Source organism: Triticum urartu, chromosome 5, assembly GCF_003073215.2.
Source record: "Triticum urartu cultivar G1812 chromosome 5, Tu2.1, whole genome shotgun sequence".
NCBI lineage: Eukaryota > Viridiplantae > Streptophyta > Magnoliopsida > Poales > Poaceae > Triticum > Triticum urartu.
The window spans coordinates 249607088-249679176 of NC_053026.1; the positions used below are offsets into that span (position 1 = coordinate 249607088).

Consider the following 72089-nt stretch of genomic DNA (forward strand, 5'->3'; position numbering starts at 1 on the left):
TTTCTCAGTCGCGAAACAAGATTCATAGCAGATCCATTGCTGCAGACACAGTCCAGTCGGCTCATAGCCCAAGATCGCCCCGAGGCATGAGGGACGTGGGGACCGGCGTGATCAGTATGGGAACCGTGAGCAGTTTGATCACCGATTCGATCGTGATGATCGACGTCGAGTGCCCACCCCTCCCCCGAGGAGTGGATCGTATGTGCCTCGACAGCAGGATGGCAGGCGCCCTCATAGTGTTGCACGAAGGATTCCAGTCGACCCCAGGGAACCAGGCTTTGATGCGAGATCCATTCTCGTTCAAGGTTTGGTCGACAGGAACAGAGCTCACCGAGAAGGTCATGACAGAGATGCACCTACCAGTAGCAGAGTACATGTTTCGGGGCCAGAGTGCTTTAGTAGAGCCATCAGGTCCGTTGTGATTCCTCCCAACTTCAGGTTGGCGACTGGAGTCAGTAAGTTCACTGGTGAGTCCAAGCCCGATACTTGGCTTGAAGACTACCGAGTGGCTGTCCAGATTGGCGGTGGCAATGATGAAGTGGCCATGTAGCACCTGCCTCTCATGTTGGAGGGCTCGGCCAGAGCGTGGCTGAATCAGTTAGCACCCAGCAGCATTTACACTTGGGAAGATCTCGCCCGAGTGTTTGTCACCACATTTGAAGGAACATGCAAGCGACCGGCAGGGCTGATGGAACTGCGGTCTTGCGTGCAGAAGCCGAATGAAACTTTGAGGGATTACATCCAGAGATGGATCACGTTACATCACACGGTAGAGAATGTGCCTGATCACCAAGCAGTTTGTGCCTTCAAAGAAGGCGTCTAGTACAGAGAACTGAATCTGAAATTCGATCGAACCGGAGACATGTCTCTGAATCGGATGATGGAGATTGCCACCAAGTACGCTAATGGTGAAGATGAGGATCGACTCCGGAGTGGCAAGCACAAGTCAGTCGCCCAAGAAACCGGAGGAGGAAATTCCAATCGGAAACAGAAGCAGAAAGCCGAGCCAGCTGCTCCTGGGGAAGCCTTGGCTGTAACTCAAGGAAAGTTTAAGGGGAAACCCAAAGGGCCTTGGAACCCCAAGAAAGTTAAAGACCAGGATGGAAATGATGTGTTGGATTTGCCATGTCACATCCACACCAAGAAAGATGAAGAGGGTAAGCTCATTTACCCGAAACATACCACTTGACAGTGTCGGCTCTTGATCCAGCAGTTCCAGGGCAAACAACCCAAAGATAAGGAAAAGGAGTCGGACAAGGTTGAGGACAAGGAAGACAGTGATGATGGATACGCCCAGGTCAATTCCACCTTGATGATTTTTGCTGATGTTGAAAGCAAAAGTCGACTGAAAGTTATCAACCGTGAGGTGAATATGGTTGCTCCGGCGACACCCAGTTATCTGAAGTGGTCTCAGACTGCCATCACATTCGACCAGTCCGATCACCCAACGCACATTGCCACCCCTGGGAGGCAAGCTTTGGTGGTCGACCCAGTTGTTGAAGGCACTCGACTGACCAAAGTCTTGATGGATGGTGGCAGTGGTTTGAACATACTGTATGCTGAGACGTTGAAAGGGATGGGCATTCCGATGTCCAGACTCAGTACCACCAACATGAGTTTCCATGGAGTCATTCCTGGGAAGAAGGCTAAGTCACTCGGCCAAATTGCTCTTGATGTGGTTTTTGGTGATTCCAAGAATTACCGCAAAGAAAAGTTGACGATCGAAGTTGTGGATTTCCAGAGTGCTTACCACGCTATTTTGGGCAGGCCAGCTTATGCACGCTTCATGGCTCGACCACGTTATGTGTATATCAAATTGAAGATGCCTGGTCCCAAAGGTGTGATCACTGTTACGGGCAATTGGAAGAAAGAAGAAGAGTGTTTTCAGAAAGGCTCAAAGATCGTTGATGCTCAGATGGCAGTGGTGGAGCTGCAGGAGTACCAGAAGACTGCAGACCCGAGTGATTTGTTGCGAGCCAAGAAGCCCGCTACAGAATCAGCTTTTCAGTCGTCTGGTGAAACGAAGCCGGTTCACATTCACTCGACCGATCCCAGTGCTGCTCCGACTCATATCTCAACAACACTCGACTCCAAATAGGAAGAAGCGCTCATCCAGTTCCTCCGTGAGAACTGGGACATCTTCGCATGGAAGCCTTCTGACATGCCGGGTGTTCCCAGGGGGCTGGCTGAGCACCGCCTATGAGTCGACTCAAAAGTGAAACCTGTCAAAGAACATCTCCGATGGTCCGCCGTCCAGAAGAGAAAGGCTATTGGTGAGGAGGAGGCTCGGCTCTTAGCAGCGGAGTTCATCCGAGAGATTTACCACTCCGAGTGGCTCGCCAACGTTGTCATGGTCCCCAAGAAGGACAAGTCACTTCGCATGTGCATTGACTTTAAACATATCAATTGGGCCTGCCCGAAAGATCATTTTCCTCTCCCCCGCATCGACCAGATAGTCGACTCGACTGCGGGATGTGAGCGACTATCTTTTTTAGACGCCTATTCCGGGTACCATCAGATCCGTCTGTATGGACCTGAGGAGATCAAAACAGCTTTCATCACTCCATTCGGGTGCTTATGTTATGTTACCATGCCATTCGGCCTCAAGAATGCCGGAGCCACATTCATGAGGATGATTCAGAAGTGTTTGCTCACTCAAATCAGTCGGAATGTGGAAGCATACATGGATGATATTGTGGTCAATTCACGGAAGGGTTCCGACCTGCTGACTGACCTTGCTGAAACATTTGCCAACCTCGGGAGGTATGATATCAAGCTTAATCCATCAAAGTGCACATTCGGAGTTCCTGGCGGGAAGTTACTCGGTTTTCTCGTTTCTGAACGGGGAATCGATGCCAATCCAGAAAAAGTCGGTACTATACTCTGGATGAAACGTCCTGTGCAAGTGCACGACGTCCAGAAGCTTACTGGTTGCTTGGCCGCTTTAAGTCGATTCATCTCTCGTTTCAGTGAAAAGGCATTGCCTCTTTACCGATTGATGAAGAAGTCAGACAAGTTCGAGTGGACTCCTGAAGCTGATGCAGCATTTGCAGAGCTCAAAGCTCTGCTCTCCACCCAGCCGGTGCTTGCTGCCCCTATCAGCAAAGAGCCTTTGCTGCTTTACATTGCAGCCACGGGACAAGTCGTCAATACGGTACTTACGGTCGAGCAGGAAGAAGAAGGAAAAGCCTTCAAAGTTCAGCGCCCAGTATATTATATTTCTGAAGTTTTGACCCCGTCAAAGCAAAGATATCCTCATTATCAGAAGCTTGTATATGGGATTTATATGACCACAAAGAAGGTTGCTCACTACTTCTCTGATCATTCCATTACAATCGTTAGTGGCGCTCCATTGTTAGAGATCCTGCACAACAGAGATGCAACCGGTCGAGTGGCAAAATGGGCGATTGAACTCCCTCCTCTAGAGATCAAGTTTGAGGCAAAGAAAGCTATCAACTCCCAAGCAATAGCAGATTTCGTCGCCGAGTGGATTGAACAACAACTGCCGACTCAGGTTCACTCGTAGCATTGGACCATGTTCTTCGACGGTTCCAAAATGCTGAATGGTTTCGGTGCCGAGGTAGTATTGGTCTCCCCCCGAGGAGATAAGCTCAGATATGTTCTTCAAATCCACTTTGATTCCTCCAATAACGAAGCAGAATATGAAGCACTTTTATATGGGTTGCGCATGGCCATTTCACTCGGCGTCCGTCGCCTCATGGTCTATGGCGACTCAGATTTGGTGGTTAATCAAGTGATGAAGGAGTGGGACGTCAGAAGTCCAGCCATGACTGGTTATTGCAATGCAGTGAGAAAGCTGGAGAAAAATTCGAGGGGTTAGAACTTCATCACATACCCCGACTGAAAAATCAAGTAGCTGATGATTTGATGAAAATAGGTTTCAAAAGAGAAGCCATTCCCAGCAATGTGTTTTTGGAACACATCCACACACCATCAGTTCAGGAGGATCCCTTCACTAAAGAAGCCCCGCAGCCAAAAAGTGCCACAGATCCGATTGAAGTTGAAGTTCCAGCTGTGGTCGACCTGATCATGGAAGTTTTGGTCATCACTCCCGACTGGACGGTACCGTACATCGCGTACATCCTAAGGAAAGAACTCCCAGAGGACGAAGAAGAGGCTCGACAGATCGTCCGTCGATCGAAGGCCTTTACAGTCATAAAGGGACAGTTGTATAGAGAAAGTGCGATTGGAGTCAGTCAGAAGTGTATAACACCAGAAGAAGGTCAGATAATCCTTGATGATATCCACTCGGGGACCTATGGTCATCATGCTTCCTCTCGGACCATTGTGGCTAAAGCATACCGAGGGGGATTCTACTGGCCAAGGGCGAATGAAATGGCGAAAGAGATAGTCGACAAATGTGAAGGATGTCAGTTTTACTCCAATATGTCGCACAGACCCGCGTCAGCCCTGAAAACCATTCCACTCGTCTGGCCCTTCGCTGTTTGGGGACTGGACATGGTTGGACCACTGAGAACGGGCAGGAGCGGCTTCACTCATGTGCTAGTAGCAGTTGACAAGTTCACCAAATGGATTGAAGCTAAGCCTATCAAGAATCTTGATGCTTGCACTGCTATCAGTTTCATCAGAGAGTCGATATTCAGATATGGAGTTCTGCACAGCATCATCACTGACAATGGGTCAAACTTCAATTCTCACAAATTCAGAGCCTTTTGCGCCTCTCAAAGCACACGAGTCGACTACGCTTCAGTCGCTCACCCCCAGTCGAATGGACAAGCGGAAAGAGCAAACGGCTTAATTCTCAAAGGATTGAAACCCCGACTAATGCGCGATCTCAAGCACGCAGCAGGTGCATGGGTCGACGAGCTTCCATTAGTTCTTTGGGGATTGAGGACAACCCCGAACCGATCGACTGGAAGAACCCCATTCTTTCTGGTCTACAGAGCCGAAGCAGTTTTGCCGAGTGACCTGCTTCACAACGCACACCGAGTCAAGCTCTACTCTGAAGATGAAGCAGAACAAGCCCGGCAGGACGCAGTCGACCTCCTGGAAGAGGAAAGACAAATGGCCATGATCCGATCGACCATCTATCAGTAAGACATGCGTCGATTCCATGCCAGAAATGTGAAGAGTTGAGCCTTCCAAGAAGGAGACTTGGTCCTCCGAGTGGATCAACAGAAACCACACAAACTCGCTCCTACTTGGGAAGGTCCCTTCATAGTCACCAGAGTCCTCCACAATGGAGCGTACCACCTTTATAATGTCGATCGCCAGATTGATGAGCCACGAGCCTGGAATGCGGAACTGCTTCGCCCCTTTTATACTTGAATTCTCACTCGGATGAGATGTAATAAGAAAAACTTCTGAAGTTTATTTATCAAAGACAAGAGCGTTATAATTTTCCCAGTGATTGTTATTGTTTTTGTTTGCGTGAGAAATCCCCCAGTGGGTGGCTTAGCTGCAAATCCGTTTCGCCTAAGTTTGTAAAATCCTACCGAGTGGTGAGCCAGCCTCTCACTCGGAGGATTAGCTGCAAACCCATTTCGCCTAAGTATTTTAAAATCCTACTGAGTGGTGAGCCAGCCTCCCACTCGGGGGCTTAGCTGCAGTCCAGTACTCGCCTAAGTATTTGAAAATCCTACCGAGTGGTGAGACAGCCTCCCACTCGGGGGCTTAGCTGCAGTCCAGTACTCGCCTAAGTATTTGAAAATCCTACCGAGTGGTGAGCCAGCCTCCCACTCTGGGGCTTAGCTGCAGTCCATTACTCGCCTAAGTATTTGAAAATCCTACCGAGTGGTGAGCCAGCCTCCCACTCGGGGGCTTAGCTGCAGTCCGGTACTCGCCTAAGTATTTGAAAATCCTACTGAGTGGTGAGCCAGCCTCCCACTCGGGGGCTTAGCTGCAGTCCTATACTCGCCTAGGTATTTGAAAATCCTACCGAGTGGTGAGCCAGCCTCCCACTCGGGGGCTTAGCTGCAGTCCAGTACTCGCCTAAGTATTTGAAAATCCTACCGAGTGGTGAGCCAGCCTCCCACTCGGGGGCTTAGCTGCAGTCCAGTACTCGCCTAAGTATTTGAAAATCCTACCGAATGGTGAGCCAGCCTCCCACTCGGGGGCTTAGCTGCAGTCCAGTACTCACCTAAGTATTTGAAAATCCTACCGAGTGGTGAGCCAGCCTCCCACTCGGGGGCTTAGCTACAGTCCAGTACTCGCCTAAGTATTTGAAAATCCTACCGAGTGGTGAGCCAGCCTCCTACTCGGGGGCTTAGCTGCAGTCTAGTACTCGCTTAAGTATTTGAAAATCCTACCGAGTGGTGTAGCCTCCCACTCGGGGGCTTAGCTGCAGTCCAGTACTTGCCTAAGTATTTGAAAACCCTACTGAGTGGTGAGCCAGCCTCCCACTCGGGGGCTTAGCTGCAGTCCGGTACTCGCCTAAGTATTTGAAAATCCTACTGAGTGGTGAGCCAGCCTCCCACTCGAGGGCTTAGCTGCAGTCCAGTACTCGCCTAAGTATTTGAAAATCCTATCGAGTGGTGAGCCAGCCTCCCACTCGGGGGCATAGCTATAGTCCAGTACTCGCCTAAGTATTTGAAAATCCTACCGAGTGGAGAGCGACCCTCCAACTCAGGGGCTTAGCTGCAGTCCAGTACTCACCTAAGTATTTGAAAATCCTATCGAGTGGTGAGCGACCCTCCCACTCGGGGGCTTAGCTGCAGTCCAGTACTCGCCTAAGTTTGAAAATCCTACCGAGTGGTGAGTGACCCTCCCACTCAGGGGCTTAGCTGCAGTCCAGTACTTGCCTAAGTTTGAAAAATCCTACCGAGTGGAGAGCGACCCTCCCACTCGGGGGCTTAGCTGCAGTCCAGTACTCGCCTAAGTATTTGAAAATCCTACCGAGTGGTGAGCGACCCTCCCACTCGGGGGCTTAGCTGCAGTCCAGTACTCGCCTAAATTTGAAAAATCCTACCGAGTGGAGAGCGACCCTCCCACTCGGAGGCGTAGCTGCAGTCCAGTACTCGCCTAAGTACGAAACGCATCCCAATCTGCAAGGACGACGAGGTGCAGGTCGACTGCCACCTTCTCCTTTGGAGCTTCGCCACAAATACAACGTGCGCTCCATCCCAATCCGCAAGGACGACGAAGTGCAGGTCGACTGCCACCTTCTCCTTCGGAGCTTCGCCACAAATACAACATGCGCTCCATCCGGACCCACAAGGATGACGAGGTGCAGGTCGACTGCTACCATCTCCTTCGGAGCTGCGCCACAAATACAAAAGTTGTCTCGAGTGAAGAACGAGTTCCACTCGACGGAGAATTCATGAAGATATTCAATGATAAACCAAGTTCAGATAAATAATAAAAGGTTCCAAGCAGCGAATCAAAAGTACTCGGGCACCATGCCAGAAGGAGTTTAACGGTTACAGAAACCACTCGACATTCCGAGGAAAATTTAAAGCGTATCCAAGTTTCATAAGATTGTTCACTCGGCCGGAGGAGGGCTGGCAGGCTCCACGAACGAGTCCAGATCGATCCCATCAGTGATCCGAGTAGCGGCAGCGATGAAAGTCTCCATGAAGGACTGGAAGTCGTGCTTTTTGGTGTTAGCGACTTTGATCGCAGCCAGCTTGTCTTCATGAGCCTCCTTGCAATGGACTCGCACCAGGGACAGCGCCACATCAGCACCACACCGGGAGCTGGCGTCATAGGCGGCCTGACTGGTGTCCCGCACCGCCTTCATCTTCTCCATCATAATGCCCGCCTGGCGTATGGCTTCCTTGGCAGCATTCACTTCGTCCTCTAAGACGTGATGGATCGCAAAAATTGAAGGTGGGTCGGCAGGAGCTTGAGCAGTGGATGAAGAAGGTAGGGCACTCGACAATGGTACGGCGAAGGTAACAGAACCTCGATTGGCATCACCAGCGTCCTGAACGACTGGTTCCGCCATCGGCGTCGACTGTGGCACCTTGCTTGTAGGAGCTTTCCTATTTTTCCTCGTCAAAGGCCTCTCAGGCTCTTCATCATCATCATCAGGGAGGTCAATAATGTTAGGAGCTGTTCAAAGATCAATCGCCAAAATCACATCACCCAATGGTACACATTACAGTTGAGTCGACCAAATAAAGACAGAATGACAGAAATCATACCCAGATTGGAAGTGACTGCATCCTCCATTACCTCATCCTCATCCCTGTAAGCTGAGGTCCCGGAAGTAGCAGCGCTGCTAGTTCCAAAGTTTGTCTGGTTAAATCAAGAAAAAAATAAACAGCACGGAGCGTCGAGTGAATACAAAGGGAGACACTCACGCAGAAGCGACGGGGATGTCAATCTTAATCTTCAGCAACGCCTTCTGAGACTTCTACTCTGCAACTTTGGGATGCTTTGACGCTTTTTCAGTTGGGGTTGGTGAAGATGTCTGAGGACGCTTTGAAGACTGACCAGTCTGAGCAATCGCCTTTTCACGGGCGCTCGGTCGTTCTTGGTCAAGCTTGGACCGCCTCTCCCTGCGAGGAGGCGACTCGACTTCTTCTTCGTCACTTGAGTCGTCACTTTCTTCGTCCCCTTCTCCGTCAGAATGCCATTCGCCACTGTCGCCGCCGCTCGCCTCTCCTTCCGGGTCTTGCTCTTGCTCTCCGTTGGGCACTGAGTACATTTTGATAAGGGCCTGAAAGAAAGTAGGAAGAATAAAGTCAGTCGACACAGTATAGACAGCTGCGCGAGTGAATTCAGATTATAATCAAAAGCTCAGAATCGGACATTTTCTGGTTCATGGGACTAGTCGAATGAAGGAACTCTCCTGGCTCCCCTGGGGTTGTCCTTGTTTCCGGTGATGCCCGACAGCCACCCCTCCAGTGTGTCGTCATCGACCTCCTCCGGGTGAATCCGAGTGGTGTAGTCAAGACCCGAATACATCCACATCGGATGGTCTCGAGCTTGAAGAGGCTGGATGCGCCGCCGAAGGAAAACCTCCAAGAGATACATACCAGTGACCTCGTCACGGATAAGCTGGACCACTCGTTCGACCAGCACCCTAACTTGTGCCTTCTCCTCCGGGATCACCTTCAAAGAGGAGGGTTTCCTCACTCGGTCCATGGTAAAAGGAGGGAGGCCAGTCGACTGCCCTGGCGTCGGCTGGTCTTTGCAGTAAAACCAGGTCGACTGCCATCCGCAGACCGAGTCGGGAAGAATCATGGCCGGGAAGGAACTTTTCCCTCTCATCTGAACACCAAGACCCCCACACATCTGAATCACTTGTGTTCTCTCATCACTCGGATTGGCCTTTTTCACCGTCTGAGAACGATAGGTGAAAATGTGCTTGAAAAGACCCCAGTGAGGCCGGCAACCCAAGAAATTCTCGCACAAAGACACGAAAGCAGCGAGATACACGATTGTGTTGGGAGTGAAGTGGTGGAGTTGTGCCCCAAAGAAATTCAGAAATCCCCGAAAGAAAGGGTGAGGAGGCAAGGAAAACCCACGGTCGACGTGAGTGGCAAGGAGAACGCGCTCACCCTCCCGAGGTTGCGGCTCGGATTCCTTCCCTGGAAGCCGCGCCGATCCATGGGGGATCAGTCCTCCGTCGGCTAGGTCGTCGAGGTCTTCTTGGCGGATCGTCGAGCGGATCTAGTCGCCCTAGATCCAGCCCTTCGGCAGGCCGGCTCGTGAGGAAGATCCACCCCGACTGGTCGACTTCCCCTTTGCCTTTGTCGTCGCCTTCTTCGCCCGCTCCAGAGCCAGCGTCTTCTCCTTCCCCATCGTCACCGGCGAGACACGTTCGGAGCGGTGGCGCTGGGGCGAGAGCGAGCGTGACGAAGAAGCCTGAAGAGGAGGAGAGGAAATGAGAACGCACTGTTCAAGAAACCCTGGTCCGACGCCTTATATGAGGTTACTTCCGAGTGGCTGACTGGTAGGCCCGGACGATCCTGTCAAATCCCACAACAGTCGCGCGCGCGATACGTGGCGAAAAAGGTGGCGTAGAGATCGAGGCGGCTCCGCCCTATCCCATCCGATTACTGCGGCCTCCCCCGTCCCGCGCGCTTCCCAAAATTCGAATCCCACGAAATCCACGGGCAGCAGAACAACTTGTCAGACGGAAGATCTCCTCCACACCGTCACTCGGAGCTTTTCAAGTAAAGAAACTAACTCGACAAAAAAACTAAGAATGGATCAAGGCGACTGAAAAGGAAGTTGTTGTCGTCACTCAGGTTCATTGATCCGAAACAAGATATGCTCATGGCATGAAAAATGAGTCGGAGAAGTTCTCAACTCCTTCCCCACTCAAACCTCGATCCATTCGGGGGCTAATGATGAAGCTATGTACCTAGGGTAGGGTCACGGACCTGTCCTAACTGCCCTACCCAAGGACATCTCTAGAAGGAATCACCTTTCAATCGACTTGGAGGTGTTCCACTCGACAGACTCGAAGACACTCGACCAAGAAGCAATCACTCGACCAAGATCCAACCACTCGACGGCCAGGAGACCTGAAGTCACTCCGCATGCTAACGGTCAGTCATTAAGTAGCTTTTATGGTCACCATAGCACTTTATTAGAGGCGTTACAAGTAACGCCCGACCTTAATGTACTTAAAACCCTGCATAACTGAGGGCCGGAGGGGTCGGGCGAACTCTATATAAGCCACCCCCCTCCTCAGTGTAAAGGGTTCGCACCCCTGTGATTCATACACACATAATCCAGTCGACCGCCTCCGGGCTCCGAGACGTAGGGCTATTACTTCCTCCGAGAAGGGCCCGAACTCGTAAACCTCGTGTGCTTACAACTACTCCATAGCTAAGATCTCGCCTCCCCATACCTACCCCCCTACATTACTGTCAGACTTAGAACCACGACAGAGTCCGCTTCTGAGGAGGCGGAGGTGGAGTCTGAGGAGGAGTCCGATTCTGGCGTTGCGAGTCTGGCTACAACATACGTTGCCAAGTCCATCTTCAACACTGAAGACAATGACTCCGTCACTGACACCGATGCAAATGACAAGGACTACTCCGCTCCTACCTACTGCTTCATGGCACGCGGTGCCAAGGTAAACACACGCACTACTCACTATCAAACTTCCAGTGAAGATGACTCTGATTGTGGTTCCAAACCCAGCTACAAAACACTTGCTAAAATTGCAACTGAACAACAGAAAGTTATGGAACATATTCAAAAACTGTTAGACAAAAGCGATGACCTGTTAGACACTGAAATGACTCGATCTCAGTCCTTAATTGAAGACATAAAAAATCTTCACGTTAAGTATGAGGAACTTGAAAGTCGTCATGAAACACTCTCAACAACTCATGAAAAGCTTTCCTATGATTATCTTCAAAGGAAGCAAGATCTTGAGAAATTGAGAGCGGCTCATGAAGATCTTCAAAAGGAAAACGAGTCACTTCGCGCCAAACAGATCAGTTCAGCTCAGGAAGGATTTGAACCACCATGTATTAAATGTATTGAGCATGACAACGCTACTTCTGTTGCTGGTTGTTCTACTGCTGCTACTATTGCAATATCTTCAACTGCTAATGTGCCAACTAACCCCTCTGCTGAGGATGCCACTACTATTGCTGATGAGAATGCTAGGTTGAAGACATTTCTTGAAATAGGGATGTTCAAAAGCCTCAAAGGGCATCAGACACTATGTGATGTCCTCAAAAGGCAGATCCTGAACTGAAACCCTAGGAAAGAGGGTGTTGGGTTCGAAAGGAAAATGAATGCTGATGGATCTTACTGGAAACCTGAGCAGTACCCCAAAACCACATGGGTTGCTGCAAAGGGACCTTCAGTGGATCCATCCACCCTATCTGGCTTCACTTGTGCTAATCCCATTGTAATTGATGAATCATTTGATGCAAACTATAAACTATTTAAGAATGAGAAGGGTGAAGTGTTTGCCAGGTATATTGGTACTAACTGCAGGAATGGACCGCCTATGAAGAAGGTCTGGGTGCCGAAAAGATGTTTGGAGAATCTTCCTGTGAATGTCATCATGACACCATAGGTGAAGAAGACAAACCCCAGACCACAGGCTTCATACGGTCCAAAGGCTTCATATATACAGAGGACTCACCTGAGTCGCACTAACGCAAATGTTTTGTAGGGAAGCCATACTCAGGCCTGTGAATATGAGCGCGTTTCATCAAACCGCCATGTTCATAAGACCAAGAACTATTCTGCTTATTCTTATGAGTACTATTGTCCACCTGCAAGACTTTTTGCTAGGGATCCAAAGCCAAAGTTCTCAGATGCTGCACTTAGACTCATTGCTTCGAAGCCACCCTTGAAGATGTGGGTGGCTAAGAAAGCTTAACTCTCTTTTGCAGGGAAAGGTCTCCAGCCGAAAACCAAAATTGTCTGAAGCTATTGCTGGGGACCTTAAACATCTTGTAGGGCGCAAGATCAAATGCCCAAATGGTCTTATTATGTACTTTGTTCCTGAGTCGCCTGCTACTTGCCCTATCAGTCCTAATCTCGATCTAAGCTTTCATAATCCACTGGCTCGTCAAATGTTTTTACTTCACAATTCTCTTCGTGAAGCCTATGTTGGGGAACGTAGCAGAAATTCAAAATTTTCCTACGTGTCACCAAGATCTATCTATGGAGAAACCAGCAACGAGGGGAAGGAGAGTGCATCTACATACCCTTGTAGATCGCTAAGCGGAAGCGTTCAAGAGAACGGGGTTGAAGGAGTCGTACTCGTCGTGATCCAAATCACCGATGATCCTAGTGCCGAACGGACGGCACCTCCGTGTTCAACACACATACAGCCCGGTGATGTATCCTATGCCTTGATCCAGCAAGGGGAGAAGGAGTGGTTGGGAAGACTCCATCCAGCAGCAGCACGACGGTGTGGTGGTGGTGGAGGAGCGTGGTACTCCAACAGGGCTTCGCCAAGCACCGCAAGAGACGAGGAAGGAGAGGGGTAGGCTGCGCCAAGAAGGAGAGGAACTCATATGTTGGCAGCCCCAAGTCCTCAAGTATATATAGGGGAGAGGGAGGGGTGCGCCCCACCTAGGGTTCCACCCTAGTGGCGGTGGCCAGCCCCAATCCCATCTAGGGTGGCGGCCAAGTGGAGGGGGAGAGGGAGGCGCACCAGGCATGGGCCTTAAGGCCCATCTGCCCTTAGGGTTTGCCCCCTCTTCCCCTTCGGCCCATGGGCCTTGGTGGGGAGGCGCCCCAGCCCACTTAGGGGCTGGTCCCTTCCCACACTTGGCCCATGCAGCCTCCGGGGCTTGTGGCCCCACTTGGTGGACCCCCGGGACCCTCCGGTGGTCCCGGTACACTACCGGTGATGCTCGGAACACTTCCGGTGGCCAAAACCATACTTCCTATATATTAATCTTTACCTCCGGACCATTCTAGAACTCCTCGTGACGTCCGGGATCTCATCCGGGACTCCGAACAACATTCAGTAACCATGTATATCTATTCCCTATAACCCTAGCGTCATCAAACCTTAAGTGTGTAGACCCTACGGGTTCGGGAGTCATGCAGACATGGCCGAGATAACTCTCCGGCCAATAACCAACAGCGGGATCTGGATACCCATGTTGGCTCCCACATGTTCCATGATGATCTCATCGGATGAACCATGATGTAGAGGATTCAATCAATCCCGTATACAATTCCCTTTGTCTAGTGGTACGATACTTGCCCGAGATTCGATCGTCGGTATCCCGATACCTTGTTCAATCTCGTTACCGGCAAGTCTCTTTACTCGTTCCGTAACACATCATCCCGTGATCAACTCCTTGGTCACATTGTGCACATTATGATGATGTCCTACCGAGTGGGCCCAGAGATACCTCTCCGTTTACACGGAGTGACAAATCCCAGTCTCGATTCGTGCCAACCCAACAGACACTTTTGGAGATACTGTAGTGTACCTTTATAGCCACCCAGTTACGTTGTGACGTTTGGCACACCCAAAGTATTCCTACGGTATCCGGGAGTTGCACAATCTCATGGTCTAAGGAAATGATACTTGATCTTTGTGCTACGAACTACACGATCTTTGTGCTAGGCTTAGGATTGGGTCTTGTCCATCACATCATTCTCCTAATGATGTGATCCCGTTATCAACGACATCCAATGTCCATGGTCAGGAAACCGTAACCATCTATTGATCAACGAGCCAGTCAACTAGAGGCTTACTAGGGACATGGTGTTGTCTATGTATCCACACATGTATCTGAGTTTCCTATCAATACAATTCTAGCATGGATAATAAACGATTATCATGAACAAGGAAATATAATAATAACCAATTTATTATTGCCTCTAGGGCATATTTCCAACAGTCTCCCACTTGCACTAGAGTCAATAATCTAGTTCACATCGATATGTGATTAACACTCAAGGTCACATACCCATGTGACTAACACCCAAAGAGTTCTGGGTTTGATCATGTTATGCTTGTGAGAGAGGTTTCAGTCAACGGATCTGCAACATTCAGATCCGTATGTACTTCGCAAATTTCTATGTCATCTTGTAGATGCAACTACTACGCTACATTTGGAGCCATTTCAAATAACTGTTCTACTTGGAGCTATTCTAAATTGTTGCTCCATTATACGTATCCGGTATCTCTACTCAGAGCTATCCAGATAGGTGTTAAGCTTGCATCGACGTAACTCTTTACGTCGGACTATTTATCACCTCCATAACCGAGAAACATATCCTTATTCCTCTAAGGATAATTTAGACCGCTATCTGGTGATCTACTCCTAGATTACCTTTGTACCCTCTTGCCAGATATGTGGCAAGGCACACATCAGGTGCGGTACTCAGCATGGCATACCGTATAGAGCCTATGACAAAAGCATAGGGGACGACCTTCGTCCTTCCTCTTTCTTCTGCCGTGGTCGAGCTTTAAGTCTTAACTTCATACCTTACAACTCAGGCAAGAACTCCTTCTTTGACTGATCCATCTTGAACACCTTCAAGATCATGTCAAGGTCTGTGCTCATTTGAAAGTACCATTAAGCGTTTTGATCTATCCTTATAGATCTTGATGCTCAATGTTCAAGTAGCTTAATCCAGGCTTTCCATTGAAAAACACTTTCCAAATAACCCTATATGCTTTCCAGAAATTCTACGTCATTTCTGATCAACAATATGTCAACAACATATATTCATCAGAAATTCTATAGTGCTCCCACTCACTTCTTTGGAAATACAAGTTTCTCATAAACTTTGTATACACCCAAAATCTTTGATCATCTCATCAAAGCATACATTCCAACTCCGAGATGCTCACTCCAGTCCTTAGAAGGATTGCTGGAGCTTTGCATACTTATTAGCATCTTTCAGGATTGACAAAACCTTCTGGTTGTATCACATACAACCTTTCCTCAAGAAAATCGTCGAGGAAACAATGTTTTGACATCCTATCTGCAAGATTTCATAAATAATGCAGTAATCGCTAATATAATTCCAACAGACTCTTAGCATCACTACGAGTGAGAAAGTCTCATCGTAGTCAACTCCTTGAACTTGTTGGAAAACATCTTAACGACAAGTCGAGCTTTCTTAATGGTGATACTTACCATCATTGCCCATCTTCCTTTTAAAATCCATATGCACCTAACAGCCTTACGACCATCAAGTAGTTCTTCCAAAGTCTACACTTTGTTTTCATATATGGATCCTCTCTCGGATTATATGGCCTTGAGCCATTTTGGAATCCAGGCCCACCATCGCTTCTCCATAGCTCGTAGGTTCATTGTTGTCTAGCAACATGACTTCCAAGACAGGATTACGTACCACTCTGAAGTAGTACGCATCCTTATCATCCCACGAGGTTTGGTAGTGACTTGATCTGAAGTTTCATGATCACTATCATAAGCTTCCACTTCAATTGGTGTAGGTGCCACAGGAACAACTCCCTGTGCCCTGCCACACACTAGTTGAAGAGACGATTCAATAACCTCATCAAGTCTCCACCATCCTCCCACTCAATTCTTTCGAGAGAAACTTTTCCTCGAGAAAGGACCCGATTCTAGAAACAATCCCTTATTGCTTTCGGATCTGAGACAGGAGGTATACCCAACTGTTTTGGGTGTCCTATGAAGATGCATTTATCCTCTTTGGGTTCGAGCTTATCAGCCTGAAACTTTTTCACATAAGCGTCGCAACCCCAAACTTTTAAGAAATGACAGCTTAGGTTTCTCTAAACCATAGTTCATACAGTGTCATCTCATCGGAATTACGTGGTGCCCTATTTAAAGTGAATGTGGTTGTCTCTAATGCCTAACCCATAAACTATCGTGGTAATTCAATAAGAGACATCATGGTATGCATCATATCCAATTGGGTGCAGTTATGATGTTCGGACACACCATCACACTATGGTGTTCCAGGCTGTATTAGTTGTGAAACAATTTCCACAATGTCTTAATTCTGTGCCAAACTCGTAATTCAGATATTCATCTCTATGATCATATCATAGATCTTTTATCCTCTTGTCACGACGATCTTTCAACTTCACCCTGAAATTACTTGAACCTTTCAATAATTCAGACTCGTGATTCATCAAGTAAATATACTCAACATCTACTCAAATCATCTGTGAAGTAAGAACATAACGATATCCACTACACGCCTCAGCACTCATTGGACTGCACACATCAAAATGTATTACTTCCAACAAGTTGCTTTCTAGTTCCATTTTACTGAAAACGAGGCTTTCAGTCATCTTGCCCATGTGGTATGATTTGCATGTCTCAAGTGATTCAAAATCAAGTGAGTCCAAACGGTCCATTTGCATGGAGTTTCTTCATGCATATACACCAATAGACATGGTTCGCATGTCTCAAACTTTTCAAAACGAGTGAGCCCAAAGATCCATCAACATGGAGCTTCTTCATGCGTTTTATACCGATATGACTTACGTGGCAGTGCCACAAGTAGGTGGTACTATCATTACTATCTTATATCTTTTGGCATGAACATGTGTATCACTACGATCGAGATTCAATAAACCATTCATTTTAGATGCAAGACCATTGAAGGTATTATTCAAATAAACAGAGTAACCATTATTCTCCTTAAATCAATAACCGTATTGCGATAGACATAATCCAATCATGTCTATGCTCAACGCAAACACCAATCTCGATGGTAGAGGGAGCGTGCGATGCTTGATCACATCAAGCTTGGAAAAACTTCCAACACATATTGCCAGCTCACCTTTAGCTAGTCTCCGTTTACTCCACAGCCTTTTATTTTGAGTTTACTAACATTTAGCAACCGAACCGGTATCTAATACCATGGTGCTACTAGGAGTACTAGTAAAGTACACATTAACACAATGTATATCCAATATACTTCTATCGACCTTGCCAGCCTTCTCATCTACCAAGTATCTAGGGTAATTCTGCTCCAGTGGCTGTTCCCCTTATTACAGAAGCACTTAGTCTCGGGTTTGGGTTCAACCTTGGGTTTCTTCACTAGAGCAGCAGCTGATTTGTCGTTTCATGAAGTATCCCTTTTTGCCCTTGCCCTTCTTGAAACTAGTGGTTTCACCAACCATCAACAATTGATGCTCCTTCTTGATTTCTACTTTTGTGGTGTCAAACATCGCGAATATCTCAAGGATCATCATATATGTCCCTGATATATTATAGTTCATCACGAAGCTCTAGCAGCTTGGTGGTAATGACTTCGGAGAAACATCACTATCTCATCTGGAAGATCAACTCCCACTCGATTCAAATGATTGTTGTACTCAGACAATCTGAGCACAAGCTCAACAATTGAGCTTTTCTCCCTTAGTTTGCGGGCTAAGAAAATCGTCGGAGGTCTTATACCTCTTGATGTGGGCACGAGCTTGAAATCCCAATTTCAGCCCTCGAAACATCTCATATGTTTCGCGACGTTTCAAAAACGTCTTTGGTGCCTCAATTCTAAACCATTTAGCATTACGCACTGAACTATCATGTAGTCATCAAAACGTGTATGTCAGATGTTCGCAACATCCACAGACGACGTTCGAGGTTCAGCACACTGAGTGGTGCATTAAGGACATAAGCCTTCTACTGTCTGCATAATTGCTACTATCAACTTTCAACTAATTTTTCTCTAGGAACATATCTAAACAGTAGAACTGAAGCGCGAGCTACGACATAATTCGCAAAGACCTTTTGACTATGTTCAGGATAATTAAGTTCATCTTATGAACTCCCACTCAGATAGACATCCCTCTAGTCATCTAAGTGATACATGATCCGAATCAACTAGGCCGTGTCCGATCATCACGTGAGACAAACTAGTCATCATCGGTGAACATCTCATGTTGATCGCATCTTCTATACGACTCATGTTCGACCTTTCGGTCCTCCGTGTTCCGAGGCCATGTCTGTACATGCTAGGCTCATCAAGTTAACCTAAGTGTTTCGCATGTCTTCCGAGGCCATGTCTGTACATGCTAGGCTCGTCAACACCCATTGTATTCGAACGTAAGAATCTATCACACCCGATCATCACGTGGTGCTTCGAAACGACGAACTTTCGCAACGGTGCACGGTTAGGGAGAACACTTCTCTTGAAATTTTAGTGAGGGATCATCTTATTTAAGCTACCGTCGTTCTAAGCAAATAAGATGTATAAACATGATAAACATCACATGCAATCAAATAGTGACATGATATGGCCAATATCATATTGCTCCTTTTGATCTCCATCTTCGGGGCTCCATGATCATCATCGTCACCGGCATGACACCATGATCTCCATCATCATGATCTCCATCATTATGTCTCCATGAAGTTGTCTCGCCAACTTATTACTTCTACTACTATGGATACCGGTTAGCAATAAAGTAAAGTAATTACATGCCGTTGTTCAATGACACACAGGTCATACAATAAATAAAGACAACTCCTATGGCTCCTGCCGGTTGTCATACTCATCGACATGCAAGTCGTGATTCCTATTACAAGAACATGATCAATCTCATACATCACATATCATTCATCACATTCTTCTTGGCCATATCACATCACATAGCATACCCTGCAAAAACAAGTTAGACGTCCTCTAATTGTTGTTTGCATGTTTTACGTGGCTGCTATGGGTTTCTAGCAAGAACGTTTCTTACCTACGCAAAAACCACAACGTGATATGCCAATTGCTATTTACCCTTCATAAGGACCATTTTCATCGAATCCGATCTGACTAAAGTGGGAGAGACAGACACCCGCTATCCACCTTATGCAACTAGTGCATGTCAGTCGGTGGAACCAGTCTCACGTAAGAGTACGTGTAAGGTCGGTCCGGGCCGCTTCATCCCACAATGCCGCCGAATCAAGATTGGACTAGTAACGGTAAGCATATTGAACAAAATCAACGCCCACAACTACTTTGTGTTCTACTCGTGCATAGAAACTATGCATACACCTAGCTCATGATGCCACTGTTGGGGAACGTAGCAGAAATTCAAAATTTTCCTACGTGTCACCAAGATCTATCTATGGAGAAACCAGCAACGAGGGGAAGGAGAGTGCATCTACATATCCTTGTAGATCGCTAAGCGGAAGCGTTCAAGAGAACGGGGTTGAAGGAGTCGTACTCGTCGTGATCCAAATCACCGATGATCCTAGTGCCGAACGGACGGCACCTCCATGTTCAACACACGTACAGCCCGGTGACGTCTCCTACGCCTTGATCCAGCAAGGGGAGAAGGAGAGGTTGGGAAGACTCCATCCAGCAGCAGCACGATGGCGTGGTGGTGGTGGAGGAGCGTGGTACTCCAGCAGGGCTTCGCCAAGCACCGCAAGAGACGAAGAGGGAGAGGGGTAGGGCTGCGCCAAGAAGGAGAGGAACTCATCTGTTGGCAGCCCCAAGTCCTCAAGTATATATAGGGGAGAGGGAGGGGTGCGCTCCACCTAGGGTTCCACCCTAGGGGCGGCGGCCAGCCCCAATCCCATCTAGGCTGGCGGCCAAGTGGAGGGGGAGAGGGAGGCGCACCAGGCATGGGCCTTAAGGCCCATCTGCCCTTAGGGTTTGCCCCCTCTTCCCCTTAGGCGCATGGGCCTTGGTGGGGAGGCGCCCCAGCCCACTTAGGGGCTGGTCCCTTCCCACACTTGGCCCATGCAGCCCTCCGGGGCTTGTGGCCCCACTTGGTGGACCCCCGGGACCCTCCGGTGGTCCCGGTACACTACCGGTGATGCCCGGAACACTTCCGGTGGCCAAAACCATACTTCCTATATATTAATCTTTACCTCCGGACCATTCCGGAACTCCTCGTGACGTCCGGGATCTCATCCGGAACTCCGAACAACATTCGGTAACCATGTATATCTATTCCCTATAACCCTAGCGTCATCGAACCTTAAGTGTGTAGACCCTACGGGTTCGGGTGTCATGCATGCATGGCTGAGATAACTCTCCGGCCAATAACCAACAGCGGGATCTGGATACCCATGTTGGCTCCCACATGTTCCACGATGATCTCATCGGATGAACCACGATGTCAAGGATTCAATCAATCCCGTATACAATTCCCTTTGTCTAGCGGTACGATACTTGCCCGAGATTCGATCATCGGTATCCCGATACCTTGTTCAATCTCGTTACCGGCAAGTCTCTTTACTCGTTCCGTAACACATCATCCCGTGATCAACTCCTTGGTCACATTGTGCACATTATGATGATGTCCTACCGAGTGGGCCCAGAGATACCTCTCCGTTTACACGGAGTGACAAATCCCAGTCTCGATTCGTGCCAACCCAACAGACACTTTCGGAGATACCTGTAGTGTATCTTTATAGCCACCCAGTTACGTTATGACGTTTGGCACACCCAAAGTATTCCTACGGTATCCGGGAGTTGCACAATCTCATGGTCTAAGGAAATGATACTTGACATTAGAAAAGCTTTAGCATACGAACTACACGATCTTTGTGCTAGGCTTAGGATTGGGTCTTGTCCATCACATCATTCTCCTAATGATGTGATCCCGTTATCAACGACATCCAATGTCCATGGTCAGGAAACCGTAACCATCTATTGATCAACGAGCCAGTCAACTAGAGGCTTACTAGGGACATGGTGTTGTCTATGTATCCACACATGTATCTGAGTTTCCTATCAATACAATTCTAGCATGGATAATAAACGATTATCATGAACAAGGAAATATAATAATAACCAATTTATTATTAGCTCTAGGGCATATTTCTAACAGCCTATCCCCTGACTGCACTGTATGGTATGACACCAGCTGCTTCAGAATGGATTATTGATAGTGGGTGTACCAATCACATGACTAGCAAGCGAAGCCTTCTTATGGACTTAACCTTACGTCCATAAGACAAAAGTCACAACACATTTGCTGACACTGGTAAAAGTAAGGTATTGGGTCTAGGTAGAGTTGCAATCTCAAAGGATCAACACATAGATAAAGTCATGCTTGTTGAATCCCTTGGTTTCAACTTAATGTCTGTCTCAATGCTTTGCGATTTAAACATGATTGTGATGTTTGGAAAATATTGTTGCCTTGTTCTAATGGAATCTGATAAGTCTCTAGTGTTTGAAGGGTATCGGAAAGATGATTTGTACGTGGTAGATTTCTCAGCAGGACCACAGCTTGCCGTGTGTCTTCTAGCAAAAGCTTCAGAATGCTGGCTCTGGCATTGGAGGCTAGGGCATGCTGGCATGAGGAACTTGCACACTCTTGCAAGAAAGAAGCATGTCATAGGCATCGAGGGCGTCAAGTTCAAGAAGGATCACTTATGCGGTGCCTGTGAAGCAGGAAAGATGACGAGGGCCAAGTATCTCTTGAAGACAATCATGAAAACGACTCAACCCTTCGAATTGCTCCACATGGATCTTTTCGGTCCCACTCATTACTCAACTCTTACTACTACTGCTTGTCTCTATGGCTTTGTCATTGTTGATGATTATTCAAGATATATTTGGGTGCATATAATCCTCTACAAGACTGAAGTGCAGGATGTCTTCAGACGCTTCGCCAATCGAGCAATGAACAACTATGGCGTCAAGATAAAGCACATCAGAAGTGACAATGGCACTGAATTCAAGAACACTGGCCTAGATACATATCTTGATACTTTGGGCATCACACATGAATTCTCAGCTCCGTACACGCCACAGCAGAATGGCGTCATCGAACGCAAGAAAAGAACACTTATTGAGATGGCTCGGACGATGCTTGATGAATACAAGACTCCAAGAAAATTCTGGCCTGAAGCCATTGATACTGCATGCCATATCATCAACCGTGTTTATCTTCACAAGCTTCTGAACAAGACATCCTATGAGCTCCTTATTGGCAAGAAGCCAAATGTCAGTTACTTCAGAGTATTTGGTGCCAGGTGCTGGATCAAGGATCCACATCACACTTCAAAGTTTGCACCAAAAACACATGAAGGTTTTATGCTTGGATATGGAAAGGATTCGCACTCCTACAGAGTCTTCAACCTCTTTCACTATAAAGTGGTTGAAACTGTGGATGTGCGATTCGATGAGACTAACGGCTCGCAAAGAGAGCACCTGCCAAATGTGCTAGATGAAGTTCCATCCAGTGAATCAATCAAACTTATGGGAACTGGAGAAATCATACCTTCTGAAGCTCAGCCTGAAGAGGAACTTATCATCTCCGCACCTGATCAACCTGAAGACAATGATCAACCTGAAGACAATGCTCAGCCTGAAGACAATCCTTCTAACGATGACAATGATCAGCAAGAGCAAAATCTTTGTCATGTACATCCTCGTGTTGCAAATGAAGTATAGATTGAGAGAATAATTGATAGCATCAATGCACCAGGTCCACTCACTCGTTCAAGGGCAACACAGCTAGCAAATTTCTGTGGGCACTTCGCATTTGTCTCAATATCTGAACCCAAGAAAGTTGATGAAGCCTTCATGGAACCTGAATGGATTCAAGCTATGCAAGAAGAGCTTCAATAGTTTGAGCTGAATAATGTATGGGAACTGGTTAAGCGTCCTGATCCTCGCAAGCACAATATAATAGGCACCAAATGGATATATCGCAACAAGCAAGATGAGCATGGTCAAGTTGTCAGAAACAAAGCTCATCTCGTTGCTCAAGGATATACTCAAGTTGAAGGGATTGACTTCGATGAGACATTTGCTCCTGTGGCTAGACTTGAAGCCATACGCATACTGCTGGCCTATGCAAATCATCATAACATTCTTCTGCATCAAATGGATGTGAAGAGAACTTTTCTCAATGGCAAGATTGACGAAGAAGTGTATGTTGCACAACCGCCTGGCTTTGAAGATCCAAAACATCCTAATATGGTGTACAAGCTCAACAAGGCACTGTATGGCCTCAAACAAGCCCCTAGGGCTTGGTATGACACACTCAAAGACTTCCTGAAGAGCAAAGGCTTCAAACCTGGTTCCCTCGACCCCACTCTCTTCACGAAGACATATGATAGTGAACTGTGTGCCAAATATATGTGGATGACATTATCTTCGGCTGCACCAATCAGAAATACACTGACGAGTTTGGATATATGATGCAAGAGCAATATCAGATGTCCATGATGGGTGAGCTGAAGTTCTTCCTTGGTCTTCAAATATGTCAGCAACGCAATGAAATCTTTATATCTCAAGAGAAATACCTCAGAGATTGCCTGAAGAAATTTGGAATGCAAGATTGCAAAGGCTACATGACGCCAATGCCAGCCAAACATCGTCTGGGTCCCGACGATAATGGTAAAGAGTTCGATCAAAAGGTATACCACTCCATGATTGGTTCCTTACTTTATTTATGTGCATCTAGGCCAGATATCATGCTTAGTGTTTGCATGTGTGCCCAGTTCCAAGCGGCACTAAAGGAATCGCATCACTTAGCTATGAAGCGAATTCTCAGATATTTGGCTCACACCCCAACACTAGGATTATGGTATCCAAAGGGATCAGAGTTTGATCTAGTTGGATTCTCGGATGCTGATTATGCTGGTGACAAGGTGGATCGCAAGTCTACATCAGGCACATGTCATTTTCTGGGACGATCACTTGTATGTTGGTCTTCAAAGAAGCAGAACTGTGTATCTCTCTCCACTGCTGAATCTGAATACATTGCTGCTGGATCTTGCTGCGCTCAGCTTCTATGGATGAAGCAAACACTCAAAGACTATGGCATTCACCTAAAGCAAGTACCACTCTACTGCGACAACGAAAGCGCCATCAAGATTGCCAACAACCCAGTTCAGCACTCGAAGACAAAGCACATTGAAATTCATCATCACTTTCTCAGAGATCATGTTGTGAAGGAAGATATTGATATCATACACGTCAACACTGAAGAGCAATTGGCAGATATCTTCACCAAGCCCTTGGATGAGAAGAGGTTTTGCAAGTTACGGTGTGAGCTAAATATCTTGGAATCCTCAAATGTCCTGTGATCAGGCACACATCCTAATACTTATGCATGTTGGTGACTTAGATGTGCAACACGCGAAGTAAAGTATATCTTCAATCAATGAAGACTTACATTCTGAGTGTGAATACATTAACGTGGAATTTGACTTCGGAGCACCACGATAATTGTGCGCCGTGTCTGGGTCTAATACTTCCTATACGGTGGGTAACGCCACCACCAAATTCTTCTGTTTGAAGTGTTTTACCCATGGCGTTACATGTGCTATGTATTCACATTTTGTTTGTCTTCATTTTCAACTTGTCTTCATGATTATCTTCACTATGTTGACTTGATTGTCTTCTGATATATACATACTAGTGTTCTGTCCTCTACAGCATTCACTTATAGCTATGTCTTCCTTGTTAAATCTTTTGAACTAAGTGAATGTGATCGGACCCTAATCTCTCTATGCTTTCTATCTCAAACTCTATCTGTCCAAATCATATGCATTCTATTGAAACTGTCGAATGTCTTCTCTGCGTCCTAGTCAGCACAAGATACAGAGACAAACATTAAGTCCGTTTTCAATGCTAATTCCTTCACCTGAAACCTGGAGAAGTGGGAACGACCACCCGACAATCCAGGCGTGCGTGGGAACGTGGAACAACCTCTGATATGTTGCATGATGGCCACGTGTCCTTCAGATGTGAATCGCCAGGGGCACCTGTGTAATAACACTGTGCCGTCCCTGTCCCTATAAATACACGCCTCACCATAGTCATTATCCTTTCTTCCACTCTCGCACAAACCCTAGCGCCACCGCTAGCCCTCGACGACGCCGACGACGAAGCGCTTAGCTGCCGCGACCTCACCGACGCCATCTTCACGCTAGACGCGGACATCGTCTTCTCCGCCGTCGCCGTAGGTGTCCTCTGTCGCCAAGTTAGGGCATGGACGATCGAACTGCTCGGCCTCCTCTCCCACTCCGTCTAGCAGTTCTTCGTGTGGTAAATAAAACCTCCTTTTTATGGCCCCTTTGATCCTATAGATTCATCACTTTCTACCACAAGCAGTTTCTGTTCACACAAGTTGGATCTATTTCATACTGCATCTCATAATATGCCTAGTATGTTCACTTATGGTTCACAAAGTAGTTAGATTCCTCACTTGTACTTATTCATGGATTCGTACAAATCTGGAACCAACTCTCTATCTATGAGTGAATGTCTTCGCACTATGAGGTCAATGTCTTCTAAACTGATTTATCTTCAAAATCTTCTGAGAATGCATATGACCTCTTCCCCATCCCTCGCACCTTAATGCTGTCACAGGTACATGTCCGTGGAATAATTCCTTGGTTCTCATAGTCTGCATTCGTTTGCAGAATTCTTACAGCATCACATTAACTCTCCCGAAGCCAGTTCCTGTTTGACCAGAAAGCGGAAGCCTTTGAAGCCTTTAAACGTGTTGAAGCCCTTCAGTTTAAGCTTCATGGCACCAGAGAAACCTACAAGAAAGGGTGGCAGACAGCGTCGTGGCAACACCTCAAGAGATTTGCCTCCTGACCTCTATGAGATGTACAAGACAGATCCAGAGGAGGACTACAATCAGCGAAAAACTCGAATCCAATGGATTCGAAGATATTGGGAAGAACAGTGGTTCAAGTACAGGTTCGTGACCCAGGAGTATGCTGAGAAGAATGCCATCAAACGACCATGGGGAGACATTCTATACAGAAATCTTCAACCCAAGTCCAGAGCTTAATCCATTGAACAAGGTTTCTATCCTTGCATGGTACGTGGACCGCAGCCTGCGGATGCAGGCCCATCTTCATTACTGTGGTGCCGCGATGATAATCTGTTCAGGCGCAACCTTCAGTTTGCCAGGAACTCGACCAAAGAGAACAAGAAGTCACGAGTCTTAGACTTCAATCCAGGCCCCTCTGCTCCTCGTGCTGATGGCACACGCGAAGTTGAACCCAATCTTGTTGGGCCCTTCTACAACCTGGAAGGTCTCATCACTCATATCATGGTTCAAGGGACAGCCGTGGATGAGCCTGCAGATGACGCTGAATCTGATGAAGCGCCTGCACCCCCGAAGCCAAAGAAACTGAAGAAGTCTAAAGCTTCAAAGCCTGCTCCTGCACCAAAAGTCTTACAGGCGAAGCCTCTGACCACTGCACCTCCTGAACACAGTGTGTAGTCTAAAGATTTGTCACGCATCTCCAAGCCCTCGAGAGTAAAGATGCCCTTGCAACCCACTAGCCAAGAACTGACTGCTGCTGCTATTCTGCGCAACGACGCCATTGATCTGTCCAGCGATGAAGATCTTGCAGATGACGCTCTTGAGCAACTGATCAAGAGCAAAGAAGAAGCATAAATCTTCAATGAGTTGCCTCTCTTTGACGTAGCAATCCTTCACAACTTCATTAATGAGTGGTTTGAAACCCCCAATCTCAGCTTTGATGATCTGTAATTTCCAATTGGCCACAGCGTCGCTTTCACTGGCGCCATTGCTTCTGAGCTAGCTCTAGCTCAGCGCATCGTTGAACTGAAGCAAAACATCGACTATGAGAAAGCTCAGTTCAAGCAGCACATGGCAAAGCTCAGCGTGCAAGATGTCAAGAACTTCAAGACTATGTTGCACGAGCTCAAGGAAGCCTTTCTCAAGAAACGTGAAGAAGCTAAAGGTTCTCGTGAGCGCATGAAGAGTCTGGTTGACAAGTGTGTGCAAGCCTACAATGAAGCTGAAAAGTGCAAGGCTCTTGGGTGTCCTGGCATCGATCCCAGGATGGCTACAAAGAAGAAGAAGAAGCCAGCTGTGGCCGAACCCGAAGCAACAAGGCAGGAAGCACATCCCATTGTCTTCCCAGCCAGTATGACAGGCTCGAAGCCTAAGGTCCCCACAGTGGCTTCAGAATTAAAGAAGACAAGGGCTGCCGAGGCTAAAGCCAGAAAGAGGAAACATCCTGAAGCTTCTGATGTCGCTCCCTCCAAGAAGAAGTGCAAAACCAAGAAAGATCGGGCTGCTCCCACAGAGCCCCTTATTGTTGAGCCCATCTCGGTTGCTCATCCTGCCTCTTCGCATCAAGAACGACGGATGGTAATTCATGAGCCTGCTTCCACAGAGGCTCCTGAAGGTGAAGACATTCCAGCAGTTGACCCCACCGCTGCTGAAGACATTGGTCACCATGACAATGTTGAAGATGATGAAGTCCTTCCTCAGATCGAGCACCAATTGGTATCATCGCCTATGCTTACGCACAGCAAACTCATCAGCATTGGTCGTCCTCTAACGCCAACTGCTCAGGATGCATCGTGGGCTGATCACCCACAGAGACAAGACACTCCAAGCTCTCCCCAACCACAAGCTACCCCAACAGTGCAAGATGATGATGACTTTGTGGCCCATCACACTCCATCTCCACAAGCATCGCCCGCATTATGCAGGCTTCGCAAAGGACCAAGGCCCCAAGTCACTCCCACAATGCACGTGTCTGAACCCGAAGCCAAAATGGCTGAAGACATTCCGGCTGCATCAGCCGATGAAGAAGAAGATGAAGAAGAAGCCCCAAGAGACACAAGAGTTGCTACACCCCCGTCTCACCAAGATGTTGTTCTCGAGGAGAACGTGACCGCCCCTCCAGCTTCTGAAGTGGAGGTTAACAACCCTGAAGTAACCACCAACATCACTGCTGACGCCAATGACGTTGTCATGGTTGACGCCAATATGGCGCCGGAAGCCAATGAGGTGCCAGAAGCCAATGAGGCACCAGAAGTCAATGCTGCAACACCTGAAGTCAATGCTGCAGCACCTAAGGTCCAAGTACCTGAAGCACATGTGGCCCCTGAAGCCCATGAAGATAATGCCAATGCCCCTGTTCCCCCTCCAATACCTCACACAATGGAGCTGGCATTTGATCATGGTCAGCTAGTTATGGTTCGATGGCCCATTCTGACTCCTCCGTCTGCTGTTGGTACACAATTTGAGTACCACGTCGAGCATAGGCCTCAAGTCCAAAATCCCAAGCCAAGACTTCCACGTTTCCCAGGCACTGCCACTTCGCTTGGGGTCTTCAATGCGAATGGCTTCATGGCACATAATACCTTCTTCAACAGCTCCAAGAACCCTTATACCAGACCGCGCATTTTCTCATATCGGTTCTGGAGCTATCAGCAGCGTAGCTACTATTCCTGTGTCCTATACAATCAAGGGCGCATATTTCCACATATGCGCCTCGACTCTGAAGCTATAACTGGTCTGCCCTGCCTCGAAGAAGCATTGGACTGTTTCAGAGATGCTGGTATGTTGCAGTTCATCACTGACAAGGAGCACTGGAATGAAGAATTGCTGCTTCAATTCTATGCCACTCTTCATATTCAAGGCTAAAATAGGGATCCGAAGACATGGGTCCTTGAGTGGATGACAGGAAATGTCCATCATGAAGCTAAAGCTCTTGATATCATTGAGCTCACAGGCCTGCACACTCCTGGTGAATACTATGAACCAGGTTGTCAACAACATCAAAATGCCTTGGAAAGCATCTTTCAGAAGCCAGAACCCAACATGAGTCAAATGCTGAGCATGATGAAGCCTCTGCCTCACAACGCTGAATACCCATCTGAGTTCTTTGTTGAAGACCTAGAGTACCTGCCTCGCACCATTTACCACATCATCAGGAAGACTCTATGGCCTGTCAAAGGACACTCATCTGCAGCGAAGCTTGAAGGAGCAATGAAGACTTTGGTTTTCTATATCTTCAATGGCATCAGCTTCAATGCTCAAGACTTCTTCATCAGGCAGTTGGTTGTGTCTGGCTCCGACATCTTTGGGTTGAAATTCTATGCTCCATGGGTCATGCGTCTGATCAAGCGTCACTCAGCCTTCAACTATCAGCCGTCTGCGCGCAATCATCTTATATTCTTGCCCGAGGTTGATCTGTCAGTTGAAGCCATTTACCCAGAGCCTGCTAAGGATCCCATTTATCTTCACAATGCTGATCACCAAAGCTTCACCCAGCCCATTGAAGGAATTCCAGCAGTGTCTCGTGTTTATCCCCTTGCTGGAAACACACGTGCCCCTCGTGCTCAAACTGATGCCACTGGCCGCACCATTGCGCAAAGGCCTCAAAGACGATCTCGTGTCCTCAATGACCGAGAGCTTCTCGTCGCGCTGCATCAGAAACAGGACAAACATCATGACTGGCTTAAGCGTCATATGCAAAGCCTCTTGGTGGATGTCAACTGCATTTGCAATCTTGCCACCAAGAATGCCTTTGTCACTCATGAAACCTGTCGGAGGTCGTGGAAGAGTTTGACCCTACTGAGTGCTGAAGCTGATCTGCACGACGATGGCTTCACCGAACGCTTCAAGTTTGACTCAACTCCTCCTAGAAATGCTCACTTGCGTCGGACTCCCTCACTTGAAGACTCTGAATACTCGTCCTCAACTGCGACCGTAAATGCCAGAGTCATCGATGACCAAGATGATGCAACTTCACCTCCTCCAACTTCAGCATGTGACGACAGTGCACCAAGTTCCTCTGCACCACCGGATCTCACCGACGACCCTGCTGCCTCGCCTGCACCTCATGGGAACGAGTAGGCGCTCTATGTCTTCAAACCTTTTTGGTCCTCACTGACAAAAGGGGGAGAAGCATATGAGTTGATAGTCTTCAAGCGGGTTCATATGGGTGGTTGCTTTACTTTTTGCTACTTTTGCCAAGTGCTCACAACTCTCGTTTTCGATACATTTGGTTCTTTGAGTTGTAACACTTAAACTCGATGGTCGTCTGCTACTTATTTGCTATTATGTGATGCGATGATAAATTCCACATGTGCGACGATAAATTCTGCAATTAGATCATTTTGCGGACGTCCATTTTTCATTATGCATGTCATTATCTTCACATACTTTTCTTGCATGATGAATTGTCATCATAAGTTGAAGAGGATCTCCACAAGTACAACCTGCCATGTGCATTTGCATACCAAAAGCAAATTACTTATATGCACATCTTCAGGGGGAGCCTTTGCCACTTATGATGACAATCCCCTATCTTACAATTTCACATATTTTATTCCCCGTTGAAAACTTCAACTAGTTTGTCATCAATCACCAAAAAGGGGGAGATTGTAAGTGCATCTAGTGCCACCCCTAGTTGGTTTTGGAGTATTGACGACAAACCTAGTTGAGGGACTAATGTGTTTGTGAGAATTGCAGGATAACACAGGTAGAAGTCCCTCATTGATTCGGTTTCCTACCAGAGATGACCCCTAAAAATTAAAAAGACATTGAAGTCAAAGGTGGTATGTGAAGACATTCACGTTAAAGACTATGACAAGAGAAGACATCGCATGAAGACTATGGAGCGCGAAGACTTAGTTCTTTCGTCGTTCTTTTTCTTCTTTGTTGAGTCATAGGAACCACCGTACTTTTAAGTGGGGTCCAAGTGAACCAGTCAGAATGACTGAAGTGATGCTTAACCAAAATCCTATGTCTTCGAGTGAAGACTATGAGAGCAAATCTTGTCCAGAGTTGGATAAGTCAGCTTTGCTTGTAGCTCAAGTAAAGTTGTCGTGTGTGTTTGAAATCTGACCGTTGGAACACGTGTCAGTTCCTTAGTGACCAAGGGTCATTTCGGACAAATCAGGTCGGGTTGCCTAGTGGCTATAAATAGCCCACCCCCTACAACCATAAAAGGTTGGCTGCTCAGAGTTAGTGAACGGCTTTTGTCGTTTGAGAGCAACCCACCTCGAAGCCTTTGAGAGAGAATTCCTTGCGAGGATAAAGCCCTAAACACCCAGAGCCAAAGAGTTTTAGGCATCACTTAAGTCTTCATGTCTGTGTGATCTGAAGACTTATTACACTTGAGGACTGTGAATCCTCCAGCCAGTTAGGCGTCGCGTTCTAAGCATCCAAGAGTCATTGTGGATCACCGGTGAACGAAGTCTGTGAAGGTTTGGAAGTCTACCTTGAAGACTTACCAAAGTGATTGGGCGAGGACTGGGTGTCCTTAGCTCAAGGGGAATAAGGTGAAGACGAGGTCTTCTGAGTTGAATCTCAGCCTCCCTAACCAGACGTACAGTTGTCACAGCAACTGGAACTGGTCCAACAAATCATTGTCTTCAACGAGTCACTGGTTTCATCCTTCCTTTCCCTTTACTTACTGTTGGTCCTTGTGAAGTCATTGTATGATTGCTTTATCTTTTGTCTTCACTGAGTGACTGCTTGTTCTGATTGGCTTCACAATATCTTCCTACCTGATCTTTACTACCTAGCTGCTATTAGTCATTGTGATTTCACTCCATTGAATACTTGACTATGGTTTGCCTAGTGTAGTCTACCTTCCGCTGCATGGTAATAGGTTTATTTCTATCATTTGTCTTCGAAACTTCCATGTTTTGAAGACTTTCATAAAAATCGCCTATTCACCCCTGTGACGCCCGGATAGTTACGCTACAGTAACCCTCCGCTAATGATGCCATGTCACCACGATTACTGTTGTTAATCTTGCGATGATTCAAATCCCGTTCAAATTTCAAATTTAAAATCAAGTCAAACAATTAAAGTTTTCAAACCTTAAAAAAAATGTTCGGCTTGTACCAAATAATGTATAGGTAATTATGATGGAGAAACCACATTTTATTAAAATAACTAAATACCCTAAAGTGATTAAAACAGTAGCGAAACAATTAATTAAATTTCCTTTTTTACAAATAATAAAATGTTAAGATATTTTATTTAGTTGCCCAAAGTTAATGGGGCAGTAGCCAAACTTTAATACTAAATTAGGACTTGCTTTTATATTTTTTAAACTAAGCTAAAAGGAAACTAAAATAAAACAGTACAAAAAGAAATAAATAAAAAAGGAAAGAATAATCAGAAAACAAAACCAAAAAAACCCTGCCCCCTGGGCCTCGGCCCAGCAGGCCGGCCCATCGGCCACACACCCAGGCCACCAGGAGGCCCACCCCGCCTCCCTTATCCCCCACTCCACCGACACTTCCCCCCCCCACTCCCCACTCGCTCCCCCCACCCCCTCGCCCTGGATCTGGATTAGGGAGAGGCCCGACCCCGTCGCCCCGGATCCCGTCGGCTGGAACGCCGCCTCGCCGCCCTCCTCCTCGACGGACCACCCCGCCGGCCTGCTTCCTCTCCACCACCCATCCCCGACCTCCCCCTCAACCCCCGCTGCCCCGTCCCCTACGCTCCCTCGGTGAGGCCCCGGCCTCCTCTTCTCTCCCCGTCATCGTCGTCCACCCCGTCACGCCGACTGGATCGCCGAACGGCACCACGGCCACCGCACCGCACTGCCTCCCCTCCCCCTCGTGAGCCCCCCTCTCCTTCCCTGTCTTCCTCGTGCACGCGCGCGCCTGCCAGGCTCGCCGCGATGCTGCTTCGCTCGAAGCAGCCGCCTCTGCAGCCCGCCTCCGGCCACCCCTCTGCCACCCTGGACTCGCCTCGACGCGAGCTCCCCATCTCGCCCACCTCGCCCGCGACCGCGGCCGCTACCGCTGCAGCGCCGCGCTCAGCGTGCCGGCCGCCCCTTTTCCCCCTGCTCCACCCTGCCGTATCCCACGCCCCCCTGCTCGCCGCTGCGCGCCCCTCCTCCCGCTTTCACCTCTGCCTCGCCGCGCAAGCACGCGGCGCTTCGTCCCAGGGCCGCGCCCCTGACGCGTTCGCGCATCGCCACCCTACGCACCGCGCCTCACACCACGGCTCCCGCTGCCGCCCCTGGCCTCGCCGCACCCGCTGCCGCTCGCTGCTCCGGCCACCTCGGCCATGGCATCGCCCCTCTCCTGGCGTCGCCGCTGGCCGTTGGCCGCGCGCACCCCGCGGCCTGCAGCTATTCCTGCCGGCCCCGCCGTTCGCCGGCGCTGGCCGCCCCTCTCCCCGACCCCATCGGCGCCCGCGCGCCCAGCCGGGTGTGCCCTCGTGGCTGCGCCTGTGTGCCCGAACCCCCTGTGCCCGTCAAGGCCTGGGCCACTGGACAACGGGGTCCACCCCAGAACGTATAAAAAATATATAAAAATATATAAAAATAAAAATAAAATAATAAATAATAAAATTAATTAACTTAATTAACTTAATTAATTCTGATTAAATTAACTAATTAAGATTAATTAATCTAATGACTGATTAACCTAATTAACTATTAGTTAATTAGTATGTCAGTGGGGCCCACCCTCCTAATTAATTTCGATTAGTTTAATTAAACTGTTTAATTAAAATGTGTCTCTGACTAGTGGGACCCACTGGTCAGGTTAACCGGTCAACCCCGTTGACTGCTGACGTCAGCATGACATCATGCTGATGTAATAAATCCATTTTCGAATTAATTTAAATAATTAATTAAATTCCAGAAATTAATAAAATCTTTAGAAAATCATATCTTTTAATCCATAACTCGGATAAAAAAACTTTGTACATGAAAGTTGCTCAGAACGACGAGACGAATCCAGATACGCAACTCGTTCGTCTGCCACGCATCCCTAGAATACCGAACACGCAACTTTCCCCCTCCGGTTCATCTGTCTGAAAACGCGAAACACCGGAAATACGTTCCCGGGTGTTTTCCCCCTTCACCGGTACCACCTCGTACCGCGTTAGGGCACACCTAGCATCACGCTTTGTCATGTCATGCATCATCATGCATTTCTTTGCATTATATTTATTGTTTCTTCCCCCTCTTCTCTCGCTAGACACCGAGACCAACGCCGCTGCTACCCAGTACGACTACAGTGTTGACGACCCCTCTCTCTTGCCAGAGCAACCAGGCAAGCCCCCCCCCTTGATCACCAGATATCGCCTACTCTCCTCTATACTGCTTGCATTAGAGTAGTGTAGCATGTTACTGCTTTCCGTTAATCCTATCCTGATGCATAGCCTGTCATTGTTGCTACAACTGTTGATACCTTACTTGCAATCCTAAATGCTTAGTATAGGATGCTAGTTTATCATCAGTGGCCATACATTCTTGTCCGTCTGCCATGCTATACTATCGGGCCATGATCACCCGGGAGTTGATCACGGGTATATACCTATACTTTATACATGATACATGTAATGACTAAAGTTGGGTTGGCTCGAGGAGTACCCGCGAGTGATTCACGGATTGGGGGCTGAAAGGACCTTTGCCCCGACGGCCCTCTGGATGGATCTTTGTGGCGGAGCGACAGGGCAGGTTGAGACCACCTAGGAGAGAGGTTGGCCTGGCCCTGGTCGGCGTTCGCGGTGTCTTCAAGATAACACGTTTAACGAGATCTTGGTATTTGATCTGAGTCTGGCTACTGGCCTATACGCACTAACCATCTACGGGGACAGTTATGGGCACTCGATGTCGTGGTATCAGCCGAAGCCTTCGTGACGTCAGCGACTGAGCGGCGCATGTCGGGTTGGACCGCGTAACGCAACTTCCTTTGTAATGGAGGTTGCTAGGTCTGCTCACCGGCCGCGTTCGCAACGTGCAGGTGTGCAAAGGGCGATGGGCCCAGACCCCTGCGCCATAGGATTTAGACCAGCGTGCTGACCTCTCTGTTGTGCCTAGGTAGGGCTGCGACGTGTTGATCTTCCGAGGCCGGGCATGACCCAGGAAAGTGTGTCCGGCCAAATGGGATCGAGCGTTTTGGGTTATGTGGTGCACTCCTGCAGGGAAGTTAATCTATTCGAATAGTCGTGATCTTCGGTAACAGGACGACTTGGAGTTGTACCTTGACCTTATGACAACTAGAACCGGATACTTAATAAAACACACCCTTCCAAGTGCCAGATACAATCCGGTGGTCGCTCTCTAACAGGGCGACGAGGAGAGGATCATCGGTTAGGATTATGCTACACGATGCTACTTGTTGAACTTACCATCTACTCTCTTCTCCTGCTGCAAGACGGAGGTTACCAGAAGCATAGTCTTCGAAAGGACTAGCTGTCCCCCTCTTATTCCGGCATTCTGCAGTTCGGTCCACATATGATAGCCTTATTCCAGTTGATACCAATGCATACATATATAGTGTAGCTCCTTGCTTGCGAGTACTTTGGATGAGTACTCACGGTTGCTTTCTCCCTCTTTTCCCCTTTCCCTTCTACCCGATTTCTGCGACCAGACGTTGGAGTCCAGGAGCCAGACGCCACCGTCGACGACAACTACTACTACTCGGGAGGTGCCTACTACTACGAGGAGTAGTTTATGAGGATCCCAGGCAGGAGGCCTGCGCCTCTTTCGATCTGTATCCCAGTTTGTGCTAGCCTTCTTAAGGCAAACTTGTTTAACTTATGTCTGTACTCAGATATTGTTGCTTCCGCTGACTCGTCTATGATCGAGCTCTTGTATTCGAGCCCTCGAGGCCCCTGGCTTGTAATATGATGCTTGTATGACTTATTTTATTTGTAGAGTTGTGTTGTGATATCTTCTCATGAGTCCCTGATCTTGATCGTACACGTTTGTGTGTATGATTAGTGTACGGTCAAATCGAGGGCGTCACAAGTTGGTATCAGAGCCGACTGCCTGTAGGAATCCCCCTTCCACACTCCTTGGCCGAATTTGAGTCTAGTCGATGAAAACTGTTTTACTAACATGGATGTGCGGCCCATGGGCCCACGTCGCCATTGGGTGGTATTAGGATCTTTTACTCCTCGATCCTTACTCTGGGACTCTGAACACTCTTCTATTCGGGTTAAATGATTTTACTAAATTTGACTCTAGGTTCTCGTAACTGCTTTCTCCCGGAGAGCCCCTTATTACAGATGAACACCTGCTACACCAGAAGATTCAGAAGATACTCTCCGATGTTATCCCGAGAACTTGTGCTCATTGCGTTTGCAATTCCCTCCCACCGTCAACCCCTATAGATAACTACATACACTTGCCATTCTTACCTTAGTCCCCAGTTGCTCTTGTTATTATCCCGAAATACTCGTTGTTCCGAGAATCCTTGTGCCTACTGCCTTGCAGTTTCTTGTTACATGAATACCCCTACGGATATTTCCTCACACTTGCCGAGTATCCGCTCATCCCCAGTTGTTCAGGTGTTTCACAAAGGTCTTCGAAATACCATTCGATCTCCTGAAAATCATCAACAGCCTATTGCTCTCGAAATTCTTACTCACTTGCATTATAATTGATCCCATAAGTATGGTAATCTTATTGGCATCCTTAGTCATTATCAGTTTGAGTCTGTTGAATCAATATGTTGTGAATGCTCGCAATCCTTAATTAGATCCTTCATTTCGTCCTTCCGGCTCAGACGTCATTTTAAACATGAGTTGGATCTCGACCAATCAAATTGCCTTTGATTGTACCCCTAAGGCTATTCAACTTATCCATCCCTAATCAGAACATTGCTTCTGATCCCTTGTCTTGGAATTCATAATTCCTTTGCATTTGAACTTTGAATTAGTCAGTTGTTTCTATAATCGGATCTCCTTGCATTTTCTTCCTCTGGTTGAGTACCGATGCTCACATTAGATCCCTTGTGGACCAACGGTTCCTTTGTTGGATTTTATCCGACAGTGTCCTTCATATTGAATAACCTTGTGAGCCTTCCATGGGTATATAATGCCTTTGGTAAATTGTATCACCTGCTTTTGAACAATGCTCTACTTTCGAGCTGGTGATGTTTACTATTGAAGCTTGCGGAATATGTTTACACGATACCCCGATGGGTTGAACCTATGCCTTCCTTATTATGTGTGAACTCGAAAGTCTTCACGAGTCATACTCTTCTGGTATTTTGCTAGATAAAATTTCTACACTACAGCTTCATCAAAAGCGAGAAGTAAAATGAAAGGTTATGCATGGAAGAAGTGGGAGTCGACCATGAGCCTTTGCGTTCATGCCCATGGACCCGATGTGAAACTTATCATCGAAGCTTCTTGTAAATGATATTAATCCCCTTGTTATAAATTCGTCCTGTATCTATGATTGGTCCTTTGCAATCAGGGTTCCGACCATATTTTCTCATTAATACCATTTATCAAGACAAGTTGAGTACTTGTCTTGTGCAGATCATTGCACCTGTCCAACCTCTACTTTGATCTGTCATGGAGTATTACCCCCTCTGGTATCTCGAGATTATCACGGAACTGCATAACTTCTTATGAGTTCTTCTTCAAGTATTATTCCTCACTGATTCCAAAATTTTCCCCAGATTCTGAGTTGTTAGACACTCAAGGACACCGATAGTGAATCGAGTCTGTACTTCGATTCAATAACTATAAGTAATTTTCATTGCTTACGAGTTTAATAATCCTTCAAGTCATTCCTAGCCCGGTTGGCTATATCATTATCGTGCTAAATTTTAACTGTGCTACCTGGTCCTTCTCCTCGGAGCAAAATTTTCAAAAATGACTTAATCTTACGTCGATCTTCCTCGTCATATCATTTCTACTGGAACAACAAACTTGATTTCGAGTCTATGGCGTACCCTTGGTTCCCATAACCTTTTGCTGCATCATCATTTGACTTGATGTCATCGGCGACCGATAACATCTTCATGAAATCTCTCGACAAATGTGTCGTGGTCATCATCAACATCCTGAGCTCTTCCAAGATATATATCAAATTCTTGATGAGAAATACCATCCTCGCTTTGTGTTATCACCGACCACTTTATTGCCTTCCGTTCAACACAAACTTATTCGTGTTTTGTGGTATACCTTGAATTCCTTGCTATCCAACATTTGTTCTTCTTTACCTTGGAGTATTACCATCTTTTATATCCAGGATGCCGTACTTAGCACACTCAGCCGGAGGCCCTATGGTTATAGATTCCTTTTCAGCAAGGTTATCCATTCTTCCATGAGGAAATTGTAAGACTTATTCTACAAGTTATTCCTGATGGATCCTTTGTGTTTCCAAACTCTGACCTTTGCCTGAAGACCATGTCAATGCTATCTCGAAGCATATATATTTTACTCCAATTATCAACAAGAACATTTAAAGCCTGATGTTAAATGTTTCCTTCTCAATTATCCAAACACCGCTGTATGGGTAAAGTCATGAAATTTCTCTCTCCTTACCTAAAGAGTTTTCTACATTATATCCTGTCATGGATATCATGCTCTGCTTGTCCTTGGGAAGGATATACCCTTGAAATATGTGTTTAAACACATTTTCCTTTCCATTGTTCTGTTAATCTGATGCTCACATTTCCTTTACATTGGTTTGTTTAACCTTTCCGGTGATCTATATGATCTAAGCAGCAATATTCTTCTGCTTATGTAAACACCTAGGTGCACAATCGTGTCGGTAAGACCCTGTTACTATTGTTGATGACATTCAGGTAACCATCGATGGACGAGAACTTTGCCTATTGGTCTTCCTCGAATTAACGAGCAGGAAAATGGTTCTCTTCGTCCCTCGCCCTTGGTACCGAGGTTGTTGCCGACATAACTAACAGGCTATCCTCTGACATGCCTTGCTTACATGATCGTGCAAGACGTCACCGCCCTTCCTACTTTTAACCCACATGGTGGGCCCATAACCCACAGTTCCACAGGATCGAATCCTGACTCTCCTGTGCATCCCTGCTTCAAAGTTATCCCTTATACTTGGCTTCGTAGGTAATTCGTGAGCCACCTTCCTACTGCTCTATTCTGGTATCAGACGCAATGCTTACTCTCGCCGCTCTAAACCCCTTTCTCACTTTGGTTCAGACCTTGAGCAGCTACCCATCCGCTTGGACCCTCTCATTGTACCTTCGTATCGTACTCTCGATGTATTTTATATGTTCAACTCGAGAGATAATCTTATACTCATTCTTGGTTAACCCCAGATTGTTTCCCTCGTAAGCATGCTGTCGTAGCCGAGCTGCCCCTTACCTATTCGTAAGTACGTTGAAGTTCCCGAAGAAAAGGTTGATGACTTCCTCATGATGACCTGAAGCAGAGGAATGAAGGCATCGATGTAATGGATCGACCTCTCCGAGAAGAGCAACCAAGACCGAGAAGACCCGATAGAATTTCGAAGCCACATCTTTCCCTTACTTCCCTCCTAAATCTCGGGATGAGATTTCTTGTAGTGGAGGAGAATTGTGACGCCCGGATAGTTACGCTACAGTAACCCTCCGCTAATGATGCCATGTCACCACGATTATTGTTGTTAATCTTGCGATGATTCAAATCCCGTTCAAATTTCAAATTTAAAATCAAGTCAAACAATTAAAGTTTTCAAACCTTAAAACAAAAATGTTCGGCTTGTACCAAATAATGCATAGGTAATTATGATGGAGAAACCACATTTTATTAAAATAACTAAATACCCTAAAGTGATTAAAACAGTAGCAAAAAAATTAATTACATTTCCTTTTTTGCAAATAATAAAATGTTAAGATATTTTATTTAGTTGCCCAAAGTTAATGGGGCAGTAGCCTAACTTTAATACTAAATCAGGACTTGCTTTTATATTTTTTTAAACTAAGCTAAAAGAAAACTAAAATAAAACAGTACAAAAAGAAATAAATAAATAAAAGAACAATCAGAAAACAAAAAAAAGAAACCCCCTGCCCCCGGGCCTCGGCCCAGCAGGCCGGCCCATTCGGCCACACACCCAGGCCACCAGGAGGCCCACCCCACCTCCCTTATCCCCCACTCCACCGACACTTCCCCCCCACTCCCCACTCGCTCCCCCCACCCCTCTCACTCTGGATCTGGATCGGGGAGAGGCCCGACCCCGTCGCCCCGGATCCCGTCGGCCGGAACGCCGTCTCGCCGCCCTCCTCGACGGACCACCCCGCCAACTTCTTCCTCTCCATCGCTCGTCCCCGACCTCCCCCTCAACCCCCGCTGCCCCGTCCCCTACGCTCCCTCGATGAGGCCCCTCCCCGGCCTCCTCTTCTCTCCCCGTCACCGTCGTCCGCCCCGTCGCGCCGACTGATCGCCGAACGGCACCACAGCCACCGCACCGCACTGCCTCCCCTCCCCCCTCGTGAGCCCCCCTCTCCTTCCCTGTCTTCCTCGCGCACGCGCGCCTGCCAGGCCAGGCTCGCCGCGATGCTGCTTCGCTCGAAGCAGCCGCCTCTGCAGCCCGCCTCCGGCCACCCCTGCCACCCTGGACTCGTCGCGACGCGAGCTCCCCATCTCGCCCACCTCGCCCGTGGCCGCGGCAGCTACCGCTGCAATGCCGCGCTCAGCGTGCCGGCCGCCCCTTTTCCCCCTGCTCCACCCTGCCGTATCCCACGCCCCCTGCTCGCCGCCGCGCGCCCCTCCTCCCGCTTTCACCTCTGCCTCGCCGCGCGCGCACACGGCGCTCCGTCCCAGGGCCGCGCCCCTGACGCGTCCACGCATCGCCACCCTACGCGTCGCGCCTCGCACCGCGGCTCCCGCTGCCGCCCCTGGCCTCGCCGCGCCCGTTGCCGCTCACTGCTCCGGCCACCTCGGCCATGGCCTCGCCCCTCTCCTGGCGTGGCCACTGGCCGTTGGCCGCGCGCACCCCGCGGCCTGCAGCCGTTCCTACCGGCCCCGCCGTTCGCCGGCGCTGGCCGCCCCTCTCCCCGACCCCATCGGCGCCCGCGCGCCTAGCCGGGTGTGCCCTCGTGGCTGCGCCCGTGCGCCCGAACCCCCTGTGCCCGTTAAGGCCTGGGCCATTGGACAACACGGCCCACCCTAGAACGTATAAAAAAATATAAAAATATATATAAAAACAAAAATAAAATAATAAATAATAAAATTAATTAATTCTGATTAAATTAACTAATAAAGATTAATTAATCTAATGGCTGATTAACCTAATTAACTATTAGTTAATTAGTATGTCAGTGGGGCCCACCCCCCTAATTAATTTTGATTAGTTTAATTAAACTGTTTAATTAAAATGTGTCTGTGACCAGTGGGACCCACTGGTCAGGTTGACCGGTCAACCCCCGTTGACTGCTGACGTCAGCATGACACCATGCTGATGTCATAAATCCATTTTCGAATTAATTTAAATAATTAATTAAATTCCAGAAATTAATAAAATCTTTAGAAAATCATATCTTTTAATCCGTAACTCGGATGAAAAAACTTTGTACATGAAAGTTGCTCAGAACGACGAGACGAATCCGGATACGCAACCCGTTCGTCCGCCACGCATCCCTAGCATACCGAACATGCAACTTCTCCCCTCCGGTTCATCTGTCCGAAAACGTGAAACACCGGGAATACGTTCCCGGATGTTTTCCCCCTTCACCGGTACCACCTCGTACCGCGTTAGGGCACACCTAGCATCACGCTTTGTCATGTCATGCATCGTCATGCATTTGTTTGCATTATATTTATTGTTTCTTCCCCCTCTTCTCTCGCTAGACACCGAGACCAACACCGCTGCTACCCAGTACGACTACAGTGTTGACGACCCCTATCTCTTGCCAGAGCAATCAGGCAAGCCCCCCCCCCTTGATCACCAGATATCACCTACTCTCCTCTATACCGCTTGCATTAGAGTAGTGTAGCATGTTACTGCTTTCCGTTAATCCTATCCTGATGCATAGCCTGTCATTGTTGCTACAACTATTGATACCTTACTTGCAATCCTAAATGCTTAGTATAGGATGCTAGTTTATCATCAGTGGCCATACATTCTTGTCCGTCTGCCACGCTATACTATCGGGCCGTGATCACTCGGGAGTTGATCACGGTATATACCTATACTTTATACATGATACATGTAATGACTAAAGTGGGGTTGGCTCGAGGAGTACCCGCGAGTGATTCACGGATTGGGGGCTGAAAGGACCTTTGCCCCGACGGCCCTCTGGATGGACCTTTGTGGCGGAGTGACAGGGCAGGTTGAGACCACCTAGGAGAGAGGTGGGCCTGGCCCTGGTCGGCGTTCGCGTTGTCTTCAAGATAACACGTTTAACGAGATCTTGGTATTTGATCTGAGTCTGGCTACTGGCCTATACGCACTAACCATCTACGTGGGGACAGTTATGGGCACTCGACGTCGTGGTATCAGCCGAAGCCTTCGTGACGTCAGCGATTGAGCGGCGCGCGCCGGGTTGGACCGCGTAACGCAACTTCCTTTGTAATGGAGGTTGCTAGGTCTGCTCACCGGCCGCGTTCGCAACGTGCAGGTGTGCAAAGGGCGATGGGCCCAGACCCCTGCGCCATAGGATTTAGACCGGCGTGCTGACCTCTCTGTTGTGCCTAGGTAGGGCTGCGACGTGTTGATCTTCCGAGGCCGGGCATGAACCAGGAAAGTGTGTCCGGCCAAATGGGATCGAGCGTTTTGGGTTATGTGGTGCACCCCTGCAGGGAAGTTAATCTATTCGAATAGCCGTGATCTTCGGTAACAGGATGACTTGGAGTTGTACCTTGACCTTATGACAACTAGAACCGGATACTTAATAAAACACACCCTTCCAAGTGCCAGATACAACCCGGTGGTCGCTCTCTAACAGGGCGACGAGGAGAGGATCATCGGTTAGGATTATGCTACACGATGCTACTTGTTGAACTTACCATCTACTCTCTTCTCTTGCTGCAAGACGGAGGTTACCAGAAGCATAGTCTTCGAAAGGACTAGCTGTCCCCCTCTTATTCCGGCATTCTGCAGTTCAGTCCACATATGATAGCCTTATTCCAGTTGATAACAATGCATACATATATAGTGTAGCTCCTTGCTTGCGAGTACTTTGGATGAGTACTCACGGTTGCTTTCTCCCTCTTTTCCCCTTTCCCTTCTACCCGATTTCTGCGACCAGACGTTGGAGTCCAGGAGCCAGACGCCACCGTCGACGACGACTACTACTACTCGGGAGGTGCCTACTACTACGTGCAACCCGCTGACGACGACTAGGAGTAGTTTAGGAGGATCCCAGGCAGGAGGCCTGCGCCTCTTTCGATCTGTATCCCAGTTTGTGCTAGCCTTCTTAAGGCAAACTTGTTTAACTTATGTCTGTACTCAGATATTGTTGCTTCCGCTAACTCGTCTATGATCGAGCTCTTGTATTCGAGCCCTCGAGGCCTCTGGCTTGTAATATGATGGTTGTATGACTTATTTTATTTGTAGAGTTGTGTTGTGATATTTTTCCGTGAGTCACTGATCTTGATCGTACACGTTTGCGTGTATGATTAGTGTACGGTCAAATCGGGGGCATCACACCCCCCCTCTAGTCGATCACTAGCACTTTCAACCTACATGTTTGAGACCGATGAATTTTTTCTTTTGTGTCTAAATTTGTTCAACCGCTTCGTTTGTAACTGAATTGGTAGGTGTTTTGTTTAGGTGCATACGCCACGGTTGAACCACTTCTTTATATCAGAATTGTTGACGTCAAAAACTAATTAAGATATGATGTTGTAATACTAATATTTGGCATACCGACATATTTTAAATCAAGAGAAAAATATTACGTATAACACACGCAAAAAAATATGTCTAAATTACAATAAAAAGGTGTTCATTTTTGTTGGTCATGTGCTATATTTTTCTGAGAACAAAAAACATCTTTACTCTTATTTTTCTGATCAACTCACTAGCACCCGTCACCAAAGTACAAGGAATCGGACTCGGAGTCCCTACTGTCTGCGACTCAAACTCCGCACTTTTCTCTGTTATATCACAGAAAGATGGATGATCTTTGTACAACACTCCTCATATTATGGTGTTTCTCGCGTGACAATGTGGAGGATTTTAAGGAGTTTGTTGATATCATCATGTCTCGTGATGTGAGCCATTGTATTAGTAAAGTGAGTTTTTTGTCTCCCGTTGCAACGCACGGGCATCTGTGCTAGTCTTTCCCTAATAATAAAATACGGATTGACTTCGTGAATTTACCGTTACAATATTTTTTTTTCTCATGTCATAATACGCTTTTACGATTTGTATAGACAAAACCGTAATATAAACATGTGGTACTAATTTGGGGTCCGCACGCCCTTGGAAATATAAACGATGCGTATGATAACGTTTCGCGTCATCGCGTCCTCGTCCAGGTCAATGCGGCAGGGCTCGACGTAGAGGGCGCGACGGCTCCAGGGCGATGCAGGGAAACAGCGGATCTGGTGCAGCGGTCCGAGGTGGACTGGATCGGGGGCGAGAGGCAGGTTCTAGCGAAGGAGGGATGGATTCGGCCGATGCGGCGACCTGCCGGAGAGCGGCAGCGGCGGGTCTGGATCCGGTCGATGGGCAACCACCGGATCAGTTTGGGAGCCCAGCAGCAGCGCTCCGTCCACACCCTGCGCTGGACCGGCAGCAGCACTGCTCCCTCCCTCCTAGCCCCGCGCTAGATTGGCAGCAGCAGCGCAGATGGATTCAACCGCCAGCTCGGGCCACGAAGGGCTTGACCCCAGCCACAAATTGCCCCCATAGAGTATGTTGACTATGTTCTAATATGTATGCTCAAGTTTGTCTTCTTGTCTCAAAAAAAAGTTTGTCTTCTTGATTTTTCTGGCTGCGGGGCATGGGAGCCATGGATCGATCCCACGTACACAGGTACTACATTATTTTTTCGTATGCTTCTTCTAGATTTCGTTTTGAGCCGATAAGTGCGAGATGTGGCATCACTTCTCGGCTCTACAAAATCCATTGCTGAAGTGCGTGTCCTGGGGTCCCAGCCTCCATCACTTCTTCAGTTCCCGCTAGGTTCAAGAACAAAAAAAATCAGTGTGGAAGACCACTAGCAGAATTGGATGTTGTATGCACCTTCATCTTGCAGTCCAATTACTTGGATTATTTGGGACAAAATCGTTTGCTTTTAACCGTACGACAGTTATATAGCAGGATAAGGATACATGCTTGTAATGCCTCTATCACAAATTGCACATGAACTAACTAGAAAGCTAGCAATCAATCGCCCTGAAGGTATTGCTCTTTTATTTTATTTCAGATCGTGAGGAAAGGGGTTCAGATAAGTGACTACTCTATGCTGTACTAACTACTTTATGTTGTACTGACTAATCTTAGAAATATATTTGGTCCAGGAGTAGTACATAGAGCATTTCTGGATCAGATATACACACGCTATTCACCTTCATAACCCGATTTTTTTTGCTTATGATGATGTTTATTATCGGAAAGCTCTTGACAAAAGCATCAAGTAATGGGCCAATACTCAAATAACTGACTCACCTACAATCTTTTTTTCTAACGGCAGTATTATATACACAATAATAATTTTTTACATTTTTCTTATTGTTGCAAATATATCTTGGTAGTTATAAATGATACATCTATTTGATCATCAGATGCTTATCTGTAGTGTTTAGGAGAGTTTTTTTGATTGGAAATGACTTTTGATTCTTGGTTCTTGAGGTGGTATATTACTCTGAAGCACTTCAATTCTTGGCTCTGGCTAAGCATAATATATTACTTTACTACTGAGATTTGGCTACTAATGATATATGTTACCATTGTTTTTGTTGTCTTTGATAGTATAAAAGATCGGAAGTGCATCAGCTATCACTGCTCCTGTTTGTTGGTAGATTTGGCAAACCCTCTAAGTTCATTTTCCACGAAAATATAGTTTGTAACACTGGTTCGAATTAATATATTGATATAAGTAGGGAAATATCCAAGTTTCTTTATACTGATATAAGTTCAGAATTTGCAACACCATTCTACTACTTACACAAGAGCCTTGTGGCTAATCATACTTGATCCTGTGTGCTCTCATCTGTAGGTATGGGTTTCACATCGTTGTCAATTTTGATATGTTTCACGGGATGAATGATGCGTCAGATTCTTCTAAAACTGCCACTATTCAGTATGTATCCGTCGCAACCCTAAGTTATGTCTGTCATGCATTCATTATCTTTATTTTTTGAGGCTCAATCCACTTTTAGCTTTTGTCCTCTTGGAGACGTCCTCCTTGAACAGCTTGGATTCAGTCATCAAGTCCATCATAGGTTTCTGCTGGATGCCCAGCATCCGCTTGCACTTAGACAGGGAGGGAGGGAAGGAGCTGCCATATTGAAGCATCCCATATTTATGCTTACCCCGATCTCTAGAGTCAAGGATCCTTCACTGATTGAAAGATGCAAATACTGAGCTATGCTAACTAGAGTAATGCTATCTACTTTATATCAGCGCATTTTATTTGATTCTTGCGGTATCTAGACAATATTGCACGACCAAATCATAACAGACCGGGTGATTGACGTTCACCTACCTGTAAGGATTCTCCCAGGTTGTATCTATCGAGGAGTGAGCGGAGGAGCAGGATTAGGAGATGCCCATTGTGGCCTAGCAGCTGATGTCTCCCCGGTGGCTTCATAATATGCCAGACTGCTTCTTGTGTGTTTGCAGCTTGCTAAACATTCATCAAAATTATGGTTCGCTTGCACCTTGTACAAGTATGAATTTTTGCCATATCCCACTTCAGGGCATAATTTTTTTTTGAAACGGCAGCGCACAAATTAAGTTTTTTTATATTGGATCGATATTTGTATGGTTGGCTTCGACAGAACCTTTTACAACCAGCTACATAGTATGGTAAATCACTAAACTGTAATGCTTCAGTCTCCCTGTGTTCTAAAAATAAAATGCTTGGAACTTTTAACTTATCAAGCAATGACTTTATTTATCATATGTGTATTGTTTGATTCGGAGGCTAACAATAACTTTTGACCAACTATTGGGAGACCACTATCTTATCTTAGAAACAGAAGTATTATTAACTTTTGACAAACTATTGTTAAGTACACTATTGGGAGTCTTGAGCCATGTTTGTGTTGTTAGGAGCATGAATTTTTTTTCTCCCGTTGCAACACATGGGCATATATTAGGTGGCATCGCTGGTCCGTGTAAAACGGGTTTAAACTTGGCGAAGCTATTGAACAACACTCTTGCTTTCTTCTGTTAGGACCCTTTATCAATCATTGAGCCACGCCAAGTTTTTGAGATGGTAATGAAGCCTGCCACATTAAATTTGTCCCTCCCCTTGGTTCTTTGTTATTTATTCTTTTGAATTCCTGAATTTTCTCTGCAAAGTAAGTCTTGCTTTGCCAGAAGATTGAACTGTTTCTTTTCAGCTACGATCATCTAATCTCATATATGTGTTCATTTGAACTTATTTACTCTTTTGACTGTTGATTTGGTTTGCTTTGCCTGAAGATTGAACTGTTTCTTTTTACTGTTGATTTATGAACTCCAAGTACTGATGTGCATAATTAAGCATCTGTTCATCAGGTGTCATTGTATATGGACAAGTCTGCAGGGGTTTGCCAGTCGGACTTCCATGATTGCAAATTGTCGTTCCTGCAAATTATATGTGATCACGATCTTTTTGTTGAGATGACTGGTATGTATCCTGTTGTAACTTCATGTACTACCAACCTAGGGAACTATAAATATTCCAGTTTGCCAAATTATTTTAATAGACCAGCAATATTGTTCAGAGACTTTGGTCGTCCTCCACAGCGGGATGCGACCTCCCTGGAGCAGCGGGTCAGGCGCATCATCGGAGGGGGAGAAGATCTTGTTATCTACAACAATGTTGAGTGAACCGCCGTCGAACTGAAGCGCGCCTCCTATAGCTGCGACCCTGTGTTGGCCCTGCCCGCGTACGTCCGCTAAGACCGGAAACAGAGCAGAAAAGGAGTTCAAATGACCTCTCTCTGTTTTTCCTCCCTCTAGGAGGGCGTTGCCGGAGCAGTTAAGCCATGCGGAGGTTTGAAAATGGCACAGGAGGCGGCCTAAGGGTGGCATGGCGTACAATCCCTCTACTGTCATTTTATATCTCTGAATTTTTTTGGCTGCATGCGCAGGTGTTTCAGGCAGAAACAGTAATAGCATTGACTAGGAGGAGCAAGACAAGAAGCAACGACAACTACCATTGCTGGCTAAGCTACCTACTACGATGCCCGCCTCTCTTTGCAATGGCCAAAGCACACAACAATGCACAGTTTGGTGAATTTTCCCCCCACTTTGGTGACATGGGACGGGTTGTGGGCAACAGCATTTTAGAAGAATCGGTAGTAGAAACGTGAATGTTAAAGCCAATGGGTTAGAAAACTATAAGGATACTTGATTTGTTTTCATGTCTACCTTTCAGTATTCAGCCTTGCGAGAAAAGGTGCCGCAGGATAGAAGCTTGACATAGGTGAATCAGAATTCAAAAGATCAATGGAAGTTTGCTTATGAAAGTAAAAGATCAATGTACTAATGCATTTCAAGTTTCCAACACGAGAGACTTTCTGATGTTTTAGTGACCAGGTATTATTGATCTTGAGGTGTGTTATTGATCTCCGTTACTAAATAGATGGTATTTTTTGTTACTTTGTGAAGAAGCATTGCATGCAAGACACCATAGAAAAAAACTGCTGCCCCTGATGCTTCCTCGCGGAATCGCAGCTTGATGGGGCTTGCTGCGCCTCTGGAACACGCAACCGCTAACAAAGAGCAGCTTGAAGGTTTGAACAAATGTACGTATTGAAATTTAGAGTTCCAACAGTACATATGTGCAAGAGTGTAATGTTCACTTGGAACTTGCTCGTGGTGGAGACGTTCCACACAAAAAAAGTGAAGACGACCTGAAACTTCATGAGATAATTTAGTAATTCGGTCTGGTCAGTACATTTCTGCATAAACAAAAAAAAATCCAATCAAAGCACATTGGCTTATGCTGTTTTTTGTGTGTGGGAGTTTTATGATGTATTTTTTGTTAGTACATCATTTCATTAATGATATTGGATGAGGGGAATAAAAACATGTGCATATGTAGCTCACTGCCATTGATTAATTTACTGAAAATTGAATCTATAATCAAGACAATGAGTTAGTTCTAGACATGCAAAATTATGAATTAAATTTTTATTAAACCTACAACTTGAAAGTTCTGATTTTATATCATATGTGATGTTGTAATAGGAGAGGATTGGACACTCTTCTATCTGATAATGGATTGTTTCCAAGAATGGACCTTGGTACTTTTGAACAATTTTATACTATTATTTTGCTATTTGCAAAGTTGTTTGAGTTGTATGTACAAACATATTTGTTCGAGTGTTAATTAGTTTTATAGGTTAGTAAGCACATGTTTATTTATTTTCCGCTACTCACGTTGATCCCAAGAAGTCCATCTATGTGTGCATGGGCGATACAGATAGTGCAGAGAAGGAATCATGTGCGAGATCACCGGTTAATCTGGTCTACAACACCAAATGCCGACGTCCATGGCACAAGGCAGTGCTTTTTCCGATCAAGCAACCTAGCAAGTGCATCCGTGATCAATGGTTTGTTTCAACAACATATATGTGCGATTATACTCGGCTTATATATTGGGTTAGGGGCAGGTGGTAATATTTTACTCTCGTTGCAATGCATGAGAACTGAAATAGATCATGACAAACATTGTTAGGGTACGTCCAAATTTCATGGTCAAAAAAGAAATACTCAATGTAGTCTTATTTTTGACGTTTTGCAAAAATTGGATTAAAGAAGTGCTGCATAATGGCAAGTGGAGCAGGTTTTAATTTTTCGCCCGATGCAACGCACGTGCATTTGTACTAGTAATAATAAAGCACGGGCTGAGTCTGTCGAGTTCATCATCGTCGCGTTTTTGTGAAAAGATCCTATGATTTTAAATAATTAAACCCGCAGTCCTCATCATTAGTCAGCCCCGAACTGGTACAGAGGAGAGAAAAGAAGAAAGAAAAGCCCAGCGCCCCGCACGACCCTGCCTCTTCGATCCCATCTCCACCTCCATCCCGCCGCCACCTCCTGCCCCGCGCCGCCCGCCCCACACCTCGTCGACCGGGATCACGTCCCTCCCCAAATGGCGGCAATGATGGAGGGCGGCGCCCACCTCCTGACCGACAGATTCGCGGGCTGCCCCCTCCCTGTGCCGGGCCGAGCATCGGGAGTAAATAGCATAAAACTACCACGCTAGGGTTCCAAAAAACTACCAGTTTTTAATTTTTCTCAGATAACTACCAAATGGGTGGTCGGCTGTTTCAAAAAACCCCAAATCCTCTTTGTTAAAATATTAAACATGTTTATGATAGGTCGGGCCCGCCACTAAACGCACCGTTTGGTTGACCGTTTGTTTGACTATTACCTGACTTGTGGGGGCCACATGTCAGCGCCTCATCCACAGATTTTTTACAAATTAGCCCCTATAATTTTTTTAAAAAAGCAATCCGGTCCCTACAATCATTTTAAAAAAGCAATCGAGTCCTTGGACTGTCGCCGCCGCACCTCCAAAGGGCCCTGCCCGTGGTCACCGTTGCACCATGGGGCTTCACCCGTGGTCGCCGCGCTCGCAGCCTGGGTGGTCGCCGGGCGCGCCGCCGTGGGGCTCCGGCTCAGGTCGCCGCGCCGCCGCATGCCATCGGGATCCTCCTGGAGCGGCACCAGCCATTGGGCTCCGGCTCGGGTCGCCGCGCCACCGCGCGCCATGGGGAGCCGCCTGGGCTCCACTCAGGTCTCCACGCCGCCGCCCGCGATGGGGAGCCGCCTGGGGGTCGCGGCCTGCCATAGGGCCGCCAGGGCTCACCGCCGCCATGGGGAGCCGACGTCCTCGCCAAGCGCAGAGAAGCCGCAAGGCGGATGAGCGGCCGGGGTTGAGAAGCAGCAAGGCGGAGGAGCGGCCGGGGTTGATCTCCGGTGATCACCGGTGGTGGGCGGCGGGCGGCTCACCGGCCAGAGGAGGCGACATCACGAGCTTCGGGCAGACTTGCGTCAATGGTTGGCGTGATGTGGCAGGGACCCGATTGCTTTTTGATAAACTTACAGGGACCTGATTGCTTTTTTAAATTTGTGTGCAGGTCCACCCCTAACGGTCAAACAAACGGTCAAACTAACGTTTTGTTTAGGTGTGGGTCCGACCTGTCATAATCACCGTCAATAGATAAGCATTCGACCGTCAATAGATAAGCATTCGGCGATTTGAGTTTTTTGAAACAGCCGACCATCTATTTGATGGTTATCTGAGAAAAATTAAAAACCGGTAGTTTTTTGAAGCCCTAGCCTATAAAGTAGTAGTTTTATGCTATTTACTCGAGGATCGGCTTGGAGGCCTCTTGGGGCTGCCGTCGGTGCGGGAGTCGCGCGCGGCCGTGCGGGCTGGGGCGGTGGAGGCTCCGCTGAGCCATCGACGGGCAGGGAGACGAGCTCCTGTTGAGGCGGCGGGGCTTGGTGCGGGCTGGTCTTCCGGATCGAGCCCTTCCTCATCTTTCTCTCGTTCGCTTGGCTCCTTCCCTCACAATTGGTGCCCGGGCGTCACCATCGCCATGGATATGCTGCACAGCGCGGACGCCTGCCTCTCCCCCAGGAGAGCCATGTTGCCTCAGGTGCACCCGAGGGGAGGGGGAGGCGGGTGGAGTGCCCGCATCAGCGTGTCGTGAACCCCCTGCATGATGTTGAACACCTCAGGCAAAAGAAGATGATTGTGTTTCCGTGGTTAGGGCTGCTGTCGTCGTGCTTCATCAGCGTCGTCATTGCAGGATTCATTTTGTACAAGTACGGTCTTGGGAGTAAGGAAGCAGAGATACCTCTTCAATCCCAAAATTTATGTTGTTCCGGGAATTACCATGACAAGCAAGCACTGAATCTTTCTTGGCTATCTATAAAATTTGTTGCGGCCGTACATGGCTTCTGAAGTGACGAGTAACAGTAATCATGTCAGGTTAATCCAAGCTCAATCCGTTGGTATGCCGCATGGCTGGATTGCTTGCTTTGCCATGTACTGGAGGCGCTCAATGAAATCCGTCAGTTTGCTCTTGGTCTTGGAGGATTACGGAAGAGGATATATAGATCCTTCCAATCCCTAGCGATGTACTAGAAGTTATAAATGGTGGTGAGTATCAGGCATCATTTTTTTCTGAATCTAGGAAACCAAATATATCCTCTTCTCCGGCCCAGTGATTCGTAGATGATAAAGTGTCAGAGCGAGGTGATTCTAGCATTTGCCTCTTTTGTGGAAACTTTTAGGGACTACATGTCATTCAACAAAGGCAGACCTTCTGACTGCTTCTGTGAATTTGTGTTTAACAAAACATTAGGTTTCTATATAAATAGTTACATTAGTGTTACTATTCATCACTCAGGGTGCAGAATAAGTTATTCGTCACCCAAGGTAATCTTACGATTGCTTCCTAAATAAATTATGTTTAGAATATAAATAGTTACATGCAAACTGATTCAATATGTAAAATTTGGTATAAAAACAAAATATAGGTTATAAACCGGAAAAATCACATTTTATGTATGTTTTACACTATATTTTTACATTCATAATTTTACGTAACATAAAATATTTTTACGGCGAGTACATATTTTGTTATGTTCTTTTTTTATGTATGAAATAAGACAAAACTTACAAGACATAAAAATACAGTGCATTGATGTCACTCTGGGTGAGGAATATTTATTCCTCATCCCCCCTCTATTTAACATCAATGCACCATAATTTTATGTACCGTAAGTTTGTCTTATTTCCAACGTAAAAAGAGACCGTAAGAAAATATATAATCGTCGTAAAAAATATTTTATGTTATGTAAAATTACAAACATAAAAACATCGTGTAAAATATACATAAACTGTAATTTTTTTGTCTTATGACCTATATTTTTATTTTCTTACGCCAAATTTTACGTAGTGAATCAATAGGAATGTAAGTATTTGAACTCGAAATGTAATTTAATTATGAAATGATCGTAAGATTACATCGGGTGAAAAATAACTTATTCTGTGTGATGAATAGTATATATATATATATATATATATATATATTCATCATCCAGGGTGCAGAATAAATTATTCTTCACCCGAGGTAATCTTATGATCGCTTCCTAAATAAATTATGTTTACAATATAAATAGTTACATGCATATTGATTCAATATGTAAATTTTGGTATAAAAAATAAAAAAAGATTATAAGAGCAGAAAAATCATATTTTATATATGTTTTACACTATGTACTTACATTCATAATTTTACGTAACATAAAATATTTTTTACGGTGAGTATATATTTTCTTACGTTCTCTTTTTATGTATGAAATAAGACAAAATTTAAAAAACGTAAAAATACGTTGCATTGATGTCAAAATAAAGAGGGGGTGAAGAATAACTATTTCTCAACCAGGGTGAAGAATATCGCGAGAGATGCTCCGCACTATTGTGTATATATATACAGACGGTCTATTCTGATAATATTATCAGAATAACTATTCTGATAACACTTCCGCACTGCATGCTCAACGCGAGGGCACTGCACTTTCTTTATCTAGAGCACTGCATTACAGAGACCAGTGAACTTCGTGTCGTAAAAAACTGTACGCAGTGTTTTTTTTTGTACTGTTTTTGCTCTAATTTTTTAACCGTTTATCGGAACGAAGCGTATAATATACCGTTGGAAATCTATGGATTAGGCGCAACTTCGCCATGTTGAACACTTTTCGAGATTCCTCATGGTTTAAGAGCAGTTTAGAAAATGGCGCGGCCCATGACAAGTGGCAGCGAGCGTTTTTTCGCGTTTTTTTCTAAACCGCTCGTCGGAATGAGGCAAATGATACACTGTTGGATAGATATCGTCGAGGCGCATCTTTTTAATAACTATTGTTTTCTCTAATTCGTTACGATTTAAGAGCAGTTTCAAATTTACTAAATTGCGGAATTCTGTTTTTGAATTTTTTTTCAAATTTTTGGTACTATTTTCGTTCCAGTTTTTGAACCGTTTGTCGAAACAAGGCGTGTGATACGCCGTTGGAAAGCTACAGACGAGGCGCAACTTTCATATGTTGAAATGTTTTTGAGATTCCTTATAGTTTTTAGTTAATTTTGAAAAACGTGTGGCGGACAACGAGTGGCAGCGGCCGTTTTTCGCGAAATTTTTACAAACCGCTGGTCGGAATGATTCAAACGATACGCCGTTAGAAAAATATCGACGAGGCGTAAGTTTTTCATGTAGAACACTCTCTCTAATTCTTTACGGTTTAAGAGGAGTTTTAAATTTACTGAAATGCGGACACTCTGTTTTTCGCGACACCCAAATTGACGTGCGTACTTCATCCGACTAAAAACCGCACTGCATCGGACGAAAAACCGCACTGACTCATACGGGTAAGAGAACTGCATGGTTTCTTTTCTTGTGGGACATAATTTTTTGAAGACGAGGAAGAAAACCGCATTGCTTTTAGACTGAAAACCGCACTGCATTAGACGGGCTAGCGGAATGCATGATTTCTTTTTTGTGGGACGTAAATTTTTGAAGACAAGGAAAAAACCCGCACTGATTTTAGACAGAAAACCGCACTTCTTCAAACTGAAAACCGCAATGCATCAGAAGGACAAGTGAACCCCATAACTTTTCTCTTTTTTCTAATTTTTTTGGGTTTATGTGAACCACATGGTCGAAGTTAGTGATCCGTGTGGCCGAGACCAAAGAGCTGCATTTTTTCGGTTGGTGAAAGTGAACCGCAGGGAAGCAACTAGTGGACTACATGTAAAAAGAAACGAACTTCTCTGATGGTTTTTTTATTGTTTCTACAAAGGGGATGTTTTTACAAGGGGAACCACGGGAGCGCACTGCAAAACATACATACCGCACTGCAAGCATTCAGAAAACAAGTGGAACGGCCACATGCAACAATACAAATTGTTTTCTAAAAAAACACATGACCGATCGGGTGTACTGCATACATACACACACCATATTGCAAGTATATACAAAAGGAACTGCATGCACATGATGCTTTCTTTTTTCTCGCATATACAAAAATGAACCAACATATAGTACAAGTGAACCGCATCCAAAAAGAAAGAATGCCGCTCGTGGTTTTTATTAACATAAGTGAACCACCAAATTCTTGTCACAAACAAGAGCGAAACAACAAGCTTTTGCAGTTTTCTTTTTGGACTGAAGGACAATATGAGCTGCACTGCACGCGGAAGCCTTAGGATCGCGAGACGCCATGTCCAGGAACTGCATCTGCACAAGTGTGATATGAGAGTGCCAGCCAGCCATCAAGATGAGCACGCACAACCTTTGGCCGTCGAGGTGCTCGGCCACTTCAAGATGAGCACGAGGGGTCTGGGGTGCAATGCACTGCACTGCACACCAGCTCCGTGAGCACTGCATGCCAGCACCGCGCGCACTACACACCTGCACCGCAGCGAAGACCCAGGCGAAACTGCATTTTTTGTGCCCAAGCGAAATCTGAAAATGCCAAAAATTCACCTGAACTTCGTCAGTGCGTCAACCGCACCGCATCAGTCCACCATCCCACGAGCTGCAGTGGTGAACCACTGGTCTCGTCGGCGACAGGCCATGCGCCCTGTGCAGCACCACCCGCGCCATCTGGCGAGGCCAGGGCTCCGGCGGCGGCGCGGCATGGCCGACGGCCTGGCTGGAAGGGTCCCCGGATCTCCTTGCCAGGGCTCGCCACCGCGGAGAGTGGCCGACCAGCACCGGGTCGGGCTAAGCTGATCCCAGATGTGCGGTGGTGGCCTCAGGAGGGATGGCGCGGTGATGATTTGTAGATGAGTGGCGCGGCGGGGGCCTGGGGTGGGGCGGCTCGGCGGGGGCCTCGGGTAGGGGTGGCGCGGCGGCGGCTTGCAGAGGGGCGAGGCAGCTCATCGGTGAGTGGAGCGGGTAGAGATTGAGGTGGAGGGGACTGGGTCGCCGGGTGCTGGCAGTACCTGGCGGTGGAGTACATGGGCACCTTTTTTGCCTGCTGGTAAGCCATGGGAAGACAACAGCCGGAGGTCGAGGTGAGCTCGACGAAGGAGGAGGGGGCGGGGTTGCTGGCGATCTGCAGATTGGGGAGGAGAGAGCTGCGGGGTTTGCTGCGACGAACTGCATCGTGTTGCAGGGCAGCTAAAGCAGAGGAGAGGGTGGTGGCACGGGAAGAAACTATGCGAGCGCGAGCGGATCCCCTGACTGAGGGAGGGGCGGAGTGGGGTGGTGGTCGGGGTGGGCGGCGACGCACAACGGGGTCCGGCGAGGAGATGGCGGAGGCCATGGCCGCCGAATCCTAAGGAGAGGAAGCCGTCGCAGCCACAACACAGGGAGAGCACCTCTGTCTAGCCGTCGGGGAGGCCGGGAGGCTCGGGCGAATGGGTCGTCGTTGGTGTACCTCGGCCTGGCCGTCGGATGGGTAGATGGGCCAGGGGGAGACGAGCAGAAGTGGAACCAGATCCCGCCGGATCCGGTTGTTGCCTGGCGAGGGCGTGGCCGGGGTTGCAGGCCTTCGGGAGATAGGTGGTTGGGCAGGGGCGCGGCCTGGAGTTGTTGGCCGGCCCTGAGTCCCAGCCCGTGAGGAGAGGATGGGCGGCGCGGGAGGGGCCGTGGCCGCCATGGATCCAGCGTAGGGGAGAGTTGGGCGGCACGGGAGGGGCGGTGGTGGTGCGAGGTGGGCTGGGGCGCGTTCGCTGGCGGCGGGGTTGCTCTGGCGGGGCTCCGACGCGCGGAGGTAGTTGGTCGAGAGAGGTGGGGATCGTACCGGGCACGAGCAGCGGGGAAGAAGGTGGGAGGGATTGGGGAATGCGCGTGGGGACAAGGAGGATAGGTGGGTTGCATTTTTTCTTTCCCCACCCGGTGCATGCGGTTCAGTAGCATCAGCGTGTTGGTTCGGTTCGGGCGCGGGGTGTTATCAGAATAAAGCTCGGTGTTATTAGAATAAGGTCTTAAGGGTGTTATTAGAATAGACCCACCCTATATATATAATGATACTATTCATCACCCAGGGTGCAGAATAAGTTATTTTTACATTCATAATACAAAAACACTATTCTAATCACGGGATCAGAATAATATTCTGATCATAACCTGAACTGCCTGAGTAACGCGCGTGGACTTCCCTCTGTATGAACCCGACCTTCGGGCTATCTTCGCAACCGTGGCTTCCCCCGCGAATTATTCTATTTAGTCGTGTTCTATATGATGTTAGTGTAATCTAGAAACGTTTCTAGCAACTAAATACCGATTTTAAATAGGAATCTCGCTCGTTGGCGGACTTTGCTCTCGGGTCGTGATGAAATTGCGTTTTTTTCAATTTTACTGCCTGAGTTGTTTGACCTGAACTTCTCCGAGTGTTAGGTTGAACTTCCGGCAACATTACCCAAATGGGGCTTGCTATATACCGTTGGAAAGCTATGGACATCAGTATCATGACCCAAGTTAAATTTTTGGCAAAATGTAAGCGGTTTAAGAGCAGTTTTGAAAACCGTTTTTTCCTCATACAAAAAACGTGAAATCGTATTTTCGATCGCATTTCTAAACCATTTGTCAGAATGCGGCAAACAATATGGCGTTGGAAAGCTACTGCAAAACCGCTCCTTCCACATTTTGAAAGTTTTCTCTAATTCCCTATGGATAAAGAGTAATTTGGAAAATCGTAGAATTTCGCAAACGAAACACCCGAGTTCGTATTTTCGATGCCATTTCTAAACGGCTAATCCAATTGAGGCATATAATATGGCGTTGGAAAGCTTATGAAAATGCGCTACTTTTTCATGTTAAAAGTTTTTTTTATTTTCAACGGTTTAAGAGTAATTTAGAAAACAATACAAGTTCTACCGAGTTCGTATTTTCGAGCTAATGTTTTAACCGTACGCCCGAATGCAGCAAATGATATGGCATTGGAAAGCTTGAGAAAATGCGAAACTTTTTTGTATATATTGTTTCTGCCAATTCCTTACGGTTTTAAGTCAATTTTGAAAATGGCTGAAAACGTATTTTCCCCGTAATTTCTACAAACTTTATCAGAATGAGGCAAATAATATACCGCTGAAAAGCTACGGAAAATGTGAAACTTTTCCATGTTGATGGTTTTCTCTGATTCCTAGCCATTTTCATGTAATTTCGAAAACGGCGAGATCATCCGTTCTGCCTTTATCGCGAAACAGATTCTTTGAAAATGCACCGCGTGAAGAACCTGAACTTATCGGCGCGTGTACCTGAACTTCACTCCGTTTTTCACGTGACTTTTTTGCTCGTAGCTCTCCATCCACTTCTCGTAGCTCTACATCCACTCACCGTAATTGAGCAAGTGATATACCGGTTGTAAAATGCTGTAAGCACACAACTTTTCCGTGTTGATCGTTTTTTCATACTCGCGACAATTTTAAAAGTTTTTCATCTCAAATTCATTCACTATAGTAGTCGAACTTCGTGCTGTTTTCACGTTGAACTTCTGTGACGTATTTTCGTTTGTAATTTTCTCATCCATTTCATCAGTGTTACACAAATGATATTGTTTTGGTACAACCCTCTCTCACAATATTTCTTTTATCTTTCTCCGACCGAGGACTTGAACTTACAACCACAACAAAATTGGACCTTGACTTTTAATTCATTTTTATCGTATTAAACACACACTAGGTAATACATGAACTATTTCCGTAACTGGACTTCTTTGTGGATTCATAGAATTATTTTAAATGCAAAAAAACAATTTCTTTTTTGTGTGTTCGAACATGGAAATATAAGGTGAACCTCTCTCGCAAGAATTTATGAACTTCCCCGAACAGAGCACTTAAACTTCTTTCAAAAAACCTTTTAAGCTTTTATTTTTCTATACTTTTATTTCTCACCTGAAATGCATTCCTCGTAGTACTTTAACTTCTCGTTGTTTTCACTATGAACTTCTGTCGCATTTTTGTGTATACGTTAAATTACACGCAATTGAAGGTCGGACGTCATTTTTGCCATTTGAAAACATGTAATTGGAGGTCGGACGCCCCGCAATATAAATTTTGAACCGTGCACGGAGGTGCACATGAACTTCTTGCAAGAAATCTGAGTTTTTTTATATACTTCGAACTTCTCTGTTATTTTGAATTGAACTTCTTATTCTTAAAAAAATGTTTTCAAATAAGCATCAAACATTTTTTTTAAAGATTGAACCTCACACATTTATTTTTCCTAGAAATGAAATGAATTTGAGTTTTCTGCAAACATCAAACTACTCCTTTTATTTTAATTTGAACTTTTTTTATTTTATTCTTTAGTAACGAAGAGAAACCTGTCTTTTTTTATAAATATTGAACTTCTCTATCTTTATAATTTGGACTTCTTGGTTTATTTGAAATACTTTCTTTTTCCATTTGGACATCTAAATACACGGTGAATATCTTTCAGAAGAATTTTTTAACTTTCTCGGGACGAGCACTTGAACTTCTAGCAACAAAACTTTTAGACTTTACCTTTTTATTGTATTTTTCTCATACGAAACACATATCATGCAGTAGTGAACTTCCGACAGTTATCACTTTGGACTTCTCTTTGTTTCTCTTTAGTAATGGAAAAATCTGAGTTTTTATAGACATCGATGCACTCTAACTTTTTACAAAACAAAATTATAGTTTTTTCCACTTTCTACGATTTGTTTTTTTGTCTCGCAACATTTTTAGACATTTTTTTTGTTGTCAGTGAAATGGCCTAGACGGTCCTTTTTTCATTGGTGAATTTCTTTAGTATATGGTACATGTGAACTTATGAATTTCTAAAACATGAACTTCGCATTTATATCTAAAACATGAATTTCTAAAACATAACGGTTAAGCTTTTGTTTCGAACAACATCAACATTTTGTTTTAACCGTTCTTCAGAATAAGAATATTTATACACCTTTGAAAAGTTGTTTAAAATTGTTTCAAATTGGTAATGGACCGAGAGAATTATTTTAATTCACAAAAACAACATTTTCATGCGTTTTTGCATATGTAAATACATGATGAGCCTCTCTCACAAGTATTTTCGAACTTCCTCAAGTCAAGCACTTGAACTTCTAGCAACAAATTTTTTTAAACTTTGCTTTTTTATTTTTATTTTCTCATATGAAACACACACCATGTAGTACGTGAACTTCAGTCTGTTATCATTTAAACATGTAAATCCTAGGTTTTAATATACTCTTAACTTCTATGTTATTTTTAATTTGAACTTCACCTTTGTTTGATTTTCTATTATCAGTTGGAATCTAAGTTTTTAGTAAACATTGAATCGGCCCATTAATTTAATTTCAACTTATAGATCTGTTTTAGAAATTGGGAAATCCAATTTTATAATTTCGTCTTTGAACATTTTTATTTTTATTTGACCTTCCATTTTTGTGGATATTTTGATGGTGTGTTTCTTAGGGGGGGGGGGGGCTTCTTGCAATGAACAATTTTAGGTTTCATTTTATTACCTTTTCGTCATCCGAACTTTTGTGTTGGCACGCACCTACACGCACACACACTCACATGGTTTTAACACACATCTAACCATCAAGATGTTCTAAAATTTGAACTACTGAGTTTTTTCTTTTATTAACGAGAAAATTCTGATTTTTTATAGGCATTGAACTTCACCATTTTTAAAATTTGAACTTCTTAGTTTTTGGTTAGTAATATAATATATATATATATATATATATAGTGTTACTATTCATCAACTAGAGGTGCAGAATAGGTTATTCTTCACCCGAGGTAATCTTACGATCATTTCATAATTAAATTACGTTTCAAATTCAAATAGTTACATTCCTATTGATTCACTACGTAAAATTTGACATAAGAAAAATAAATATATAGGTCATAAGACAAGAAAATTTGCAGTTTATGTGTATTTTAGAGTATGTTTTTACGTTTGTAATTTTACATAACATAAAATATTTTTTACGGCGATTATATATTTTCTTACGGTCCCTTTTTGCGTCGGAAATAAGACAAAACTTACGGAACGTAAAATTACGATGCATTGATGGTAAAATAGAGGGGGTGAAGAATAACTATTCCTCACCCAGGGTGACGAATAGCGCGACCCTATATATATATATATATATATATATTATAAACATCGAACCACTCCATTATTTTTAATTTGAACTTCTATTTTTTGAAAATGGGGAAAATTATTCATATATTATTATTTTTGAAATGCTTTTTTTAAGTTGATTTTTTGAACTTCTTCCTCCATTATCATTTTTGAGCTTCTACATTTGTATTTTTTTGAACTTCTCGTTTTTTTTATAATTGAAATTCTTGGTTTTTGAAATAAACAACGAACTTATACGTTAGTTAAATTTCAATCTATAGGTTATTTTTGGAAACGGGGAAAACCCATTTGGGAAAGAGGGTCACACGAGCATCTTCATCATGTGGGGGTATGCAATGACCGGTATGAACGCGTGCTCACTAGTGATACTTTCTTCCTTTTGTTCTCGTTTGAACTTCGTCTTTTTTAATGATGAACTTCTTGTGTAATTTTTACATGTTCTTTTTCATGTGTTTTGAAGTGAGAGACTGAATGAAATCTGATTGTTGATCTCACTGAAGTTTTTGATTTGTTTGAATGTTATTTTTATTTTGTTGTCAAGTATTTCGTGTTTTGAACGTTAACCATTCTTGTTTTTTGACTCGTCGAACCTCTTGTGTGTTTTGTTAACTCTTTTTTTCCTTTTTTGTTGAACCTTTTTTCAAGAATACCCGTTGTTTGTCCAAATGGACCCCTCATCTTTTTTAAAGGATTTTTTATGCTCTTAACACTCTATGTGTTTTTTTATAAATGAGCACCTCGATAATAATGTCTTCTACATTTTTACACAAACTTTTTCCTAGTACACATGTATGACCTTCTCCCATATATTTATTTTAACTTTTTTCAAAAATAGAAAGAGTGACGCAAAATAGGACGAGTGATGCTGGCGGTTCTACACCACTATGTAATGAAGTTTTTTCATCCCGAAGGGGAGGAGGGTGCAGCAGAAGGAAGAAGGTCAACAGCCGGGCAGAGAGGTCATCTTTTGGTCTAAGAAAACTTATGTACATATCAACCAAGGTCCAAAAGAATTTTTTAGGTACATACCATATGATAAACAACACAATACTGTTTTTGATACAGAGAAGGTTCATTCACATATATACATGAGCAAAGTATCAATTCCAAATCTGATAGACAAATGATCCATCCACAACAAAGCCGTGTAAAATTTATATATACCAAATCTTCCTGAAGTGAAATACTTGTTGAACTTGGACCCTGAGATCACCGAGGTGCCAATTAGGTGTGATCTGTGAGAACAACAATTACTTCATGAGCCTCTCAATGAAAAAACAATTACTTGATGAGTATGGAGTATTGAACGAAGCAGCAGTATATGCCAAATTCAAGGCCGTCTTCTAGGCGATGATTTGTAGGCCCCATCCGATCAGTCCTCTTGTGAACTGAAGGTTTATGGCTTCTGGAGTGAAACTGCATATGGGTTCGAGTGCATTAGGAACTGTGATTTTGAAGTGACGCTGTTTTGTGGCTGAAGGAAGTTTAAAAAAACTCACTTTCCCATGAAGCCCAGTGTGAAACCTGCAATAATAATGAAGGTACCAAACGCCATGAAAGGGATGTACAGATCTGGCGCATTTATGTCGTACATCGGAGGTTTGTAGGACAGCCGGCCACCCACAAGCTAACTTATCCGAGTCCAGTGCCCCTGAAAAGGCATTGCAACTATTTCATTTCAGTACACCAGATATATAGATAGAAGAACCAAAAACATATCCATTGCAGCTGGGAAAGATGATATACCCTGTGAAGGAACGGAAACAGTATGACTTTCAACTTGTTCCTGACATACTGATCATTCACATGGAAGTAGTACTATGGGTTGGAGAAGTATCTACTGATCTGCAAGAGTACAACCAATAAATATTTTAGAGAGGATATGTGAGCGTTTCGAAACAAATATGTGAGTGATTTGAAACACCAAGGGGGGATCAAGGTTCTTTGGAGGCTCCTTACATTGCTGTGCATGAATTCTGAACTGGAGCCGGGGAACTTCTCCCCATATACTCCTAACCCAGTTTTAATCAGGCCAGAGCTAGCACCATACAATGGATTGTCATAGGGACCAGGCTGAGGGTTTGGTGGGGGTATCTACATCCCAGGAGGATGAGGATTTCTGTAGTTATCATACATGGCTGCAAAGAAAAAGCGGAGTTAAAATAAATGCAATGCCAATTGATAAATGGATACTGACATGCATGGTGGTCGTAGAAAATTAAATGAAGTACAATGTCAACACAACATTATTTACATGGCTGCAAAGATGAAGCAGCAGTCTTGCCAAACTCAGACCAATTTCCAGAACCAAATACCTGTGTGAGTGTGTTTCAGCACATTTTTGCCTTGCCTAACCTGCAGTAGCATAACATGGCAAGCATCAGTGACCATCTCTATGAATAAATTGGGTGCATAACGATGGACAGACTGAAATCAAAAGTATGAGCCTGGAAGGACATGGGCCTCGTCTGGGCGCTGCAGTAGTGGGAACCGGGTGGCTGAGGTGACGAACGTCTCGGGGCTGTGTAGTTGAACGGCCGGAGGTGGCAGGGGTGAACGTGTTGGCTGCTGCGGCGGTGGGGCCTCACTGGGAGGAGGCTGTGTGGTGGCAAGGGGAGCCTCGCCGCCGCCAAGAACAAACAGAGCGACACATGATGGACCTCCGCCGTGACGGATCCTGCCGCCAGCCTTCTTCCGTGTCACCGTGACGGACCTCTGTCGTGGAACCGTGCTCCGCCCTCCCCCACCCCCTGTCTCCACCACTACAGTAGATATCTCCGACCTCCCATCAATGTCGCAGCGGCGGTTGGACGTGGGGTTGGTTGCGGCGGTTGAAGAAGAAGCACGAAGGAGAGGTCAGCTGCAGCGGCAGGAGCCGGTGGAGAGGGCCCTGACTGCAGCAGCAGGATCCGGCGACTGGGGCCGTGGCCGGTGACCGCGCTGGTGGGATTGGAGCACCCCGTGGCCGCAACCGTGCCAGCGAGGCGGCGGCTCCGGTGCCCGGGAGCGCGGGAGAGGAGGCGGTTTCTCCGGCGGCCGGTGGGCATGCAGGCGCGGTGGCGGCTCTGGTTGCTTGGTGGGGGTGGGGAGGAAGTTCGTGGCGTGGGGATGAAACCGGTCGAAGGGGTCTGATGGGCCGGCCAGGTTTCCCTTTTTGCGTTTTTGGAAGTTCGAGAACACCTCGTCGGGCCTTATATAGACGCGTCGTGATCCAAATAGTTATTCTAATTCTAGGATTAGAATAGTGCTACTCTCTCTATATATATATCATATGACAAATAAATGATGACCCGAAATGAACTAAGTAGGCTGCTCGAAATATTTGCGGTGGCCTAGGCCACCATGTTTGAGTAACTGTTGTATGGTGCTGTAAGGATAGGAACCTTGAGCCCATCATCACAACTCCATCATAGTACCATGGCACATAGTGATGACATAGTGACTTTGAGAGTGTTTGGTTCATTTATGCATCATATAGGGTGAGAGAACTCATGAGTTGAATGTCTCCCCCTAAATACATGCCTACATCAAGACAAGACATAAAGTGAATGCATGCATGGATACAAGATTTCACATAATGTTGTCAAGCTCCAAGATACCAAGTTCATGCCTAAGTTGACAAAACCTTGCTTCATCCAATGGTTTGGTGAAAATATCGGCAAGTTGCATATGTGTACCAACATGAGCAATATCAATGTCACCCTTTTGCACATGGTCTCTCATGAAGTGATACTTAATATCGATGTGCTTGGTGCGAGGATGATCAATAGGATTTTCAACAATCTTGATGGCACTTTCATTATCACATAGAAGAGGCACATGTCTATAGGTGATACCATAATCCTTCAAAGTTTGCCTCATCCATAGTAATTGAGTTGCACAACTTGCGGTTGCAATGTATTCAGTTTTGGCGGTGGAGAGGGAGGCACAATTTTGCTTCTTCGAGGACCAACTTACCAAGGAGCATCCAAGAAATTGAAATGCACTGGAGGTAGACTTCTTTCCCACTTTGTCTCCGGCCCAATCCACATCCGTGTACCAAATGAGATCAAACTTGGCATCCTTGGGGTACCATAGACCGAACTTTGGGGTGTGAACAAGGTATCCAAGAATATGCTTAACCGTTTTATGATGAATTTCCCTAGGGGAAGCTTGAAATCTTGCACATATGCCTACACTTAACATGATGTATGGTCTAGATGCACAAAGATAAAGCAATGAACCAATCATATAGCGGTAAAGAGATGGGTCAACAGGAATACCGTTGCTGTCTTCAGTGAGAACATTTTTTGTTGGCATGGGTGTATTACATGAGCTTGCATTTGTCATGTCAAACTTCTCTATAATGTCCTTGAGGTGTTTTGTTTGAGAAAATTCCTTCTTGAAATTGCTGAATTTGAAATCCAAGAAAGAACTTCAAGTCCGCATTGAGTGACATCTCAAAGGTCTTGGTCATGGAGGCCGCAAACTTCTTGCACAAATGAATGTTAGGAGAACCAAAAATGATGTCATCTACGTAGATTTGGCATAAGATCAAATCACCATTTTCCCTCTTAGTAAAAAGACTGGGATCGATCACCCCTCTCACAAAACCACCATCGAGTAAAAACTTCTTAAGATGATCATACCAAGAACGAGGTGCTTGTTTCAGGCCATACAAAGCCTTGTGAAGTTTATACACATGGTCTTTGTGATCAGGATCAACGAAACCAGGTGGTTGTGATACATATACTTCTTCTTGTAGAGGATTGCTAAGGAAAACACTCTTCACATCCATTTGATGTAACGTAAAGCCATTGAAAGCATCATAGGCAAGTAAGATGCGAATAGATTCAAGACGGGCATCAGGAGCAAAAGTCTCATCAAAGTCCAAACCTTCAACTTGTGAGTACCCTTGTGCCACTAACCTTGCCTTGTTGCGGATGCTTACGCCATTCTCATCTTGCTTGTTCTTGAAAATCCATTTTGTTCCAATGACATTGTGTTCCTTAGTTGGTCTCTTGACTAATTACCACACTTTGTTGCATTCAAAATTGTTCAACTCTTCTTGCATAGCAACGAGCCAATCATTGTCCATCAATGCATCTTGTACCTTGAGTGGCTCAACACTAGAGACAAACGAAAAGTGATCACAAAAAATTGTCAATTGTTTATGAGTGACTCTACCTTTCGAAATTCCATTAAGAATTTGATCAACATCAACACGACCGGCCACACGTGGCATGATGGAGGTTAAGGTTTCACGAGGTTCAACTTCATTTCCATCATCCACATCCTCAACATATGGATCATTAATGTGTGGTGGAATATCTTCTTATTCATGTTGCATTTGTTGAGTTTCATCATCAATGATTACACTCTCTTGTTCTTGCTCTTGGTGATGATCTTGTTCTTGAATGTGATCATGGTGAGGGAGTTGTTCTGTGACGCCCCCGATTCAATCGTACACTAATCATACATGCAAACGTGTACGATCAAGATCAGGGACTCACGGGAAGATATCACAACACAACTCTACAAATAAAATAAGTCATACAAGCATCATATTACAAGCCAGGGGCCTCGAGGGCTCGAATACAAGAGCTCGATCATAGACAAGTCAGCGGAAGCAACAATATCTGAGTACAGACATAAGTTAAACAAGTTTGCCTTAAGAAGGCTAGCACAAACTGGGATACAGATCAAAAGAGGCGTAGGCCTCCTGCCTGGGATCCTCCTAAACTACTCCTGGTCGTCGTCAGTGGGCTACACGTAGTAGTAGGCACCTCCCGAGTAGTAGTAGTCGTCGACGACGGTGGCGTCTGGCTCCTAGGCTCCAACGTCTGGTCGCAGCAATCGGGTATAGAGAGGGGGAAAAGAGGGAGCAAAGCAACCGTGAGTACTCATCCAAAGTACTCGCAAGCAAGGAGCTACACTACATATGTATGCATTGGTATCAAATGGAATAAGGGTATCATATGTGGACTGAACTGCAGAATGCCGGAATAAGAGGGGATAGCTAGTCCTATCAAAGACTACGCTTCTGGTAACCTCCATCTTGCAGCAGGAGAAGAGATTAGATGGTAAGTTCACCAAGTAGCATCGCATAGCATAATCCTAACCGATGATCCTCCCTTCGTCGCCCTGTGAGAGAGCGATCACCGGTTGTATCTGGCACTTGGAAGGGTGTGTTTTATTAAGTATCCAGTTCTACTTGTCATAAGGTCAAGGTACAACTCCGGGTCGTCCTTTTACCGAGGGACACAGCTATTCGAATAGATCAACTTCGCTGCAGGGGTGCACCACATTTCCCAACACGCTCGATCCCGTTTGTCCGGACACACTTTCCTGGGTCATGCCCGGCCTCGGAAGATCAACACGTCGCAGCCCTACCTAGGCACAACAGAGAGGTCAGCACGCCGGTCTAAATCCTATGGCGTAGGGGTCTGGGCCCATCGCCCTTTGCACACCTGCACGTTGCGAACACGGCCGGAAGCAGAACTAGCCCCCTTAATACAAGAGCAGGCTTACGGTCCAATTCAGCGCGCGCAGCTCAGTCGCTGACGTCACGAAGGCTTCGGCTGATACCACGACGTCGAGTGCCCATAACTGTCCCCGCGTAGATGGTTAGTGCGTATAGGCCAGTGGCCAGACTCAGATCAAATACCAAGATCTCGTTAAACGTGTTATCTTGAAATAACCACGAACGCCGACCAGGGCCAGGCCCACCTCTCTCCTAGGTGGTCTCAACCTGCCCTGTCGCTTCACCACAAAGATCCACACAAAGGGCTGTCGGGAAAGTATGTCCTTCCAGCCCCCAATTCGTGAATCAACCGCGGGTACTCCTCGAGCCAACCCGACTTTAGTCATCACATGTATCATATATAAAGTATATAGTGTATACCCGTGATCACCTCCCGAGTGATCACGGCACGATAGTATAGCATGGTAGACGAACAAGAATGTAGGGCCACTGATGATAAACTAGCATCCTATACTAAGCATTAGGATTGCAGGTAAGGGTAACAACAGTAGTAGCAAGGACAGGCTATGCATCAGGATAGGATAACGGAAAGCAGTAACATGTTACACTACTCTAATGCAAAAGTAGAGAGTAGAGTAGGGGATATCTGGTGATCATGGGGGGGCTTGCCTGGTTGCTCTGGCAAGAGAGAGGGGTCGTCAACACCGTAGTCGTACTGGGTAGCAGCGGCGTCGGTCTCGGTGTCTAGCGAGAGAAGAGGGGGGAAGAAACAGTGAATACAATGCAAACAGATGCGTAACGATGCATGACAAAGCAAAGCGTGATGCTAGGCGTGCCCTAACGTGGTATGAGGTGATACCGGTGAAGGGGGGAAACAATCGGGAAAGAATCCCCGGTGTTTCGCGTTTTTGGGCAGAGGAGCTGGAGGGGGAAAGTTGCGAGTTCGATAGGTTAGGGATGCGTGGCGGACGAACGAGCTGCGTATCCGGGTTCGTCTCACCGTTCCGAGCAACTTTCATGTTGAAAATAATTTAACCCGAGTTACGGATTAAAAGATATGATTTTCTAAAGATTTTATTAATTTCTGGAATTTAATTAATTATTTAAATTAATTCAAAATTGGATTCATGACATCAACATGATGTCATGCTGACGTCAGCAGTCAACAGAGGTTGACTGGTCAAACTGACCAGTGGGTCCCACCGGTCAGTGACACATTTTAATGAAACAAATTAATTAACCTAATTAGTATTAATTAGGGGGGTGGGCCCCACTGTCATACTCTGTTAGTTAATTAACAATAGTTAATTAGGTTAATTAGTCATTAGATTAATTAATCTTAATTAGTTAATTTAATCAGAATTAATTAAGTTAATTAATTAATTAATTTTATTATTTATTATTTTATTTTATTTATATTTTTTAAATCCCTTTTTTACAAAATTTCTGGGGGGCCCCACATGTCTATGGCCCCAAGGGGGCTCTTAGCGGGCCGCTGGCGCTAGCGGTTGGCGGCGCCCGAACAGGGGCGAACCGAGCCGCGACGGGGGGGCACTGGCGCCGGCGGCCAGGCCGGGGATCACCGGCCGGCCGTCTTCGGTGAAGGAAGCCGACGCAGGAGGGGGCGCTGGAGGCAGCAGCAGGCGCGCTGCGGCCTCGCGCGAGGTGGCAGAGGCGAGCGGGCGCGGCAGCAGGGGCGGAGGGAGAGCAGCGGTGGCCGGAGCGCGTGGGCGAGCGCGTGGGGCTGTGCGGGCACGTGCGGGACGTGGGCGAGCGGGGCCGCGGCTGTGGCCGCAGCAGAGAGGGGCGAGGCAGGGCACATGCGGCGCACGGCGAGGCCAGCGCCGCCGCGGGCGAGGGAGAGAGAGGAGGGGCGCGGGGGAGCGATCGTCGACGTGGTCAGCGCGGGGGCGGGGCTGCGGGTGAGGACGGCGAGCGGTGCGTGCGGGCGGGCGCGGTCGTCGGGCGCAGGGCGGTGCGAGGCGGGGCGAGGCGCGACGGTTGTCGAGACCAGGAGCAAGGGGCCGCGGCGTGGAGGGGTGCCGATGCGGCGCGGGCGCGCAGAGGCGGCCACGACGTGCGCGGCGGTAGCGTGCGAGCGTCTGGACAGGTAGAGGAAGAGGGGGGCGCGTGCTCACATCGAGGAGCAGGGACGGGGCAGCGAGAGTCGTGGGGGAGGACAGGGACGTCGTCGGCGTCGAGGAGGCAGGCCGGTGGGGGAGCTCCGGCGTGGCGATGTCCAACGGCGAGGAGGGGGCGACGGCGTTCGGTGGCGAGGCCGATGCGTGCGTGCGCGCCCTGATACGATCTGGATCGGGGGAGGGAAGAGTGGGGGCGCGAGTGGGGGGGAGTGGTGGTGGCTAAGGTTTAACCGGGGGAGTGGGGGGATAAGTGAGTGGGGGGGTTCGACCGGCTCAGACTGTGGTTTGGCCCAGTAGGGTTGTGGCCTGCTGGGCAGGAGCCCAGTGGGGGTTTTTCTCTTATTTTTGTTTTTTGTAATTTCTTTCTTTTATTTATTTTCCTTTTCTGTTTTATTTAGTTTAGGGCATTTAGGTATTTTGTAAAATTGTGTCCTCTACACCATAATTACCTATGCCACTTTTGGCACTGTCCAAACATTTTTGTTTCAACTTTTCAAAACTTTTGTTGTTTGCGATTTTTTGAATTGATTTTTGAATCGGTTTGAACTAACGAAAGTTTAGCAACAGTAATCAAAGATGACATGGCATCATTAGGAGAGTTTTACTGTAGCCTAATTACCCGGGCGTTACAAATCTCCTCCACTACAAGAAATCTCATCCCGAAATTTAGGAGGTAGAAGGAAACAGTGCGGGGTATTCATCACGTAGGCGATCCTCGCGTTCCTGATACGTCTCCAACGTATCTATAATTTTTGATTGCTTCATGCTATATTATCTACTGTTTTGGACTATATTGGGCTTTATTTTCCATTTTTATATTATTTTTGTGACTAACCTATTAACTGGAGGCCCAGCCCAGAATTGTTGTTTTTTTCCTATTTCAGTGTTTCGAAGAAACGGAATATCAAACGGAGTCCAAACGGAATAAAACCTTCGGGAACGTGATTTTCTCACCGAACGTGATCCAGGAGACTTGGACCCTGCTCCAAGGAACAAAAGAGGCGGTCACGAGGGTGGGGGCGCCCCCCCCTAGGGCGCGCCCCCTGCCTCGTGGGCCCCTCGGAGCTCCACCGACGTACTCCTTCCTCCTATATATACCTACGTACCCCCAAACGATCAGAGCAGGAGCCAAAAACCTAATTCCACCGCTGCAACTTTCTGTATCCATGAGATCCCATCTTGGGGCCTGTTTCGGAGCTCCGCCGGAAGAGGGCCGTCATCACGGAGGGCTTCTACATCATAGCCTCTCTGATGAAGTGTGAGTAGTTTACCTCAAACCTTCGGGTCCATAGTTAGTAGCTAGATGGCTTCTTCTCTCTCTTTGAATCTCAATACAAAGTTCTCCCCCTCTCTCGTGGAGATCTATTCGATGTAATCTTCTTTTTGCGGTGTGTTTGTTGAGACCGATGAATTGTGGGTTTATGTTCAAGTCTATCTATGGATAATATTTGAATCTTCTCTGAATTATTTTATGTATGATTGGTTATCTTTGCAAGTCTCTTCGAATTATCCGTTTGGTTTGGCCGACTAGATTGGTAGTTCTTGCCATGGGAGAAGTGCTTAGCTTTGGGTTCGATCTTGCAATGTCCTTTCCTAGTGACAGAAGTGGCAGCAAGGCACGTATTGCATCGTTGCCATCGAGGATAACAAGATGGGGTTTATTTCATATCACATGAATTTATCTCTCTACATCATGTCATCTTGCTTAAGGCGTTACTCTGTTTTTAACTTAATACTCTAGATGCATGCTGGATAGCGGTCGATGAGTGGAGTAATAGTAGTAGATGCAGAATCGTTTCGGTCTACTTGTCACGGACGTGATGCCTATATACATGATCATGCCTAGATATTCTCATAACTATGCTCAATTCTGTCAATTGCTCAACAGTAATTTGTTCACCCACCGTAGAATACTTATGCTCTTGAGAGAAGCCACTAGTGAAACCTATGGCCCCCGGGTCTATTCTCATCATATTAATCTCCATCACTTTAATCTTGCTTTGTTTTTTACTTTGCCTTTACTTTTTTACTTTGCATCTTTATACCAAAAATACAAAAAATATTATATCTATCAGATCTCACTCTCGTAAGTGACCATGAAGGGATTGACAACCCCTAATCGCGCTGGTTGCGAGTAGCTATCGTTTTATGCAGGTACGAGGGACTTGAGCGTTGCCTCCTACTGGATTGATACCTTGGTTCTCAAAAACTGAGGGAAATACTTACGCTACTCTGTTGCATAATCCTTTCCTCTTCGGGGAAATCCAACACAAGCTCAAGAGGTAGCAAGAAGAATTTCGGGCGCCGTTGCCGGGGAGTCTACGCAAAAATTCAACATACCAAGTACCCATCACAATCCCTATCTCTCGCATTACATTATTTGCCATTTGCCTCTCGTTTTCCTCTCCCCCACTTCACCCTTGCCGTTTTATTCGCCCTCTCTCTCTCTCTATCCTCCCTCTCTTTC

General features: G+C 46.2%; 1 long non-coding RNA gene and 1 pseudogene across 2 annotated transcripts; one reads left to right on the forward strand and one right to left on the reverse strand.

The window, feature by feature from the left end:
* The first annotated feature begins 44208 nt into the window (after positions 1-44208).
* LOC125508513 lies at positions 44209-48960 on the forward strand. 2 transcript variants are annotated; one of them, XR_007283565.1, is made up of 2 exons: positions 44209-47553; positions 47633-48960. It is a non-coding gene; the product is annotated as an uncharacterized LOC125508513 (long non-coding RNA). The 2 variants fall into 2 exon arrangements; XR_007283564.1 differs by having other exon boundaries at positions 47651-48960.
* A 13094-nt stretch (positions 48961-62054) lies between these two features.
* LOC125508514 lies at positions 62055-63154 on the reverse strand (annotated as a pseudogene).
* Between the last annotated feature and the right edge of the window lie 8935 nt (positions 63155-72089).